Genomic DNA, 72,089 nt, shown 5'->3' on the forward strand with positions numbered 1-72,089 from the left:
TTGGGTGACAGGAGAATTGAATCAGGGACGAGCTATGGACGTAATCTACTTAGATTTCAGCAAAGCTTTTGACACGGTTCCCCACAGGAGGCTCTTAAATAAACTGGAGGGGCTGAAGATAGGACCTGAAGTGGTGAACTGGATTAGGAACTGGTTGACGGACAGACGCCAGAGGGTGGTGGTGAATGGAATTCGGAGAAAGGAAAGGTGAGTAGTGGAGTGCCTCAGGGATCGGTGCTGGGGCCGATTCTGTTCAATATATTTGTGAGTGACATTGCCGAAGGGTTAGAAGGTAAAGTTTGCCTATTTGCGGATGATACTAAGATCTGTAACAGAGTGGACACCCGGGAGGGAGTGGAAAACATGAAAAAGGATCTGAGGAAGCTAGAAGAATGGTCTAAGGTTTGGCAATAAAAATTCAATGCGAAGAAATGCAAAGTGATGCACCTAGGGAATAGAAATCCACGGGAGACATATGTGTTAGGCGGGGAGAGTCTGATAGGTACGGACGGAGAGAGGGATCTTGGGGTGATAGTATCTGAGGATTTGAAGGCGATGAAACAGTGTGACAAGGTGGTGGCCGTAGCTAGAAGGTTGTTAGGCTGTATAGAGAGAGGTGTGACCAGCAGAAGAAAGGGGGTGTTGATGCCCCTGTATAAGTCGTTGGTGAGGCCCCACCTGGAGTATTGTGTTCAGTTTTGGAGGCCGTATCTTGTTAAGGATGTAAAAAGAATTGAAGCGGTGCAAAGAAAAGCTATGAGAATGGTATGGGATTTGCGTTACAAGTCGTATGAGGAGAGACTTGCTGAACTAAACATGTATACTCTGGAGGAAAGGAGAAACAGGGGTGATATGATACAGACGTTCAAATATTTGAAAGGTATTAATCCGCAAACGAACCTTTTCCGGAGATGGGAAGGTGGTAGAACGAGAGGACATGAAATGAGATTTAAGGGGGGCAGACTCAAGAAAAATGTCAGGAAGTATTTTTTCACGGAGAGAGTAGTGGATGCTTGGAATGCCCTCCCGCAGGAGTTGGTGGAAATGAAAACGGTAACAGAATTCAAACATGTGTGGGATAAGCATAAAGGAATCCTGTGCCGAAGGAATGGATCCTCAGGAGCTTAGTCAAGATCGGGAGGCGGGGCTGGTGGTTGGGAGGCGGGGATAGTGCTGGGCAGACTTATACGGTCTGTGCCAGAGCCGGTGGTGGGTAGCGGGACTGGTGGTTGGGAGGTGGGGATAGTGCTGGACAGACTTGTACGGTCTGTGCCAGAGCCAGTGGTTGGGAGGCAGGGCTGGTGGTTGGGAGGTGAGGATAGTGCTGGGCAGACTTATACGGTCTGTGCCAGAGCCGGTGGTTGGGAGGAGGGGCTGGTGGTTGGGAGGCGCGGATAATGCGGTCTGTGCCCTGAAGAGCACAGGTACAAATCAAAGTAGGGTATACACAAAAAGCAGCAAATATGAGTTATCTTGTTGGGCAGACTGGATGGACCGTGCAGGTCGCTTTCTGCCGTCATCTACTATGTTACTATGTTATTATGAGTAGATTATGAAAATTCCCAGAACTACAGCCATGTATATCCCCAGGCATAAGAAGCTTCCAGATTTTGCAGGTGTACCTAAGAAACACGGAGACTTAACCATTGAGGAGTGGATAGAGCAAACAAATGCGGTCCTTAAGGTGCTAAGATTTCCAGAAGAGGATCATCTCAGATGGTGAAGGACCATCTATTCGTCCAGGCAAGGGACACAGTAAGGTATGCACCCCAGGCTCCACCAAACACTGATGATGGTGTATGGAGATAAATTGCCTGTGACCCTTAGACTCACAGAGTTCTCCAACTATAGACAATCATTTTTAATAGACAACCTGTTATAAAATTATATTTATAACTCATTAACCCGTGGATTCTATATATTTCACTAAGATTTCTGCATGGAGATTGAAGTGTATTCCATAACAATGCTCATAACCTAATCGATTAACAAGCTAATCAGTGCTGATAATTAGATTTTAAGCAATTATTAGCACTAATTGGCTTTAATTAGAATTTACATGCACTACTTGCTAAATGTATTCTGTAACGTGGCGTGCATAAATTAGTAAAAGGGCCCCCAAATAAGAAACAGCCAGAATAACGTGAAAAAGGTAACACATGTCATTTATTCATAACAGATGCTGAACTCAAATGTACAATCAAAGAGAAAACTAAATGAAAACTGAACAGATGTAATCATCCATGTAATTCGTAAACCTGTTTATTTTCTTCTTTTATATATCGCCTATAATTCCTAACAGCTCTAGGCAATGTACAATCTTTACAACATACATCTTTGTTAATAAACAATTAAAACAGATAGATATTTAAAACTCTGCAAATATAAAAAGAGAAATACCATCCACAGCAATGCAAACAAGGATTTTGTTCTTTTCCCCAAAAAATACATACTTTCTGAACAGATTTCAAGTGGATTTCAAGTGCACTAGGTAAGGCTGGAGAAGCAGCAACAGAGAAAGACATTTTCCTCTGATTGTCCATCGGGTACAAATATCTTACTGAGGATATACAGAATTTTGCCATTTTTTGGTGATGATAGTGACTTGAAAATCTCAACTCTACCAAGGCAGGCTCCAGATAATTATGATGCTCTCCTCTAGTAACTTTAGGGGTCCTTTTACAAAGGCGCACTGAAAAATGGCTTGCGGTAGTATAGGAGTGGGTTTTGGGTGCACAGATCCATTTTTCAGCATGCCTGCAAAAAATGCCTCTTTTTTTTTTTTTTTGCTGAAAATAGACATGCGGCAAAATCAAAATCGCCACTCGTCCATTTTTTGGGTCTGAGACCTTACCGCCAACCATAGACCTAGCGGTAAAGAATTTGGGCGGTAATGACCTATGCGCGTCAGATGCCACTTGGCGCGAGTCCGCTATGCATGCCAGAAAATAAATATTTTTCAGGTGTGCATAGCGGACGCGTGCCAAAATTGAAATTACCGCAAGGGCCATGCGGTAACCGGGCAGTAACTCCAATTTGGCACGTGTTGGGTGCACGTAGGTGCCTACTCGGCTTCGTAAAAGGGGCCCTTCAAGATTAACATTAGGGTAGCAATTCACTAAATTGGCACCTCAATTTTGGCACAAGAAGAAGTGTAGCTGGCTGTAACTTTCTTGAGATAGGAAACAACATTTATTCAGGGACCCGGAATAAATATTGTTTCCACGCTCAAGAAAACATTTTGCTGTCTCCTTTGTTGCATCTGGGGCCAACTACACTTCCGTTTGTGACTTTTTATTATGTTATTGATTCTATCTGCTCTATTCTACTTCAGTTCACCTCTTTTTGGACACAAAAAGGGGCAACACAACTCCAACTCTACAATGGCTTAAGGGCATGCCTAAGCGTTGTAGAATACTATAGCAAAGCTACATTAACATAGTAACATAGTAAATGATGGCAGAAAAAGACCTGTACGGTCCATCCAGTCTGTACAATAGGATAAACTCATTATACATGGTATACAATATGTTATATGCAGGGCTTTTTTGAGGGGGTACTTGGGGGTACTGAGTACCAGCACCTTTTCCATTGTCTGCTAAAATTGACCCATGGTCCCCCAAGTTTTAATGAAATAGCTCAGTCTCTACACAACAATTCTGCCTTGTCAATGATTCTGTGACTGGTTGCAGAGGGCCTGGCTATTATGGGGTGGGTCCCTCAGTGATTACCCTGCCCCTGAAGGGTGGCCTGGCATTTGAGTACCAGCACCTTTTTTGCTAGAAAAAAGGCACTGGTTATATGTATACCCGAGTTTGATTTGTCCTTGCCATTCTCAGGGCACAGACCCTAGAATTCTGCCCAGCACTCTTCTTGTACTAAAAGTTCTGAAGCTAACGTCGAAGCCCTTTAAAATTTACGCTCTAGCCCATCCATATCTATTCAGTCACTATCAGGGCACAGACCGTAGAAGTCTGCCCAGCACCGGTCTTGCTTCCTAATTACCAGTGTTGCCATCCAATCTCCGCACCATTAGAGCACCAAAGGTCAGGTGCACCTACTTATGACAGGTCAATAGATGGCTTAATTGGGCACACCTAAGTTCACTATGCAACTCGTGCAACTGAGTATTCTACATGACATTCTCACGCTCTAACCATGTGTATGCCTCTGACAGTGCACACTTAGGGGTGAATTCTAAATTTGGCACTGAAAAAAATGCTATTCTATATTCAACACTTAAAGTTAAGCGCAGTTTATAGAATGGCATTTACGTATGGGAATTGTGTCTAACTTTAGGCACAGACATTTGCACCAACTGAAACGTGGTACAACTGTATGCAGAAAGATAAGGTGCATTTCCCTCTTATTCTATAACTATGCATGTTAATTTCAAGAACACACCTGCTCCTCCCATGACCTTCCCATCTCTGTGCCCCCTTTTTTGAATGCATGTAAAATTTAGGTGTGGATCTTTTGCTTAAATTTACACATGAATATTCCAATTACTGCCAATAGTTGCCTAACAAGCCAATTATTTGGACTAATTAGCTCGCCATTCAATTAAATTGCATGATGGAAAAATAAGAAGTCTCACAAGAACCAAAAACCAGTCAGAAACCTAGAAATGGTGCCAACTCTGCTTGAATGGGGAATCTAAAAGAACCTCATAGTTTTCTAAAGAGATCTCTGTATTCATAATAATTGCTAACTTCAGAGACTCTCTTAAAGTCCAGACTGTGGTTTTGGCTCTAGACACAGAATACTTTTAAAAGGTCTTTCACCAGACAAACCAGATCCATAACAATATTGGGCTTGATGGACCTTCGGTTTCTCCCAATATGGCATTCTTCTGATTGTACAACAGCTCTTTATAACACTTATGTACTTATAAAGAGCTATTGTACATTCAGAAGAAGGCTTGTCTGGATACATCTTGTCTGCCTTTAACTTTACCAATTATATAGCTATGTGGCATCCAGGAGCAAAGCAGTGAAGTATAACAGTAATGTGTACATCACAGACTCCATGTTTTAGCATAGCTGAGCCTTCAAATAGTTCTGTAAGAATCCAGAGGCCACCTTAGCGAGGGGTGAGGCAGAGGTTGTACTGGCGTGGCACTCTCGAAATGCCGCTCATTGCAGAGGACAGGTCAATGTCCTTTATGTCGATAACAGACTTTAAGTCAAAGTTCTGCAGGATGGTGGTGAGAAACAAGAAGATCTCCATGCGGGCCAGACCCTCGCCCAAGCAGATCCGTCTACCTGTATATGAAAGAAGAGCATGGTAAGAACTGTAGATGAATTTGAGATAAGAATGTTAAACGTTATTTTATTGTTGTTAGCAAGAAGATTCATATTCTGCTTTTTAGTGCTTAATTTAAGGAGCTACATAGGTAGATCCAGTTATGTGAATGTTTATCTACTTTTAGTGGATAAAAAGCATGCGTACATTTCATAATGGACCAAATTCTATATATGGCACCAAAAAAATCAGCGCTGAACAAAAACGCGCTTAAAGCTATTCTATAAACTTTGCCTAACATTAGGCACAATTTATAGCATATGCATAATGCCCATTCTTGTGACTCCCATTTTTGTGACTCAACTTAGTTGCATCCATTTAAACTATACAAAACCTGGTTTAAAAAGCATACGACTAATTTAGGCATGAACCGAGTATATTCTATAACATTGCGCTTAAATTTTAGGAAAGCCCACAATTCATCCTTGCCTCTCCCATTGCCACTCTCCCTTTTGAGATCCACACAGTCAAATTTATGTGCATTACTTTAAAGACTACGCATAAATCCCAGTTAGTGCAATTAGTACCGATAATTGCTTATCAACTTCCAATTATCAATGCTAATTGGCTTGTTACCTAATTAAGTTGCATGAACTGATTGGCTACGCATGATGATTTGTGCATGGAACCCTAGTTGCTATATATAGAATCCGAGGGGAATATGTACAATTTTACACACTTTGGGAGCCGTCCTGTAACTGGACACCTCCTTTTTGGTTCCCTAATACTGTGCGGTGATAGTTGTCGTTATACAATACTGGTCTAACCTGACATCAGTGTGCCTTACATTTCTGTGCCACCTAATATGGCAAGGGCATGCGTAACTTACAATATTCAATAAATTTCATGTGTAAGTTGCAGCACTGCCAATACCCTTCCCATGGTCTGCCCCTGGGCAGCCCCTTTGCATTTATGTGCTCTGTCATTTACATGTGCAGTTCTAGTATTGCATTTAGGCAGCTTGCTAGCACTTTCACAGGTAAATTACACATATGCGCACAACTAGCAGTGTTCTGTAAATGGCTTCATTTTCCAGGAGAAGCTAATCTTGTCCTGGTTCTACTCCTGATGCATATATGGGCTTATGGTTTTAATTTTCCTAAGAAAAGCAGGGAATTCCAAATCCAAAGTGAGGTAAAATAAATCTTGGTTAAAAATATGTAGTGATAACTGAGGAGAACAACATGTACAGTGGGGGAAATAAGTATTTGATCCCTTGCTGATTTTGTAAGTTTGCCCACTGACAAAGACATGAGCAGCCCATAATTGAAGGGTAGGTTATTGGTAACAGTGAGAGATAGCACATCACAAATTAAATCCGGAAAATCACATTGTGGAAAGTATATGAATTTATTTGCATTCTGCAGAGGGAAATAAGTATTTGATCCCTCTGGCAAACAAGACCTAATACTTGGTGGCAAAACCCTTGTTGGCAAGCACAGCGGTCAGACGTCTTCTGTAGTTGATGATGAGGTTTGCACACATGTCAGGAGGAATTTTGGTCCACTCCTCTTTGCAGATCATCTCTAAATCATTAAGAGTTCTGGGCTGTCGCTTGGCAACTCGCAGCTTCAGCTCCCTCCATAAGTTTTCAATGGGATTAAGGTCTGGTGACTGGCTAGGCCACTCCATGACCCTAATGTGCTTCTTCCTGAGCCACTCCTTTGTTGCCTTGGCTGTATGTTTTGGGTCATTGTCGTGCTGGAAGACCCAGCCACGACCCATTTTTAAGGCCCTGGCGGAGGGAAGGAGGTTGTCACTCAGAATTGTACGGTACATGGCCCCATCCATTCTCCCATTGATGCGGTGAAGTAGTCCTGTGCCCTTAGCAGAGAAACACCCCCAAAACATAACATTTCCACCTCCATGCTTGACAGTGGGGACGGTGTTCTTTGGGTCATAGGCAGCATTTCTCTTCCTCCAAACACGGCGAGTTGAGTTCATGCCAAAGAGCTCAATTTTTGTCTCATCTGACCACAGCACCTTCTCCCAATCACTCTCGGCATCATCCAGGTGTTCACTGGCAAACTTCAGATGGGCCGTCACATGTGCCTTCCGGAGCAGGGGGACCTTGCGGGCACTGCAGGATTGCAATCCGTTATGTCGTAATGTGTTACCAATGGTTTTCGTGGTGACAGTGGTCCCAGCTGCCTTGAGATCATTGACAAGTTCCCCCCTTGTAGTTGTAGGCTAATTTCTAACCTTCCTCATGATCAAGGATACCCCACGAGGTGAGATTTTGCGTGGAGCCCCAGATCTTTGTCGATTGACAGTCATTTTGTACTTCTTCCATTTTCTTACTATGGCACCAACAGTTGTCTCCTTCTCGCCCAGCGTCTTACTGATGGTTTTGTAGCCCATTCCAGCCTTGTGCAGGTGTATGATCTTGTCCCTGACATCCTTAGACAGCTCCTTGCTCTTGGCCATTTTGTAGAGGTTAGAGTCTGACTGATTCACTGAGTCTGTGGACAGGTGTCTTTCATACAGGTGACCATTGCCGACAGCTGTCTGTCATGCAGGTAACGAGTTGATTTGGAGCATCTACCTGGTCTGTAGGGGCCAGATCTCTTACTGGTTGGTGGGGGATCAAATACTTATTTCCCTCTGCAGAATGCAAATAAATTCATATACTTTCCACAATGTGATTTTCCGGATTTAATTTGTGATGTGCTATCTCTCACTGTTACCAATAACCTACCCTTCAATTATGGGCTGCTCATGTCTTTGTCAGTGGGCAAACTTACAAAATCAGCAAGGGATCAAATACTTATTTCCCCCACTGTATAAGAAGGTTATGCATTTGTAAAACAAAGATATGGAAAAAATACATAGTGATACCTGCAGAGAATGGCATAAATGCATCATTTCTTTTAAAGCAGCCATTGGCATCCAAAAAGTGGTTGGGATCAAAAGATTCTGGGTTCTGAAACTGTTTAGGGTCATACAGGACTGAACTCAGCAAGGCATATACTGTGGTACCCTGGAAGACAAAAATCAGATCTTTTAAAATGAGGAAGCAGCTGTCAGTCAACAGAATTTAGAAAGAAAGATTAATACAGGCATTGAGTAAGTGGGAGGGGAGTCATATAGCTCTATTAGATAGAATGCTGAAAAAAGATGGAGCTGGTTAAAACAGGTGAATGTTAAAAAATGTAAAAAAAATCATTGAATTGCTGTTCGCTGTTTTTGAGTTATGATGATAAGACTGAAATAATCTATCATCAGATCTAGATGAAGCATCTCCCATTGGAGTAACACATCTATCTATCTATCTATCTATCTATCTATCTATCTATCTATCTATCTATCTATCTATCTATCTATCTATCTATCTATCTATCTATCTATCTATCTATCTATCTATCCAGTGATGCCTATTCAACAGATACTGCTCAGTCAATATCTAAGATTTGTGATGGTGAGAAACTGATGTATTTTACTTGGCCCTGGACAAGGCTTGACTATGTTCCATCATTGTTAATAATCACAGCTGACATGTGTCTGATTCACTCCAGTAATTCATCATGGTCAGTCATTTAGGGCCCCTTTTACTAAGCCGTGTAAGTGCCTATCAGGCTTATTTTCGAAAGAGGAGGACGCCCATCTTTCAACACAAATCGGGAGATAGGCGTCCTTCTCGCAAGGTCGTCCAAATCGGCATAATCGAAAGTCGATTTTGTGACACCCTCGACTGCTTTCTGTCGCGGTGACAACCAAAGTTCACGGGGGCATGTCGGCAGGGTAGCGAAGGCGGGACTGGGGCGTGATTAGGAGATGGTCGTCCTCGGCCGATAATAGAAAAAAGAAGGGCGTCCCTAACGAGCACTTGGACGACTTTACTTGGTCCAATTTTTTTCACGACCAAGCCTCCAAAAGGTGCCCGAACTGGCCAGATGACCACCAGAGGGAATCGTGGATGACCTCCCTTTACTCCCCCAGTGGTCACTAACCCCCTCCCACCATAAAAAACAAGTTTAAAAATACTTTTTGCCAGCCTCTGTGCCAGCCTCAAATGCCATACTCAAGTCCATCACAGCAGTATACAGGTCCCTGGAGCAGTTGTAGTGGGTGCAGTGTACTTCAGGCAGGCGGACCTGGGGGGAGGGTTTGGGGGACTCAGCACCCAAGGTAAGGGAGCTATGCACCTGGGAGCAATTTGTGAAGTCCACTGCAGTGCCCCCTAGGGTGCCCGGTTGGTGTCCTGGAGTGTGAGGGGGGATCAGTGCACTATGATTGCTGGCTCCTCCCATGTCCAAAGGGCTTGGATTTGGACGTTTTTGAGATAGACATCTTTGGTTTTCATTATTGCCGAAAACCGAGGACGACCATCTCAAAAACGACCTAAGGACGACCATCTCTAAGGTCGACCTAAATGTCAAGATTTGGGCGTCCCCGACCATATTATCAAAACGAAAGATGGACTTCTGTCTTGTTTCGATAATGCGTTGCCCCGCCCCTTTACGGGGCCATCCTGTGAGGGCACCCTCATAAAAACGTGGGCACCCCATTCGATTATGCCCCTCCACGAGTGCCAAATTGGAGTTACCGCCCGGTTACCGCATGGCCCTTGTGGTAGGATCAATTTTGGCGCACGTCCACTACGTGCGTCTGAAAAATATTTGTTATTTTCTGGCGCACGTAACGGGGGCGCGCCAAGTGGCATTTGATGTGCATAGGTCATTACCGCCCAGATTCTTTACCGCTAAGTCTATGGCTGGTGGTAAGATCTCAGACCCAAAATGGACGCACAACAATTTTGATTTTGCCACACGTCCATTTTTGGCAAAAAAAGGAGGCCTTTTTTACAGGCGCGCTAAAAAATGGATCGGTGCGCACCCAAAACCCGTGCCTACACTATTGCAAGCCATTTTTCATTGCACCTTTGTAAAAGAACCCCCCAGTACAGTGAAGATTGCCAAAATATCATGCATAGTTCAATCTTTTACCAATAAAATTGTATTTCTTCCTTTGTATAAATTTTGCATATGGGGACAAGTTTCACTGCTGGATATAGTTTGCAGGTCTGGAGATACACTTGCACCAACAGTCCTGATAGCTAATTTTCAAAGAGAGACTATCTGCTTACTTTCTTTTTGAAAATTAGGGTCAGAAAAGTAAGAGGGTACAAAATTGCCTCTTTTTTTGTTTACACCTCCTGTCCTTCTTCCACAACTAAGTCTAATAACCATATAGAACTTGACGACTAGACTTGCAATATTGGGCTGGAAAAATGGAGGATAGATCAATTTTCAGACTGAAGAATTTACCTGAATAACTGCTTAGTTATGTAAGTTTATAGTTTATTACTGCTTTCTAGACTGCCCTAGCTGCCTAAGGCAGAACAGAGCAGTTTACAGGCTAAAAACATAAACATATAATAAGCAACTTCCTTTGAAAATTCTCTACACTTCCTTCCATAAACCAAAGCAATGAACTAGGCTAGAAATAATGGCTATGTTGGTATTGTAGGGTCAGAATTGGGTTAACTTCTTAAGTCCTATTTTTTTTAACAATTCTATGCCAGCTAACCTTGGACTGGATATTTTGATGTCTTATCAAACGTCATCCATAGAAGATTAAGAAGGGCAAGGGTTATTCTGGGGGTGGGGTTGAAAGATAGTGATGATATAGGCTAATCAGAACATTTTTTTTGTTTATTAGGACAGCACAAATGGGAGTCCTGATATCAATGGATGTTATCTATTTAACTTTATAACCACATATTCTGCAGTCCTACTGGAATAAATAAAGAGGTTGAATATTGGGCAAAAAAGATAAGTAGATAAGTCATCTATTTATACAGCAGCCAGGTGACTGAATAAGTGAATATTTCCCCCAGTGAGACCTCTACCTTGGGAAGAAAATATTGCTTGAATTGGATATCTCGAGTCACAGCACGGGGTACACCCAGTGGGATGAGGTCTATGAACCGCTGGATCTCATGAACCACAGCCTCAGTGTATGGCATCGCATTCCTGTCCTCGATAGAGGGGCTACGGTTTTGTCCGATCACACGGTCGATCTCCTCATGGATCTTTGCTGTGAAGTGAATAGATAAATATGTAAACTTGATTACAGCCATATTGGGCAGAGAGGAGAGAGAGAATCTGCTTTTATGCTGAATTAATCCAGCGTATGGCAACAGAATCATATATAGCAGGGTTTATGAAGCACCTTCTATCGAGGTTCTGAAACTAACTTCCCTGTGAGGATCATGCAACAGGAAAATTCAAAAGCACAAAACAGGAGGCTAAAAGACAGACATGGTTCAATCATTTGAAATTTACAGAATCAAATGTGCAGATGTGAGGTGTGTCCTCTCATTTGGCAGTTGAGGTCTTTTTATTTTATGATAGGAATCAGGACAGCAAACACCAGTGGAAACCCCTTAACTGTAGCAGCAATAGGTTGCTTAGATATAACGCAGAATGATTTTCAGAGTAATTTATGTTAATTGGCTGTTTGAAACCTGCCCTACAACAGTGCCTCTCCAATAGGTTCATTGATAGAATATGCTTTTTTCAGGGGGACAGCATGTTTAGGTCACCGGAGGAAAAGACGACATTTCAAATCTTTGATTATAGTTTTCAAGCAAAAATCTACTCATAATGAAGGGTTCTAAATCTCTGAAGAACTGTCATGGATTCAGGGATGGTGAACCCTTGGGCTGCACTTGGGGCTGTGGCAGACAAGTCCTTTGGGCTGGCACAGGGCAGGAGTAACAAGATTCAACAAACAAAAGAACCAGATCCAGATGAGGCAAGGAAAGCAAGGTCAAGGGCAAAACTGGAAACTAGGAAAAACAAGGCAAGACTCGGAACTAGGTTAAAACTGGGTTCAGAATAGGCAAGGCAGAACTGAAGCCCATGCAGAACAAGGCAAGATAAAGGTTAAAACTAGGTCCAGAAAAGGCAAGACAAGGGCAAGGTAAGAATTTGATCTAGACAGGACTGGACAAGACAAGGCAAAGTAGGCACAACTGAACAAAGCAGTCAAGCAAGACAGAAGCTTGATCCAGACAAGGAACAGTGAGCAAGGCAACAGGGCTAGAACTGAACCTAAACAAGAGCAAGGCAAAACACAGAAAAAAGTCTAGAACTGGGTTCAGGCAAAGCAAGGATAGGAAGGGCAAGAACTGGATCCAGACATGAGAAAAAGTAGAACAAGACAAGGCACAAGACATGGCTGACATGGCAGGTCTGGAGCTAGGCAGAAACAAGGCAGGGCTGGAGCTAGGCAACAGGTGTAAACAAAAGCAAGACTAAAGACAAGGCAGGAACAGAGCTTGGCTGTAGCAGGGACCATGAACAGAGCCTGGCTGTAACAGGGACCAGGAACAGAGCTTGGCTGTAGCTGGGACAAGGAACAGAGCTTGGCTGTAGCAGGGACCAGGAACATAGTGCAACCCCACCTATTGTCCCTTTGGAAGGGAAAACACTTCAGCTGTAGAGAAAAATCTCTTTGGCTGGAGTAAGAGAGAGAATCAAACTTAGTTTAGGTGCAACCAAGTAAAATCTTTATTGGTATTTCTCTAAAACAATACAAAAAAATGATAGATCCCTCTGGAGCAGTTTTGTCACACAGCCAACAAGACGTTCAGGCTGAGCTACAAGGCTGCTCAGTTTGTCTTTCTCATTCTGCACTTATATACTGTTATAAGTTTCATTTCTCCTAAATCATGTGATTCCTCTTATTCTAACTTAGTGTACATAAAAGGATATTTCCTGTTCCTGTTTTCTTTATTATACAAAAAGGGTTATTTTTCTTATTTTACCAGTCCCAATGGAGGGGGAGCACTATGTGCTCATTGGCCATTTCCTTATCAGTAACACATGAAACTCCCATGCATCTTGTCTTTCTTACTATGTACAACCTGAATGAACATCTTTGCTCCCCCTCCCCTAAACACCTAAAGAATTCTCCTTATTTGGTGGAGGGTCCTCAGTCTCACTCACCATCCGGTTTCATCAATATTTGTCTGTCATATATGGGTCTTATAGTTCCTGTTTCTTATGAGTTTCTCCTTGTCATGTGATTTACCAGAAGTGCATAACAATATTTGCTGTTTACTGCTAATCAAAGCTTATGCACTGTGTATACAGGCAGTAGTAGGACGAAACAAAACTTATGCCCATGACAGCTGATATGAGTGCTTGCAGACCAAGCTTGGAAGGACAAGCTTGCAGACCAAGCATGTACTAAAAACGCCAGTGTGCCTTTATAAAAGGAACCCTATATAAGTTAAGTAGGAATTTGCAGAATAGTGCTTAGACAGAATATTGGCATTTATGTGCACTAGTTTTTAGAACAGCTCTTTATCTGCTTTTAACCAAATCTGGTTCTTAATATAGGACAGTGATGGCGAACCTATGGCACGCGTGCCAGAGAGGGCACGCAGAGCCCTCTCTGTTGGCACGCGTGCCGTTGCCTCACCCACCAGAAGTTCATTCCCTCCTCCCTTCGAGTTCCAGGCCCCCTCCCTCCGAATTTTAAAAGTCATCTATTTTACCTCGTCGGGGTTAGGGCGGCAGCATGCAGGCTCGGTGCTTAGTTCCGTTTTCCCTTCTCTCTCTCAGCTCTGGTCCCGCCCTCATTTCCTGTTTCCACAAGGGTGGGGCCAGAGCTGAGAGAGAGAGAAGAGAAAACGGAACTAAGCACCGAGCCGAGCCTGCAAGCTTTTTACTGCTGCTGCCGCCCTAACCCCGACGAGGTAAGATAGATGAGTTTTAAAATTTGGAGGGAGGGGTCCTGGAACTCGAAGGGAGGGAGGGGGGGCCCTGTAACTGGGAGGGAGGGGACTCTGGAACTCGGAGGCAAGTGGAGGAGGGGGCGAGGGAGGAGGACAGGAGAGGGAGGGGGGACGAGGGGGAGGGGGGAATGCACCACCTGTTAAATTGCCCTGTTGGCACTTTGCGATAAATAATTAGATTTTGGGTTGCTGTTTGGGCACTCGGTCTCTGAAAGGTTCGCCATCACTGATATAGGAAGATGAAAATATGCAGGTAGCGACAGCTCTTTCTTTCCCTTCCCTTCCCTTCTCATTTTCTTTTCTGCTGTGATATCGTAGATCCTACTTCCTACTTGATCTTCAGTTCTGCCTCTCTAGTTTCACCACTGATTATCCTTCTCTGCCATCTTCAGTTCCATCCATCCACTGCCCTGTTGGCACTGGTGATTCTCTGTGCTTATCTGATCCTTAACTATGGAAGAAACCACGTCTGGGCAGAAACGTTTCATTCAACTTTTTGCTTTTCATTTTATCACCTGCCTTTTCTTTCTCACCTTCTATTTTCGGGTGTTTCAGAAGAATCAGGAGGCCGTATCTTAAGGTCGTGCTGACTGTCTCTGTCCCAGCTGAGAATAAGTCAAAAGTGGTGGTTACCAACTCCTTTGCAGAAAATTCACTCTGGGGATTCTCTTTGTCCTAACAGATACAAAAAGAAATCAAAGATGAAGCTATTTGACAAAAGGATATGTTAATGATACTAGTAAACTTCTGAGTTAGACCACAAGGAGGAGAAAGTGATGTGGCTGAGGATACATATGGAGAGTAGAACTGACTCATAGATGCTCAGAGACACAGCTGGGGCTGAAATGCACAGGAAGGCAAAGATGTCAATATTCAGGGGTGCCAAATCTGATTAAAGTTAGCATCCAGTACAACAGAACACGAATACCAATCTTAAAGGTACTAGGTCAGTTCCCACCTGGACAGTTCCCACCGGACAGTTCCCAACAACCAATTCCCACCTAGGACAATTCCCACTGAACCAATTCCCACCACACCAGGGAGAACAATTCCCACCCATAGCCCAAAAAACACACTACAACAAATAATCCCTCTCCCTTTTCTCTTCCACATAATTTTGGGGCTAGATGAACCATTGGTCTGACCCAGCATGGCTACTCTTATGTTTTTATGTTGACACCCCCCTCCCTCAGCATTATCTTTTACACATCCCTTTCCCCTTCCAAAGATACAGTTCATGTGGGGGGGGGGGGAAAGCCTCCCCCACCCCCCAAACTAGTTTTGAACTTAATTCATATTTAATCTGGGATCTAAATGTCATAAATAAGTAAGTAAATAAATAAATAGATAAATACAAAGTGCAGTTCATATGGGGAGGGGCAGTGCCCTCCTACACCCCCCCAAACTAGGTTTCAACCTAATTCAGCCCCTCAAAATGACACACTGATTACAATTTATAACAAACTACTACTCTACCTATGAAAAGTTATTCCATTATTATACGTCCTCTGTGTACATCAATATACTGCTCTAACCTCATTTCAGATGCCATAAAAAAAAGCACCACCAAGACTTACGGGATCCGATACAAGAAAGAAGCGACAGGCTAGGGGAGGGTGGGAAATGTCCGGGGGGGGGGGGAACTCCTTGGGGGACTCCTTGGTGGGAATTGTCCTGGGGGACAAATTGTCTTAGGTGGGAATTGGTGGGTTGGACCTGTCCGGTGGGAACTGTCCAGGTGGGAACTCGCCTGATACCATCTTAAACAGTGCAAATAATCTTAACACAATCTTTTAATATTGAAACACAGTGGTCAGGATAGCTAACCAGACAAAGACAGGACTGTTTTTTTATGTGGTCCTATCTACCTGGTTAACTATCCAGACACCAGCACTGAATATCACTGTTGCCTGGATAAATGCCTACATTGGGAAAAAATCTGCCCTTGGAATGCCCCTCCATTGTCCGCATTCAGATCGGGTGGTTAGTGCTGATATTTAGAGACACTGCACAGGTGATTTAACAACATCAGTCCAAGGAGAGAGGGAGACTGTCCTTAACAAGGAAAGCCAGCTAAAGTTCCTCATAAGCAATCATAAATAAAACTGGGAACAAAAGATGTTTTAGTGCTGAGAAAAAAAGAAATAAAGAAAAAAGGGAAAGAAGGACAAAAGGAGGGAAAAAGGATGCAGGGGCATCAGATTTCTATCAGTGGCCAGGCTATTAGCTATGCCAAACCCTTGAGCCTACCGCACAACATCAATCACTTGCCACCCTGGACCAAAAACCTCCAAGAAAATGCTATCCATACTTTATTGAAAACTTTAGAAATTCATATTAAGAGGAAAACTTCTTATACAAACTTACAATATATCAAAAAATATATATATTTATAAAAATATATATATATATATATATGGCGACTACTAATCCTGCGTAAGCAGACTCAGCGCTGATCAAATAATTCCACTGTCCAACGTCAGAACGTGTCAAACCAAGCGCTTTGGTCAAACGACCTGCTTCTGGGGAGAGTGGATGTCGCACATACTAGGATGAAACCAAACATTCTTTAATGCAATATATTAAAGAATGTTTTGTTTTCATCCTAGCGTGTGCAGCATCCACTCTCCCCGGAAATTGTTAAATTGTTTTGAATATCAACCTCATTGTATATGAAAATTTAACATTAAAAAAATAATAATTTACTTTATTTGCTGCTATCCAGATAGTGATTGGCACTGAATATATGCCAGGCTCCATTTTAGCTAAACAGTTTAGAGTCCCGCTTTTACATCAAAAGTAGAGATCAGACCAAAGTCGGGACATGCTCAATTCCAGTGGCATTTTAGAAAAGGGAGCTGATGAAGAGGCAGTCAGGAACAGAAACAGGTGGCGGCCTGGTACGGCTAGTAAAGGGGTTCGGGGGGAGGGAGAGGAGGGGTCAGAGAGACTCGCAGATAGAGGTAGGCAGTTTAGATCAAGGACTCCAAAGGTAAAATGGTAAAGGTTAGAAGGGGAGGAGAGGAAGTAGCTAGTAAGAGGGGAGTTCTAGAGGTGGAGAAGGGGTGGGCCGCCGGAGACAGGAAGAGATGTGACTGCAAGGGTGCAATTGCCATTTTAATCACGTTTGCAGACTGCTCCAGCGCTGCTCTCTCATCGCCTACCACTCCATTACCAGCTTGGTTATGGGCCTGTCACACCGGCAGTTGGGTGCTCCTCCAGCTCAAGTGCACATCCATTCCCCTTGTGTATTTGAGCATTTGAGCAAAGGCTTAGCAGAGGAGAGGTTGCTGCATGGATGGGAGGAATGGGAAGCAACGAATCTTGAAGCCTGCAAGCGCTGCAGGAGAAGCCTTATTTTCTTGTCGAGCACTTACAATTTGGAATGCTCTTCCTATGCAAATTTATTCGGAGATAAATTATATACACTTACGTAAAAAACTTAAAATATTTTTTTGATAAATTTTAGTTAGTATTTTATTGTTAAATGTAATTTTGTAATTCCTCATTTTGTTTTGAGTTATTTCTTTTTGTTAACTGCCTTGAACCTCTTGCTGGGACTAGTATGGTCTACAAATTGCTGAATAGATTAGATTAGTTCTTAACTGCAAAAGTTAAGGTACAGTAAGTGCAAAGTCTGTGTGGTAAGTGAAGGAGGTATACCCAGCATCTACTCTGCATTTAGTGCTCTGGGCATAAGAATATAAACATAACATAAGAACAACCATACTTGGTCAGACCGATGGTCCTTCTAGTACAGTATCCAGTTTCCAGTAGTGTCCAATCCAGGTCAATGTACCTGGCAGAATCCCAAATCGTAGCAATATTCTGGAATCCCAAATAGTAGCAAGATTCCATGCTACCAATCCTAGGGATGAGTTGTGACTTTCCTTATATCGCTCCTAATAGCTTGTTCAAACCTTTTTTAAACCCAAATATGCTAACTGATGCTTAACTATTTATTCAATAAAAAATATTTTTTCCTATTTTTTAAAAGTATTAACATGTAACTTCATGGAGTTTCCCCTAGTCTTTGTACTTTTTGAAACAGTAAACACCTCGAATATTGTGTTCAATTCTGGTCACCGCATCTCAAGAAAGATATAGTGGAATTAGAAAAGGTACAGAGAAGGTCAACAAAAATGATAAAGGGGATGGGACAACTTCCCTATGAGGAAAGGCTGGAGCATCTAGGGCTCTTCAGCTTGGAGAAAAGACAGCTGAGGGGAGATATGATAGAGGTCTATAAAATAATGAGTGGAATGAAATGGGTAGACGTGAATTGTTTGTTTACTCGTTCCAAAAATACTAGGACTAAGGAGCATGCAATGAAGCTACAAAGTAGTAAATTTAATACGAATCGGAGAAAATTCTTCTTCACTCAACATGTAATTAAACTCAAGAATTTGTTGCCAGAGAATGTGGTAAAGGCTTAGCAGGGTTTAAAAGAGATCTGGACGGCTTCCTAAAGGAAAAGTCCATAGACCATTAAATTAACTTGGGGAAAATCCACTGGTTATTTCTGGGATAAGTAGCATAAAATGTATTGAACTTTTTGGGGATTTTGCCAGGTACTTGTGACCTGCCCAGTGACCATACAGAATGGGCTCTCAACTCCCATTACCAGGGCGGATCTATGGAGCTACCCTGTTGTAGAATTGCTCCCATAGTTGTGGCCTGTAAACATGTAAGTTCCTTTGATCCACATCTATTCTTAAACAGTAGTTTCATTAATTATACACTATGGAAAGGTACATAGGAGAACATGCTATTTCAGTTTCCTCATATACACCCCATCCCCTACCCAGTTTCACAGTACCTGCTCCATTTTCATGAGGAAGCAGTCAATGAAGTCACGAGGAAAGTTGGGATCCAAGGTTTCCTGGTGCATTTTCACTCTCTTTGACACAAACGCTAACAGCTGATCCATATTTGTAATCACCCTCTTGTGAGGACCAGGCAGGTACTCCATCACATTAGGGAAGAAATTATAGAACTAGAAGGCAAGGAAACCATTATTTGACTGGGGCTGCAGGAGCAAGTTCAAGACAATGTTATTCCAAGGGACTCAAAACAGGAAAAACAAAACAAGACTCAACAATTACAAATGGTCGAGCAGTGTTTGCAAACTTAATTCCTTGCAGTATTATCATTCACACCAGGATTTAATTTTGCACCTGAAAAGTATGCAGAGTAAGATATTCACACAGCGATGGCCAGACAGCTGATTTATATAAAGAAACTGTACCTGTGGCGACTTTTCACTTTAAAAATCAACTTATAGGCACACAAGTATTTTGCACGATCTCAAGGACACTAAAAATGACAGCTTTGCATTTGGTTCCATATATCTGTAGCTGATGCTAGATAAAATAGGACCAAACTCTTCTGGTTGCCTGTGATCCCTCCCACAGCCTCTGACCAATTGAAGAGCTTTCCTTTCCCAGTCATTCTTGCTTAAAAGTGACTCCAAAGCACACCATTACAGAAAAGCAGATTAAAACTTAGCATTTTACCTGCACCCAGACTGAGCTAAAAAGCCGAAACATATCATTCAGCATACTGAGTAAGATAAGGAAGTTCTTATCTTCATAGTCAAATCGGTTTCCAAAGACCACAGAGCAGATGACATTGGAGACAGAGCGACTCAAGAAGAACGTGGGGTCAAAGGGCAGCTCTAGTGTAATGGAGAGAAAATGAAGTATGTCAAATTTGCTGCAACATGAGCATGGTAAAGAAGCATTGACTATATTTGGACCCTAACCTGTTCATATCAATTGTAGAAGCCTTAATTGTGAGTTGCCTAGACTACTGCAACAATCCATATCTGGGTTTATCAGTCAAGCCATTAAAGAAACTGCAGATAATACAAATTATGTTAGCTAGATACCTAACAAGTCATGAAAGAACTGATAAAGCTTCCTCCTTTTTGCCTTCCTTACACTAGCTGTCTGTTAAAAAAACACTGTCTCCCCCCCCCCCCCCCGATGTTCAGTTGACAATAGTCAGCATTTCTTAAAAACACTTACTGTCGCCAGCTAAATTAGCCCCCAGTAATCAGTTCCGGGCTATGTCCGGGCACTGACACTGAATATTGTGGATTAATTTTAGGCGAGTTGGGTGCCAGAGCTTATGAGGGCTTGGCCAGTGTTCAGTCCATCCATGCATAAGAGTTATGTGGGTGCCGGCACCGAATATGGCTAGCATTCATAGAACCACGGACTCCCCCCCCCCCAGTGCCATCCCCAGTGCTTCCCCTGATCTGCCCGCATATTGGTAGTGCGGTCTGTGGGGATATTCAGCATCACTCTCTAATCAACTGCCACTGAATATCCCCCCTTAGGCACTGGGAAGTGATTTAAGCAATGAGGAGAGGCTTCTGCCCACTTAAATTGTTTTTTGCTACCATCTGTCTGATATACATATATTACACCTCTGTCTAAGACTCTATAAACTTACATTATACATTCATGTCAACTGATATCTCAATTTCTATACTTTTTGACATATTAATTTGTAAACTGTCTTGACTGGGACCTACTGAGAGTGAATAAAGCTTTTAAATAAATAAATGGTCAGTTTGTTCACATCTGGAAAATGGCCTCATAATGAATCTCCTCTAGTGGTGGAAGGTATCTACCATTATAGAACTGCTTCTACAGTTAAACCAACAGAAACCCCCTCCTACTGAATGATAGGTAGAGCTTCTGCATCTAGATCAACAAGTATCCAGTTCTGGTCTCACCTAACAAGTTTCCTTAAAGAATGTCATATGGAAAGTTCATGTGAAACATACTTGATAATTCTTAATGTCACCTCTTTAACAAAAGATATCATGTAATCATGGGAAGATTCAAGCTAAAGGCTCTTCATCTATCCGTCAGGTTATACTATAGATAGAAAGGTGAATAAATCTTTTTAAGTGGACCTACACTACAACCATACTTTATCTTCTGGTACCGGTGATACCCAAAAAGGAAAGGACTAAAGAGCATTCTATAGTAAACCTTATAACACAAACCTTCAGTTTTCCTGAGCTCCTCCACCAAGAACTGGGCCTCTTCCTGGATACGTTCCTCAATGCTTCTCTTCCCCATCCCAAAATTCCTCAGAGTCATGAGGGAAAACCGTCGGAGTTGCTTCCAGCGTTCTCCATTGCTGCTTATGACCCCTGTAGAGAGTGAATAAGTGCTACTGAATTTTTTGAAAAGGATTGGGGTGATTAAAAAAAATATTATCACATCTATTTGTTGAATAACACTATGACCGAGGGCATGCAGTCATCTACAGAAGTAGACTCAGGGACCCAAGAGCAATAGGCAACCAAAACAACAATAATAACAAGAAGAAGAAGAACAACAACAATAAAACACTCATAGGGATCAGGAAGAAGAGATAAATTCACATAAATACATCAGGAAAATGGGTAAATAATTACATCCTTTGGAGGAAATCTGTAAAAGGGCATTAGAAAAGGACAGGGGAAGGGGAAGGACAGAGGAATTCAAACCCAGGGACGAAGGGAGTTTGGCAGCTGGTGAAAAGCAGGATGATGCTGATGAAGCTGAGAAAGAACTTCAGAGCAAGAATGTTTTCTTCCGAAATAATGTCTGAGGTCGGGGGGCAGGGTGAGAGAGAGCGATAAAAATCCATAAGTGGAGAGTGTGCTTAAAAATCGTGTCTGGTAGGAAAGAAGGACTTGTGGCAATCAGTCTGATCCATTTGCAGACAAAACTTGCGGCACTGCTGAAACTGGAAAAAAGATGCTGCTGTAGCATTCAGCGATAGGCTGATATCCTTTCTCAATGTGTCTCTCAAGTTGCTAAAAAGACCCATCCTACAAAGAGTCTCACCAATGATAAAATCAAGTTTATAAGTAGACCAAGCTGGCATTCCTAACAGCGGCTGGTGATTATGTGTTGCCCATAACAACATTTAGCAAAAAAGAAATTCCAGAAAAAAATCTCAAAAGTGTCACAGTGTTTCTTAGTCTCTTACTGGTACACCAATTTACTTGTGAAGCTGGCTGAAAATCTCCCTGTTTAGTTTATCAAAGCAGTGGAACTTCTAAATAGCAACCATTGATTCAGGGGGAATTATGATAATGATGTGAGGACCTGGAAGCTAAAGATGAACGGATTGCCTCAAGGATAGGTGTTTTCACCCCGTTACCCAGTCCCGAAAATTCATTTACGCAGATGACATATACATTGGTATGTAAGCATTCAGCTTCCTGGATATGGAGGATGGTCTAAATGACGATATGGCCGCAGTTCAACAGTACTGCCCAACTTTATCACTTTTTGCAAGTTGTAGCAAAACAGTTTCTTCAGTGTTCCATCTATATCATGCAAATGAAGCAAACAAACGTTTTTCTTCTTGCTCAAAGACTGCACCATGACCTGACCTCAGAGTTGGCAGCAAAAAAACTGGGGTACATCCATGAAGAATCTGAGAATGAACACTCTGGCAGTCTGTTACTCTGTGGCAAGTACTGTGCACCAGTCTGGGCCCAAACTGTATATATGAATTTGGAGGACACACAGCTACATTCCACTCTGTAACATACTAACAACCAGTGGGTACTACTGCTGCATACTACCCTATCAGACCTTCATTTTTGGAGTGCCACAGTTAGTTTATGCACTCAGAGCCCAGTGTAGCATTAAGAGATATTCAGCCAGATAAATCTGCCCAAATTCTCGCTGCTGTTCCCTAAAAGTCCATTTGGTGTCAGTGTTCTCACTGCTGGCTGTGGTAGCAAGGAGAGATCAGCCAGCCAATAGGAGAGAGGTGCCTGCAAGTGATTCCAGTGCTGTTCCTGAGGCTCATACTAACCGTGGTCCTTTGCTGGACGCTGTACACCCTGCACCTGCTAGAAATGGCTCCAGCTAATCTAAGGAAGGTTTCAATATAGGAAATCTCTGGAACTGACAGATATTGGAAGTTGGTAGAAGCTTGAGAGAGCCTTGCCAAATTTAGTAGAGCACTCCCTCTAAGCCCACTCCCTGATATCCAACTTTGTCTTAGGTCCATCTTCTGCTTCTGGCCTTGCAACTACAGGGTGGCCCCTTCACATTTGCCTGAAGCAGTAGCCTAACTGAAAGAATCAGCCAGTTCATACCTTCGCAGGTTGGTCATTAAAGGCATTTGCTAGAGGGAGCAAGGATTCAAGAAAGATCAGGGAAAAGAAACAGAACTAAATCAGTTGCTGCCTTGTTTTAGTGGACAGGAATGGGGAACCCAGTGCTTTTTTTTTTTGCGCTGGTACGCGCCGGTACGGTACAGCATACCGGCACCTTTTTTTCCCAGAGCCAGCTCACTTGCCCGCCCTCATCTTCCCGACAGCCCTGCTTTCTGTTTCTGCCACCCCGAATTTAAATATTTCATTTTTTTTTACCTGAGGTTGCAGCGCCAGCGGTGGTGGTGGCACTAGTGACAGTAGCAGGCAGGCTCACGTCCTCCAGCCTTCCCTTCCCTCTCAGTGTCCCGCCTTCCTCTGACGTAGTTTCCTGTTTCCACGAGGACGGGACACTGAGAGGGAAGGGAAGGCTGGAGGAGGTGAGCCTGCTGCTGTCACTAACGCTGCTGCTGCTGCCGCTATAACTTCAGGTAAAAAAATACAAGATTTAAACGCGGGGTGGCAGGAACAGAAAGCAGGGCTGTCGGGGAGCTAAGGGCGGGCAGGTGGGGCTGAGGATGGAACTTGAACTCGACGGGGCTGAAAAGTGGGAGAGGTGGACGCTGGGGCAAGTCACTGGACATGGATGGGAAGGGAGGATAAGGGGCAAAGGAGAATCGCTGGACATGGAGGGGAGGGGAGGGCAAAGGAGAGAGCAAAAATCGGTGGACATGGATGGTTAGGTGAGGGCAGAGGAGAATCACTGGACATGGAGGTCAGGGGAGAGGAGAATCACTAGACATGGTTGGGAGGGAAGGATAGGGGCAAAGGAGAACCACTGGACATGGAGGGGAGGGCAGGGGAGAGCAGTGGCTTAGCCGAGGGTGGGCTCGGGTGGGCCCAGGCCCATCCACTTTGGGTTCAGGCCCACCCAGTAGCAACACATCTATAATGTGGCTGGCAGGGATTCCCAAGCCCCACCAGCCGAAAACTCCCAACTGTCCCTCCTGCATACCTTTTAAATAGCAGATCTTTGCCTGCAGCAAGCAGCGACTGATACATACTGTTCGCACAGGCCCTGCATCCTTCCCTCTTATGTATTCCCGCCTATGCGGAAACAGGAGGTTGCATCAGAGGAAAGGCTGTTGGTGAAAATCTGCTATTTAAAAGGTATTCAGGGAAGGGTGGATGTTTGAGAGACCATATGGATGCAGGCAAGAAATCACTTGTGGGACAAGGCAGAGTTCTTCTGCCCACCCATCTTGGGCTCAGGCCCACCCAAATTTGGGTGTCTGGCTACGCCCCTGGGGGAGAGAGCAGAGTTGTTGGGCATGGATGGAGGAGATGGCAGGAGAAATGCTGGACATGGAGGAGAAGGAAGACAGGAAGGAGATGCACATGGATGGGTAAAATAGGCAAAAGCTGGATCCACTCTATACCTCCTCCACTCAAATCCACGGAGGACCCAGCTTTTACCTATGGATGTAGGGCAAGAAATGAAGAAGAAAGGAGGAAAGTAAAGAAATAAATGGAAAGGAAGCCCTGGAAATGGAGTTAAGGGAACAGATAAGAATGCAGCAGAATCAGAGACTGGGACCAACAAGATCAGAAAAACAAAGTCACCATACAGCAACGGTAGAAAAAATCATTTTATTTTCATTTTAGTGCTTGGAAGATGTCCAATTTGAGAATTTACATCTGCTGTCTTATTTTGCACTGGGTATACTGGAGCTGTAACAGCTTACAGAAATTATTTATAATGAAAAAAAAATCACGTTATTTTTTTTCTCCTATACTGGTATAGTATTTTCAATGATAATGCTTATATGCACCACGACTGGTATAAGGGGTGTGGCTATGGTGGGTGTGGCTACCATGGGGGCGGAGTCATAGATGGTGATCCTGCCCATAATGAGTACTGGAACCTTTTTTCCTGCAAAAAAAAACAAAACACTGGGGGAACCCGTCCACTCCTACTAAATCCTAAAAGAAAGGAGCAGGAGGCCAATTTGTGTTTCTGTTACCACAACCAGGATGCCCTTTTCCATCTATACAGGGCCAAAGGGTATCAAAATCTGCCATTTATTACCATCTTGTCTACTGCAGCCACCTGCCAATAACTAGGTTAGGAAAACTATAAGTGAATAATAATATCTGAACACTGATATATTTTTAACATCTGTCAATAAGAACAGCAGATATCCTAAACTGTGTGCTTGAAAGATCCTCACCAACTTGGTAAATTTAAATATCTAGGGGAATTAAAGTATTATTAGGAAAGGTATGGAAAACAGGTGTGAGGATGTTATGATGCCGTTGTATCGCTCCATGGTGCGACCGCACCTTGAGTATTGTGTTCAATTCTGGTCGCCGCATCTCAAGAAAGATTTAGTAGAATTGGAAAAGGTGCAGCGAAGGGCGACTAAAATGATAGCGGGGATGGGATCACTTCCCTATGAAGAAAGACTAAGGAGGCTAGGGCTTTTCAGCTTGGAGAAGAGATGGCTGAGGGGAGACATGATAGAGGTATATAAAATAATGAGTGGAATGGAACAGCTGAATGTGAAGCGTCTGTTCATGCTTTCCAAAAATATTAGGACTAGGGGGCATGCAATGAAACTACAGTGTAGTAAATTTAAAACAAATCGGAGAAAAAGTTTCTTCACCCAACGCATAATTAAACTCTGGAATTCGTTGCCGGAGAACGTGGTGAAGGTGGTTAGCTTAACAGAGTTTAAAAAGGGGTTAGACGGTTTCCTAAAGGGCAAGTCCATAAACCACTACTAAATGGACTTGGGAAAAATCCACAATTCCAGGAATAACATGTATAGAATGTTTGTACGTTTGGGAAGCTCGCCAGGTGCCCTTGGCCTGGATTGGCCGCTGTTGTGGACAGGATGCTGAGCTCGATGGACCCTTGGTCTTTTCCCAGTGTGGCATTACTTATGTACTTAATTGTATTTTCATTTATGTCTGGAGACAGGAGGAAAGAATTGTAAATAGTTACTACTTGATCAGTGAAGATAAAGTGTACTGTGCCTAAATCATTTAAAGGACAGTAAAATTTGGTTTAGATAAAAAGACTGTGGGGCCCTTTACAAAGCCGTGGTAGGCTGTACACATGTGCAGTGCATGCCAGAACGTAAATAGGCATGGGCTGGTTTCAATTTTCCACAGGTCCTTCTTCCCAGATGTGGTAAAAACTGGCCCAGCAGGTGCCCAAAGCACGCGCCCACATTACCGCAGGTCACTTTTTGCCGCAGTATAGTAAAAGGGCGCCTGTGTGTGGCGAAGGATTACTGACTCAAAGCCTGGTGCAGCTTGCTGTGGCCTCCCCAGATAAACCCGGGTCCTGCCCCTGGTTCCAAAGCAACAAATTTGATGTGTTTCCCTTCCACCTAGCTTCTTGGGCTTACACTAGACTGCTGCCTGGGTGTGCAGACAAGGGGATTACACAAGAAATCCTACAACTTCCATTTTACTGCAATATTCTACAATTGAAGTGGAGTGAACTAAGCTAATGTGAGGCAATTTCATGATAATGGCTTATCTGGCATTCACCACTCTCTCAGTCAAAAAATACTTTCCGACATCTCAGTTCATGTCTCCTGTTTTTCTTGTATATTCATTTGTATTGAGAAGCCACCATAAATACAACAAATCAGTCATACAATTATAGCACTACAAATAAAAGATAATGAACCTCAAATCATACATAGTCAGTAGAAGTAAATCGATTTTTTTTTACTTGTTCCAAAAGTACAAAGACTAGGGGACAATTTAGGAAATTACATGGAAATACTTTTAAAACAAATAGGAGGAAATAATTTTTCACTCAACGACTAGTTAAGCTCTGGAACTCTTTGCCAGAGGATGTGGTAACAGCGGTTAGTATAACTGGGTTTAAAAAAAGGTTTGAACAAATTCCTGGAGGAAAGGTCCATAGTCTGCTATTGAGGCAGACATGGGAAGCAACTGCTTGCGTGGGATTTGTAGTATGGAGTGTTGCCACGATTTGGGTTTCTGCCAGGTACTTGTGACTTGGCTTGGCCACTGTTTAGAAAACAGGATACTGGGCTAGATGGACCATTAGTCTGACCCAGTATGGCTACTCTTATGTTCTTAAGCTGTTGATTATATATGACATTATCAGTAATACATTTTTGTTCCATGTAGCACTGATAATACTGATAATAATGTTATATAGTAATCAAAAGCATGGATAAGCCATTACCAGAAAATTCCCTCACATTATGCTTAGTTCACTCCACTTCAATTGCATAATAACTGCAAGTTTTCCTATACAGCAAATTAAGACAAATCTTAATAGGAATAATCCCTCTGATGTTTAGCCCTCAGTATATATATATATATATATATATATATATATATATATAATATGTTTATTGTAATATGCTTTGGGTGCTATATGGAACAAAAAATTTATTATTGATAATAATGTCATTTTATAATACCTCTCAATAAAGGGTAGAAAATCTCTAAGATCGGATAACCAAATTGGAGAGGGGATGGGAGGAACTAGCACCAGAAGGTAATTATCTCATCTATATATAATACTGGTTACCCAGCCACATGTCTGCTGCTTCTGTGTTTTCCTCTTATCTCTCTTATATATTCAAATGTCCTTACCGTGACCTTGGATGACTCTGTCCAACATAGGTAGACTTCCCCTAGCGGCAAAATCCTCGCTCTGTTCGTTCAGTGCCTTCTTCACAACTTCATAACCACATAGCACCACCACCGGTTCTGAGCCCATGTGGATGGTGAAGAGTGATCCATATTTATCACTTAGCTAAGAAAAGAAATCATGGACAGATCATTATCTAAGAATCTAACTACTAGTAAAATCTATTGCTAGCAATCATCCAACATTATATATTGCCCCCCCTCCCCGTGCCCCCTTCCAGATCCAATTGATAAAAATTATTTATTAAGGTATGAACTTTCAAGGATGAGTCCACTACAGCATCACACTATGATCACATAAATTTTCATATGTCAAAGCTGTGGAAATACAGACTGTCTATCATAGGAGCCAACATTTCACAATTACTGGGGGATGCTGAACCCAATAGAAATTATCCCTTCCTAGATGTGGAGGGGCATTTTTGAAAGAAACGTCTATGTTTGGATTTGGACGTCTTTGTAAAACGTCCAAATCTGGGGGGGGGCGGAGAAAACTGTATTTCTGAAAAAAGATGGACGTCCATCTTTCGTTTCGAAAATACCAAGGACGTCCTTGAATTTGGATGTCGTTAGACATCAATGTCTTTGACTTTCAGCGATTTTTGAAACCAAAGTCGTCCATGTCAAAAACGTCCAAATGCAAGCCATTTGGACGTGGGAGGAGCCAGCATTTCTAGTGCACTGGTCCCCCTGACATGCCAGGACACCAACCAGGCACCCTAGAGGGCACTGCAGTGGACTTCATAAAATGCTTCCAGGTACATAGCTCCCTTACCTTGTGTGCTGAGCCCCCCAAACCCCCCAAAAAACCACTTCCATAGCCCTTACGGGTGAAGGGGGAACCTAGATGTGGGTGCAGTAGGTTTCCGGTAGGTTTTGGAGGGCTCGCTGTTTTCTCCACAAATGTAACAGGTGTGTGTGGGGGGGGGGGGGGGGGTTGGGCCTGGGTCCGCCTGTCTAAAGTGCACTGCAGTACCCACTAAAATTGCTCCAGAGACCTGCATGTGCTGTTATGGACCTGAGTATGACATCTGAGGCTGGCATAGAAGGTGGCACAATATATTTTTAAAGATGTTTTTTGAGGACGGGAGGGGGTTAGTAACCACTGGGGGAGTAACGGGAGGTTATCTTCTATTCCCTCTGGTGGTCATATGGTCATTTTGGGCACCTTTTTGTGCCTTATTCGTAAAAAAAACACATCCGGGTGAAAACGTCCAAGTTTTACTTTAGGACGTCCTTGCTTTTTTCGATTATGGCTCAAAGATGTCCAAGTCTTAGGCACGCCCAGGTCCCGCCTTCACCACGCCTCCAACATGCCCCCTTGAAATTTGGACGTCCTTGCGACGGACTGCAGTTGGAGACGTCCAAAATCGGGTTTCGATTATACCGATTTGGATGTCACTGGTGGATGGATGTCCATGTTCCAATTTATGTCAAAAGATGGACGTCCATCTCTTTCAAAAATGAGCCTGCTAGTCAAGGAGTTGACTCAATGTTGGGGGTACTCAAGCACACAGCTGGCTCCTATGCTGTCTATAGCTGGTATTTGGAGTTTATTTTACATCACAAAGATATCCCAGTGATTTTTACAACTCCTAGGAGAGAACTAAAAGGGAAGAAGAGATGGAGAAGAAAAATAGTTTTTGGAAATAACTGATATCAACCATCTTATTACCATGGCCCTACTTATTTGCACTTTGAACTGTTCGAGCTTTCACCGAGAGTTCTGTGATCAGTAGAGACTAAATATATTTGAGTAGATAGAATTTCTAAAATATGCTTAAAGACACACAGCATAAAACCAGAATGGTCCATCCAGTCTGCCCAACAAGATAAACTCATTACATATGGTAAGTTAGGCCACCACATACAAGATGAAGAAAACTGCTCATGAAAAACTGTTACCAAACAAACAACTAAAATGAGCATTACATAAATAATAGTCTACAAATTTCTATAACAAAAGGAGGGGAAAGACCTCAGTGGTAGTTCATCACTCTGTTACTGAGATAGAATATACTTCACATGGATCAATCATCAGTCTAAAATCCTCCATATCAGTATACCAAATATTGCCAGAGCTTATTTTCTATAGTATTGTATACTCTAAGGGGCCCTTTTACCAAGCTGTGGTAAAAAGTGCCCTGTGGTGGTGTGGGCATGTGGGATTATCATGCGCTGAGGTCAGTCTTTACCGCAGCGGGAGAAAGGGTACTTTTCATTGATGTCATTAATGGCTGTGTGCTCATTCCAAAATTAGCGCATGGTCATTACCGTGTGAGCCCTTACCACCACCTATTTAGTAGGCTTTAAGGGCTCACGTGCTGCTCACATGGTAATCAGGCAGCACAGGTCAATGGTCGTGCACTGCCCAATTACCACCGAACACGCCTACTCCCCACCACTTGAGCTAGAAAATAATTGTTATTTTCTAGCGTGAGAAATGACGCGCGCCAAAAGCAGAACTACTGCAGGGTGCTTGGGTGCCCGCGGTAGTGTTATTTTGCTGCACACTACCCACATGGTGGTCCTACTGCAGCTTTGTAAAAGGGCCCCTTAATTTATTTGTTAATATAAGAAGGGAACTTATCTTGATACAGGTTCAATGGACCTGCCCATTTCGCTTAGTTCCCAATAATTATAGTGCTACATAAAGACCCGATGATAAGTCCAGTTCTATAAAGGTCACTTGGTGCTATGAAGCCTTTATGGAATAACGCTTAGCATGGAGGACTTACGTCTGCTGAAAACCTGGTGTAAATGTTGGTGCACAACTCATGGTTTATAGTTTATTAAGATTTGCTATCCTTCCATTACCGACTGTCAGTACTCGGAGCTTTGCAACACAATAAAAGTTCAAGAAAACTGAAAGGAACTATAAATTTATATAGGACAGCAGATAGAACAGAGATCATAGAAAGAAAGGAAACCTATCAACAAGAAAACAACAGAAATAAAGAATGATTGCCAAAACATCATACTATGTCAAAAACTTTAACTAAGTTTTGCTTTGAGAGTTTTAAAAGAAGTCTTAGCACGGATGTCAGGTGGAAGGGAATTCCAATGATAGGGGGCTGCAAAAAGGAAAGCATGATGGCTAGTGGACTCTAACCGGTCAGATTTTGAACCAGGAAGTACAAACCGATGGTTGTTAAGTGAAAGGAGGAGACTGGCTGGGGAATAACTTAACATAGCAGATGATGGCAGAAAAAGACCTGCATGGTTCATCCACTCTGCCCAACACGATAAACTCATATGTGCTACTTTTTGTGTATACCTTACCTTGATTTGTATCTGCCATTTTCAGGGCACAGACCATAGAAGTCTGCCCAGCACTAGCCCTGCCTCCCAACCACCAGCTCCGCCTCCCACCACCGGCTCTGCCACCCAATCTCGGCTAAGCTTCTGAGGAGCCATTCCTTCTGAACAGGATTTCTTTATGTTTATCCCACGCATGTTTGAATTCCATTACCATTTTCATCTCCACCACCTCCCGCAGTAGGGCATTCCAAGTATCCACCACTCTCTCCGTGAAAAAATACTTCCTGACATTTTTCTTGAGTCTGCCCCCTTCAATCTCATTTCATGTCCTCTAGTTCTACCGCCTTCCCATCTACGGAAAAGGTTCATTTGCGGATTAATACCTTTCAAATATTTGACCGTCTGTATCATATCGAGGGGCATAATCGAACGGCGCCGGCCATCTCCATGGCCGGCCATCTTCAAGGACGGCGCCACGAAGGGGAGGAGCCAACCGTATTTTTGAAATACGGTTGGGGCCAGCTAAATCGATCGCCGGGTGTAGATCAGATGGCCGGCGTTGCTTTTCAGCCATAATGGAAACCGGGCCCGGCCATCTCAAACCCAGCGAAATGCAAGGTATTTGGTCGTGGGAGGAGCCAGCATTTGTAGTGCACTGACCCCACCTCACATGCCAGGATACCAACCGGGCACCCTAGGGGGCACTTCTAAAAATTAAAAAATAAATAACAATATCTCCCAGGTACATAGCTCCCTTACTTTGTGTGCTGAGCCCCCCAAATTCCCCCCCCCCCAAACCCACTACCCACAACTTTACAACACTACCATAGCCCTAAGGGGTGAACGGGGGCACCTACATGTAGGTACAGTGGGTTTTGGGGGGGGGGGGTTGGAGGGCTCCCATTTACCACCACAAGTGTAACAGGTAGGGGGGGATTGGGCCTGGGTCCACCTGCCTGAAGTGCACAGCACCCACTAAAAACTGCTCCAGGGACTTGCATACTGCTGTCAGGGAGCTGGGTATGACATTTCAGGCTGGCATAGAGGCTGGCAAAAAAGTTTTTTTTTTGGGTGGGAGGGGGTAGGTGACCACTGGGGGAGTAAGGAGAGGTGATCCCTGATTCCCTCCGGTGGTCATTTGGTCAGTTGGGGCTCCTTTGTGAAGCTTGGTCGTGAAAAAAAAGGGACCAAGTAAAGCCGGCGAAATGCTCGTCAAGCCTGGCATTTTTTTTTACATTATCGGGCAAAGCCGGCCATCTCGTGAGCAGGCCCCTATCCTACCCCCATCCTGCCTTCACTACCCTACCAACATGCCCCCTTGAAGTTTTGCCGGCTCCGCAACGGAAAGCAGTTGGCGCCGGCCAAAATCGGCTTTCGATTATACCGATTTGGCCAGGTTCAGGAGATCACCGTACATCTCCTGATTTGAGTCGGAAGATGGACGGGGATCTCTTTCGAAAATGAGCTGGATCACCCCTGTTTCTCCTTTCCTCCAGGGTATACATGTTCAGGTCAGCAAGTCTCTCCTCATACGTCTTGTAACGCAAATCCCATACCATTCTTGTAGCTTTTCTTTGCACCACTTCAATTCTTTTTACATCCTTAGCGAGATACAGCCTCCAACACTGAACACAATACTCCAGGTGGGGCCTCACCAACGACTTACACAGGGGCATTAAAACCTCTTTTCTTCTGCTGGTCACACCTCTCTCTATACAGCCTAGCAACCTTCTAGCTTCGGCCACCGCTTGTCACCCTGCTTGGATTTTGGCGTGGAACGTTAGGTATGATATATAGAATCCGGGAGTTGTTTCTTAAGCCAAAACCAGCTATGTGGGCACAAGACCTGAAAACACCTAAGAAGAAAAAGTCCTAGAAATCAAATATGATAATTTTGCCATTAGAACACAGAAAATTTCCATATAAAATTGTGTTAATGGCAAATATTAGCATATTTTAGTAAAAAGGACTCTTGGCTTTTTATGAAGTATTTGATATAGGTTAATTGACCAATTATGAGAGATTGTCCTTAAATGTTTATAACAGATTTCATCTTAAATGTTTTATTATGATGGTTTCTGTCAATGTATTCTTTAATTTTATAATGGATTTGTATTTGTAATCCATCTTGAGCTGGTTTGCTGTTAAAAAGGAATTTAATTTTCTACTTAAGTTTATGTAGACGCTGATTTTACAATAGGATACCTATGTGAGAACTTCCAACAAGACACTTATTTTATTTTAATTATTTATTTATAATTCCAAGCAAATTTACAAGTTAAACACATATGCACAAGAAAAACAGGGATTATTCTATCCAATAAAAAGAATACTATTATAAACATTCTCAGTTATAAGAGGAAAAACAAAGAAACATCAATCCTTAGACCCTCCTATGGGGGAGAGTAGCCCAAAAGAAAAGTAGATTTAGAGGGGCATTTTCGAAAGGGACGTCCAAGTTGCGATTTGGACGTTCTTGCAAAATGGCGAAATCCAGGGGCGGGGAAAGCCGTATTTTTGAAACAAGATGGACGTCCATCTTTTGTTTCGAAAATGCCATCAGGGACGTCCAAATCCTGAAAATTTGGTCGTCCTTAGAGATGGACATCCCTAGACATGGACGTTTCTGACTTTCAGCGATTTTCGAAACCAAAGACGTCCATGAGCGGCACTTGGGGGTGATTGTGTCTGACGACCTTAAAGTTTTCAAACAGGTAGAAAAAGCGATGGCCAAAGCCAGAAGGATGCTTGGGTGCATAAAGAGAGGCATGACCAACAGGCAAAAGGAGGTGATAGTGCCATTGTATAAGTCTCTGGTGAGGCCTCATTTGGAGTGCTGCGTGCAGTTCTGGAGACCGCACCTATGGAAAGATATAAACAGGATGGAGTCGGTCCAGAGGGCGGCTACGAAATTAGTAAGCGGTCTTGAATGCAAAAATTATAGGGACAGGCGTAGCGAAGGCGGGACTTGGGTGTGCCTAACACTTGGACGTCCTTGACCCAGAATCGAAAAAAACAAGGACATCCCTGATGAACACTTGGAAGTTTTCTCCTGGACGTGCTTTTATTACGACTAAGGCACAAAAAGGTGCCCGAAGTGACCAGATGACCACCGGAGAGAATCGGGGATGACCTCCCGTTACTCCCTCAGTGGTCACTATCTGGTCAGCTTCTTCATATCAAGAAAAAAATCTAAGTTGTTCTAACTATGTTACTATGTTATATGTTACTAAGTTCAGGAGCAAAAAAACCCACATATTTCATACCTAAATATTTCACCGCGCATTTACATGGCTATGCCAAAAGGAAAGTAGCACCTCAATTTTTTTTTTTGTTTCTTCTCTCTTCACTAAGAATTCCTTCCGTTTGCCCATAAAAAAGAAGACCAGAATTCTTAGAATAAAGTCTTATCACTGAGTTCAAGTCCTATTCAAACTCAAAAGCAACTAGTAATGTTCCACGCTCAGAACCTTCTGAGAAAGAACTTTCCAGAATTGCTGATAGGTCCATTCTGGAAGAAAGCTGAATTTGTACTTCTGAAACTTGAGGATTAGGGAGTGCTGGATTGGGGACTATGTTCCAGCCAGCATTGGTGCTACTTTCACTATCCCCTTTTCTTTTAGTATGGGGCATAGTTGAACCACAGAAAAAGGAAACAAGTATTTCCAGCAGGAGTCGAGCAGAAATGCTCCTCCTCATCTAGCCGCCATCTTAACCACTCCCCACAAGACACCTAATTCAAGCCTACTTTATAAAGCCAACATATAAAATAGGCACCCGGATACTGCCTACATAACATACAAATTATGAAGCATATATATACATCTGCTTTAAAGCTGAAGTAATTGCATTTGTGTACTCTATTTTACAAAACACACACCGATATTGTCACTCCTCCTCTGCTCTGCCCAAACTATGCTCCCTGGAACCAAATGATTAATATGTATTCATACCCTGCCTGCAGCCTACACCGGGGCTTTCCCAATGACCCATCCCACCTCTTCTGATGCAACTTCCTGTTTAATCAAGGGAAAGATGGATCAGAGGGGGAGCCCTGGTGCAGGCTGTAGGCAAAGTATGAGTATCGCTGCCACTGCCACTGGGGATGCAAAAGCAAAGACTTGATTTTAAGGTACAATGGGGGTTGGGGGGAGAGAGGGAGCGAGTAAGGGACTTGAGAGAGCATTGTGGGTCTGGAAAGGAAAGTGATAGATGCCGGACCATAAATACAAACTGAGGGAGAGAGGGAAAGAGGGAGAGATGCTAAATAGATGGACGGATGGTAGAGGGAGGGAAGTAGAGGTAGAAGGAGAGAGAGGAAGGTGTTAGAGGGAGGGAGGGAAGAAAGAGGGAGAGATAATGAGGGTCGATGTGAGGGATAGAAAGAGATGCTGGACAATGGGTAGGAGGGAAGGAAGAAAGAGAGGGAGAGTTGGATCTGGGAATGGGAGATATTAGTCCTTTAATCAATGGCATAGCCTCAGGTGAAGAGGGGGTGGACTTTGGGGAACTGGGCAGTTTCATTTTTAAATGTATGCTCTGTTATTTTCTGTTGGGGAAAAATGCTACTCAGCAACAACAATAGAAAAAAAAGCTGGCAAAATGTCTGTTAGTACTTTGTATTCATATAACCATCAAAGTGAAAATATGTGCATACTTTTGCTTTGACAATAGGGACAAATGCTAGGTAAAAAGTAACCACACACTTTGTAACAAAATACATAGTCTGTATATTGCTCCTGGTATTAATCTTAGGCTATGACATCTGCTTCTGTCTCACCATGCCCCCTTCGCTTGCGGTAGGATAATAGGATTGTTTCTAAAATAAGATTCAAGATCAGTTTGTTTACATTAAAGCAACTCCGTGCTAGGCTTAAGCTACCACCAACTGAGCAGAAAGAAGTAGATGACGTACCTTACTGAGTGAACGGTAGATATCTTTACCGTTCAGCTGAAGGATGTTGCCCAGGATGGGGAGGCCAGTGGGTCCAGGGGGCAGCTTGCCGATACCTTGCTTCCTTCTCTTCTGGACTGTGCCTAACATTAATAAGGTGAGACATGCCACCAGCAAGAAAATGCTAGCTCCCACCAGCTCCATTCTTGAATGTTTATCAAGGATCTAGCTTTAGAAACTGAGAGGTATTTTTCAGCCACACAGATTTATATAATATGAGCCCAGGTGGAACTTGATTACTCAGCTTACCTTTAACCAGATTATCATAAACTTTGTTGAACTTAACTTTCAACTGAGTCTTGGATATTATTTATTCAAGAATCTTGCCAATTAACTGTTGATGGTGCATTGTTTGCCAAAGCATTGCTATGCATGTGGTAAAGAAAACTAATAACCCAATGTATACAAGTGAAAGGAATTAATGGCCAGTTAGCTCACGAAAAATACAGCTCAACAGTTGAGTTTGTTCAACCTGCAGTTAGCTGCATGAGAAAACCCAGAGTCCTTGTGGTTGTGCGAGTGACTGGAAGTCTTGGACTCCTCATAGAATAGAAAGTGGGTAGTGAAAAGGTAAAAAAGGAAAACTATATTTCTGTACCAAGGGAAAATAAACAGGCTTCTTCCTTCAAGGATTCTGCACCCTCAATGAAGTCTCTCAAATACAGTCTTTGTACTCAGTCCTCAACAGGTCCCACACTTCACTATATTCTGTTTCCCCTCATCAATCAGGGCCCCTGTAGCTAGTCCCAAACTCAGCTCTCACAGGTTGAACAGTCATTTCTCAGCAGGGCCGGTCTTAGCAAGTGTGGGGCCCTGTGCAGACCAATTTGGTGGGGCCCCATCCTAGCCCTGCCCTAGCCCCCGCCCTAGCCCTGCCACCACCTTAGCTCCAGCCCATTGATAAGCAAAAATAATGCAAAATATCACAGATGCACATTTCAAAAAGCTGACATATTCCAATTAATAAATTCTGAATAAAATACTTTTTTCTACCTTTGTTGTTTGATCATTTAGTTTTTCTATTCGCTTTGCTCCAAGTGTCTTTTATATTATGCAGTGTCTTCTTTCCATTTGATATTTTTTCTCTCACCATGTCCACCATCCTCCTGTGTCCTTATGTGTCCTACCATCTGTAGCCCTGTCCCTATCCTTCCTCAAGTTTCAGTATCTGCCCTCAACGTGCTCCAAACCAGCCCTTAAACTCAGCAGTTTCCCCTTCATCCATATCCAGCATTTCTCCTAACTCTCCTCCATCCATGTGCATCTACTTCCTGTCTTCCCTCCCCTCCATCTATGTCCAGCATTTCTCCTATCTCCCTTCCCCTCCATCCATGTGCATCTCCTTCCTTTGTCTTTCCTTCCCGCCAACCTTGTCCAACATTCCTCTTCTCTTCCCTGCCCTCCACTCCATCCATGTCCAGCATTTCTTCTCTCTTCCCTCCCTTCCATCCATGTGCATCTCCTTCCTGACTTCTCTCCCCTCCATCCATCTGTCCAGCAACTCTCCATTCTCCCCTGCCCTCTCCTCCATCCACCCATATCCAGCAAATTTCCTCTATCCCCTTCCCCTCCATACATCCATGTCCAGCAATTCTCCTCCTTCCCCTGTCCTCCGCTCCATGTCCAGTGATTTCTATTCTCTCCCCTGCCCTCATCTCCATCTATCCATGTCCATTCTCCCCTGCTTTCTCCTCCATCATCTCCAACAAATTTCCTCTCTCCCCTCCATCAATCCCTGTTGTCCAGCAATTCTCCACTCTCCCCTGCCCATCCTGTTTCTTTCCATCCCCTTCCCCATTCTATCCAGCGTCTTCCCCCTCCCCCTTCGCAGCATCTTCCATCTCTCTCTCTCTTTCTCTCTCCAATAAAGAACAATAATGTGGATGCAGCAGCTCACAGGTTTGCTTGCTATGTTTTGAGTGAACGGCGACGGCTGCGCGAGGGAGTGGAAACAGAGATTTACCAAATGCTTTTACTACTGGCGCCCCACCCGCCAGTTCGCCACTGCAACTTCGGGACGGGTAAGAAGGCTAAGCCAGTGCGGGAGCGGGATGGAGCAGAGGAGGCAGAGTTGAGGTGCACCACGCGGGGCCCCCTTAAGCGCAAGGCCCTATGTGGCCGCCTTGGTCGCCTCGGCCTAAGACCGGCCCTGTTTCTCAGAGTCTCTTAACTTCGGTTTCAAGGAATTCCTCCTACCTTACTGGAATCTCTTCTTCACACAAATTCAGGATAGCAAAGTCTACTGAAGGCCATTCCACTTCCCCAGGGCTTCCTCAGGTACTTCAGCCATGAGTAGGGTTACCATATGGCTCCAGAAAAAGGAGGATAGATTGAGCCAGTCTGGGTTTTACTTCCATTGTTTTCAATGGAAGCAAAACTCATACTGGATCAATGTGTCCTCCTTTTTCTGGAGCCATATGGTAACCCTAGCCATGAGGACACATTGCAAGGATCCTTGGTCTCAGGACCTTCCCTTCCAGAGACCTCTAGTTTCAGGACTTCCTTCCTGGAAGCCTCTACACTTGGGGCCTCCCTGATTCTACGCTCTCGGAGCATTTAACCTTCCTTCCATCTGGGCCCTGCCCTTCTGACTCAGGACCTGTTTTGGCAGTGTAACGCCATCTGCTTTCAGGCAGCTAAACTGCCCCCCAGTAAGGAAGTACTCACTGCCATATCATCCACTTCCTCACAGGCCTGTTTGCTAAATTAACAGAATCCATGTCTTTCTGAATGGAATAAAGGTTGTGGTTATACTCAGTGGCGGCCCTACCATTAGGCGGCCTGAGGCGGGAGCCTCAGGCAGGACTCTTCCTGGAGCAGCTTCTCCTCCTTCTTTCCTCCACTCCTTTCCCCAAGTTTACCTTCTTTTTCTATTTTCCAAAAGGTGGTGGCAGCAGCGATTCCCATACGCTGCCTTGACACTGGCACCGGTCTCTTCTCTTTACTGTGGCCCGCCTCTCTGATGTAACTTCCTGTTTTTTCAGAGGCAGGCCACAGTAGAGAAGAGGCCAGTTCTGGTGGCAGGGCAGCGTATATGAATCACTGCTGCCACCGCTTTTTGGAAAATGGAAAAAAGAAGATAAACTTGGGGAAGGGGATGGAGGATGGAAGAGGGAGATGCCAGACTGTGGTCCTGGTGGTGGGGGAGTGGCATCTCAGCACTGCCTCAGTTGGCATCTTGCCTTGGGCCAGCCCTGGTTATACTTCTGGAAGTCCTGCTGACTATAAGGCCTGTTTGTCAGATGATTCCCTTTGAGTCCTAGCAGGCTTGCAACAATTAATTCCTGGCAACTACTATGCAGCTAGGGAAGGTGGTGCAGCAGTGAGCACTGTCGAGGAAGGTGCAAGATTTGGTCAGTACAATGGCAGGATCAAAGTTGGATTGTACCACACTCTAAATCTAGATTTAATGTGCACTTTTTAAAGGCTTTTTCTTTCTTATTTGCAGGTCATGCATTAATGTTCCCATTAGTGCGCAGAACGTACAGAAAGTTAATGTGGGAGCGCTTACTGCTTCATATTTAGGAGGTGCTATGTGCTCCCATATTAACCCAGCATTAGCCAGTTTTCACACACTACTTATAATGCACTAGCCAGTTAACACTTCTACGCCAACTCTCTATCTATGTCCTGTCCCCACATAGAAAAATTCTTAAAAATGTAATAACATGTAGTTTAGGGCATGGGAACAGGGAAAAAAATGCTTTAATGTGTTTGTGTTGTAGCCCGTTTCATGAAGTAACCACTCATTAAGGGCTAGATTCTATATATGGACACGCCTAAATTAAGGCGCAATATATAGAATGTGCCTGGGCCAAGCAGATGCACCTAAAATCTAGGCACATCCATTTACTCAAGCGAAAAGCTGGTGTAAATGCCCGTGCCTACACCTACGTGCAGTGGTACAAATTCTATAACAGCATGCGTGATTGATAGGCCTGGCACGCCCACAGTCCGCCCATGACCGCACCCCCATTTTGGCTGCATGAATGTGGATTTGGATTGTGTGCATCAGAATTTACATGTACCATTTTGCTGTCCTAAGTTATCTAGATATCAGCATTCCTCACAACCAGTCTCCAAATAAATTCAGACTCTGCCCTGGCTCCACTCTAGTACTGCCCTAGTGATTTTTTGCAACATTATTATTTGTCTAAGATCTTATCTGTATATACCAGAGGTTCCCAAACTTTTTCAGTTCATGGCACTCTTAGTGTCCAAGCAATTTTTCAAGACATCCCCCCCCCCCCCAGCCACATGGGTCTCCGCACCCCCCCCCCCCCCGGCCACATGGGTATTCACATACCACATGGGTCTCCGCACCCCCCCCCCCCCCCCCCCGGCCACATGGGTATTCACATACCCCGGCCACATAGGTCTCCACACACACCCCAGCCACATAGGTCTCCCTTTCCCTGCAGCCCTCTCTTCCCAGAAAGTCTAGCACACCATTCCCTGCAGCCCCTTTCCTCCCATAAATCCAGCCCACCATTGCCTTCCCCAAATCCATCATCGCTCACTACCTTCCTTCCTGCAGGTCCAGGATCACTGCCGCTTCCCTCTCCTTCCCACACTGCCGCTGCATTGCTTGCAGCCATGGGCATAATTTGGGGGGCATTGCCCCCCCCAAATGCAGGGCTGGCACAACCTGGCTGCAGGCAGCTCTCAGTCACCCTGACCGCCCTCAGCTACCCGACAGCCCTCCTCTCTGTTCCTGCTGCCCTGCGTTTAAACCTTTTATTTTAATTCGCAGTGGCAGCACTGAAAACAGCCCAGCAGGCTCGCCTCCAGCCTTTCCGTTGCCTCTCAGTGTCCTGCCTTCCTCTGATGATGTATTTCCTTTTTCCGTGAAGGCGGGACACTGAGAGGGAAGGGAAAGGCTGGAGGTGAGCCTGCTGGGCTGTTTTCAGTGCCGCCACTGTGACTTAAAATAAAAGGCTTAAACGCAGGGCGGCAGGAACGGAGAGGAGGGCTGTTGGGGAGCTGAGGGCGGGCAGGTGGGGCTGGGCTGGAACTCGAACTCGGGGACTGAAAAGGGGGGGCTGGGGCAAGTTATTGGACATGCATGGGAGGGGAGGATATAAGGCAAAGGAGAAACGTTGGACATGGATAGAAGCAAAGGGCAGAGGATAATCGCTGGACATGGAAGGGGAGGGCAGGGAGGAGAAGAGAACTCACTGGACATGGATGGATGGAGGGGTAGGGGAGAGAGGAAATTTGCTGGATATGGATGGATGGTGGAGAGGGCAGGGGAGAATGGAGAGTTGCTGGACATGGATGGATGGGGGGAGGGAAGACAGGAAGAAGATGCACATGAATGGAGGGGAGGGAAGACAGGAGAAATGCTGGACATGGATGGAGTAGAGGGCAGGTGAGAGAGGAGAAATGTTGGACAAAGGAAGGAGATGCACACGGATGGAGGGGAAAGGAGAGAGGAGAAATGCTGGTTATGGATGGAGAGGAAACTGCTGAATTTAAGGGCTGGATCAGAAAACTTTGAGGGCAGATGCTGAAACTGGAGGAAGGATAGGGACAGGGCTACAGATGGTAGACTGGACGCATAAGGGCACAGGAGGATGGTGGGCATGGTGAGAGAAAATATATCAAATGGCAAGAAGACACTGCATAAAACAGAAGACACTGGGACCAATGCGTATAGAAAAACTAAATGCTCAGACAACAAAGGTAGAAAAAAGTATTTTATTCAGAATTTATTAATTGGAATATGTCAGCTTTTGGAAATGTGCACCTGTGATATTTTGCATGTAAGTTTCAATTTCTCTAGTATTGCAGCATGCCGAGTCTAACTTCTTGAGGTAACTTTCCAGTTCAGTATTTTGCCTTCGTGTTTTTTGATTTCTAGTTCCTTGTGTCATATCTGTTGTGTTACGTGTGATAAAGGTGTAGTATTCTGCTAGCATGTAATATTTGCAGCCCTTTTGTTTAGTTTTTTTCACTAGGTAGGTACTGGTGTTTTAGAGCCCGGTGTAATTACAGTTCTGCCTCTCCACGCATAAGGTTGTAGCTCGTCCTGTCCTTGGAATTAGTGCTGTTATGGTTTGGTAAGGTTATGAGTGTGTTTTTGCACAAGTTTGTGTATAGTGTTTTGCAGTGGAGATTTTGTGTGTTGGCCTTAATGAGGTGGCACCAAAACATCAGAAAGGGTTTTAGAGCTTAAATCATGACACACTACCTCTTGAAGGATCTACATACAGTATAGAGCCTATGTATTTCTAAGGTCAATACTGGTATGGTGTGAGAAAGGGGGTGGGGAAATACTACTGGAGAGGAAGAGGGAGTGCTGGGTAAGGAGGAAAGAAGGAAGGAAGGGAGAAAGAGCTGGCTTTTTTGGGAATAGCCAAACAACATTGTGTGGCATAAACTTTAATAATTGAAAACTTTTATGAAAACACTTTATCCCAAACTTGGCGTGTACTCATATTTTTGCATACATGATTTAACAAGTTTGATAGAATCCCAATCTTTATCCACAATCTTCTATCCCAATCTTTATCCACAATAAATCATCCGGCTAGTTGGTGATGAACTATCCCTGATGATGGAGACAAAGAGGGGCATTTTTGAAAGAAAGGTCTAAGTCGGAATTTGGACGTTTTACAAAGACATTCAAATTCCGAGGCGGGGAGAAGGTCATTTTCAAAAAATATATACGTCCATCTTTTGTGTTCGAAAACACCATGGACATCCTTGGATTTGGACGTTTTGTGATTTGGACGTCTTTGATTTTCGGCCATTTTCGGAAAAAAGATGTCCAAAATGCAATCCAGCATTTTTAGTAGACTGGTCCCCCTGGCATACCAGGACAGCAATCGGGCACTCTAGGGGGCACTGCATTGAACTTCATAAAATGTTCCCAGGTACACAGCTCTCTTACCTTGTGTGCTGAGCCCCCCAAACCCACTACCCCCAACTGTACACCACTATCATCCCTTACGTGTGACGGGGGCATCTATATGTGGGTACAGTGGGTTTTGGAGGGCTCACAGTTTCTTGCACAAGTGTAACAGATAGTAGGGGGATGGGCCTGGGTCCACCTGTCTGAAGTACACTAAAATACTCCAGGGACCTGCATACTGCTGTCATGGACCTGAATATGACATCTGAGGCTAGCATAGAGGCTGGCAAGTAATGTTCTTCAACACACTTTTTTGGGGGTGGGGGTGGGAGGGGGTTAGTGACCACTGGGGGAGTAAGGTAAGGTCATCCCTGATTCCCTCCAGTGGTCATCTGGTCATTTGGGGCACCTTTTTGTGCCTTATTGGTAATAAAAACAGGTCCAGCTCAAAACGTCCAAGTTTAGTGCTGGACGTTTTTGCTTCATTCCATTATAGCTTAAAGACATCCAAGTCTTAGGAATGGCCAAATCCCACCTTGAACACGCCTCCAATATGCCCCCTTGAAATTTGGACATCCTTCCAACGGACCTCTGAGAAAAACATCCAAAATGCGGTTTCGATTATACCAATTTGGACGTTTCTGTGAGATGGACGTACAAGTACTAATTTATGTCACTTTTTGGACGTCCATCTCTTTCAAAAATGAGCCTGAAAGTCCCCGTTGTGAATATCTTCCAACCCACCTGGAATGCGGTACTACCAGACCAGGCCTTGACCCCAAACCTATGTCCATGATGGTGATGCACATGGGCCCAATTTTTCTACACAGTATGAAATAGTGGTCATGTATCATGTTCCCTTGTTTAGTTCAAAATAATATGAATAGCTTCTGAAAAAATATTCCTCTATGACAAAGGTACCCAAACCTTATTACACTTTGCTAAAACAGACTACTTGACAGGGGAGGGAGAGAGGGCAAACATGTTCCTCCCACCTTGACTCCACAAAAGAATGTCCTCAAAACACATTTCTCACTCAACACGTTCATATTCTGCTCACCACTGATTGGTTGTATCTGGCTTAAAACTCCAATCAGCCCTGAACAGATTAATCAGTCAAACATCCTGCAACCACTGACTGTGCCTCAAACAAACTTAACAATTTAACCTTTAATGTAGATTGACCTGCAAAAGGGGTGTGGCGCTAGCTCAGCCATGTTATTATGCACTCCGGTAACTTTGGGGTGCTATTCTAAAAATGAGGTTTTAATTAATTCTGTTGGAGCAATTTGTAATACAACAGTCCAAACCCCATCCTTTTATGTTGAAAAATATAAAAAGTTACAGAAAACCCATGGGCCTCAGTCAGGATTACTTATTTAGGGTAGCAGCATGAGCCTATAGAGTTACCATGCTACTGTCTGTAAGGATGGTGTGTTGCTAAGCCATAACTAGGGTCTGCATCAAGGATCCCATGGACTTCCTTGAACCAGAGGCCTGTTTCAGTGTGATACTGCTGCCCTGCCTCTGAGATATTGAGTAGTTCTAGTAAATTCAGGTTCAGGCAAGTTAAGAGAACCTGACATGAACCTCATTCTGGGGACCAGTGTTCCCAACCCTGAGGAAGTGGGCCTTGGAAAGGAATGCTAGAAATGAGGAAGTACCTTAGTTGCCAACAACTAGGAGGGCTATCAGCTTTGCTGTAGAACCCTTCTCTGGAGATTTGTGAAAATTTGAATTAAATTATATTTTTACTTATTGAAATGAAATAATTCAACTTTTCTGAATACATGAAGGGAAGGAAGTGAAGTAAGTCAATGGTTGTATTTGGCTGAACATTTTGACCTAAGCAACTTTGTGTTTTTATTTCTGAACTTGAGTTAATGAATAACCCTTAATCAATGTGAACTGAATTGCTCTGAATTGCTAGTTGACTCGTATGCATTGGAACCACATTCTGCCTGGCATTTAGATTATGAATTGATTACTCATGGAGACTCAAGAGGAACTCTGTCTATGTAGCCATGTTACCTATAGATTAACATAGCTGCAATTTATAAACTATTTATATTTAGGAAGTTGAATTAGTTGTAATGATATAATTAGCCTATTTGGCTCCTTTCTTGGAAAATAGAACGATAGAGTCATGTAGACCAAACATTTTTGTTTTGTGTAGTTTTCTTCCTTTGTATATGGAATTAAAAAACAATTGAGGTCTTTTATTTATTTATTTATTTATTTATTTTTCATTTGGAGGCAGTATCATCAATAGTATGCACTATTACTCAACTAATGCCCCCTGTTTCTTAAATAGTGTGCACTGTTTTTCAGCATCTAGGGATCCTTTTACTAAGCTGTGGCAGAAAGTTGCCCTAATGTGCCCTTGTGCAGTTTTTTCCTGGGCACGAAGGCCATTTTTACTGCATGAGTAAAAATGGCTTTTTGCTATTCTCTGTATTAATGACCAAGCTCTAATGTTCCTCAAATTATATATTCAGGTTTCCTTATCGAATTAAATAATCACCACATGTATATATTACAAAAAAAATAAACTACAAAAAAAGTGAATGTGCTCAGAAAACAATCGTGACTGTCACCAAAACAAGGTCACCGTTATCTATCATTGCACAAGCCTTAATCAAGTCTCTCATATAAAATGCAAGTGTTGTTGTAATATAAGTACACTTATCTTTCTAGACATACCCTCCAAGATATAGCAATCTTCTTCAAGTTTCATAAAGTTCATAATGCTTGACTCGTAGTATCTTTGAGATTTCCCTTACAATAGTGAGTAGACACAGTGTCCACAATTTCCCAACATGGATCCGAGTTTCATCAAATGGCTTCCTCGGGGGATAAGTAAACAAATATCAAAAATATGATGAAAGGTTGTCACAACTGTCAGGAATGGTGAGCCCTTGGACCAAAGCCGGAGCTTTGGCAGGCAAATCACCGGGGCTGGCACAGGCAGGAATCAGAACAGACTGGATTAGGATAAACTAAGACACTCAACAAGGCAGGACAGAGGTAACTAAACACAATGGGCAACACAAGAACCGGATCCAGACGAGGCAAGGAAAAGAAGGCAAAGGGCTAGAATTGGAACCCAGCGAGGACAAGGCAAGACTCGGAACTGGATTAAAACTGGGACTGGGACCCAGAAATGCAAGGCAAGGCAAAACACGGAAGTAGATTAAAACTGGGTCCAGAAAAGGGCAAGGCAAGGACTGGATCCGGACAGGACTAGACTGAAAGAGACAAGACAAAGCACAACTAGACAGGCAAGACAGGATAGGAGCTAGGCAAAAAGAATAACAGAAGCAAGACAATAAATAAGGCAGGGACAGGATTCAGGGTTCTCGAACAGGATTCAGGATTCTTGAACAGGCTTGGCTGGAACAGGATTCAGGATTCTCAAACAGGATTCAGGATTCTCAAACAGGCTTGGCTGGAGCAGGATTCTGAAACTGGCTTGGCTTGGCTTGACTAGAACAGGATTCTGGAACGGACTTGACTTGGCTAGAACAGGATTCTAAAATTGGCTTGGCTTTACTTGACTGGAACTGGATACTGAAAGGGACTTGACTTGACAGGGAACATGAACAGAACTAGCTCAAACACAGAGCAGGGGCAGAACCTGGCTCAAACTCACAACAAAAGGCAACGCAGGAAAGCTCCTTAGGTCCCTACAAAGGAGTAGGCTGACGATGTCACAAGTAGGAAATGAAGGAGAAGCAGGGAGACCAAAGCGAGGCCTGGCTTCAGGGACACCAAAACGAGGCTTGGCTAACAGGAAGAACAACAACAGGAAATGAAGCAGAAGCAGGGAGACCAAAGCGAGGCCTGGCCCAAAGGAAGAATAACAAAAGGGAAAAAGGCAGACCAGAAAAGCCACAGAGCCAGACACAGAGAAACAGCAAGTCCGAACACAATGGCACGGCCACAACCACGACAAAGGTCCATAAAAAATTTTTTGTACATTTTGGACCAGATTCTATATAGGGTGCCATAAAAATTGGCACCATTAAAAAATATATACCTAGGCGTATTCTATAAACTACACCTAAAGTTAGGCACAGTTTATAGATTGTGCCTAGTAACTATCCACATGACTAAATGTAATCTCAGGTATTTACACCAAGTAAAACTTGATACTAAGGCGTGGAGTGGGTGTATTCTATATCAGCGTACATTAGAAACGCCTATGACCCAACCATTCCACACCCATAGCCATACCGCCTTTTCAATTCTGTATCTTAAAATTTACAAACTGAACTTCACAGAATATGCTTAGCAAGTTCTCTGCATAAATTCTAATTAATGCCAATTAGTGTCAATAAATGCCTGTGAAGTGGCAATTATCGGCATTGATTGGTTTTGTTAAGATAATTAAGTTGCGCACACAAATCAGAATACAACCTGATTTGAGCACACAACTTCGGTTGCACTATGTAGAATCCAGGAGACAATGTTCTAAAAAATCTAACAAAACTATTAATCTAACACGTTGTTTGTTTTTGAGCTATGGGGGGGAAAAAAAACTTTTTTAAAAGCTTTATGAAGTTATGTGTAATAAATGATTATGTACTGTAGTTTTTTGTACATGATAATGAATATTTTATACACAAACACATTACCATTTATAGTTTAATATTTTGAATTGACATTTTTCAAGTGTTTTTATAAATGAATTAAACATGAAAAACCAAATTCTTTGGCTTGATTTTTTTTCAGTCTGTACTGTGTAACATGTTTATTACTCCCCCTCCCCAACCTGCAAGAAACCCCTTAATGCCAACCAAGATCCCAGAAGTAAAAATTCTCTATCAAGTTGTACCGATTAATAACTCCAAAGATTTAATTGCACTAGAAACTGGGTTTGGGGATACAAATCTGTGGCTCGAATGGGCCCACTATACTACAGCGAGTTTGAATGTTTGTAATTGTTATTTTTGCGCCCATGCAAGGGCAGAACCTACAGTAGTCCCTTTTCCTTTAGATCTTTACAATGATCCAGATGGTTTTTGGTGTATGTTAGAGCTATTGCAGGTAAAAGAAGAAATTAATCAGTCTTGTCAACATCTTGACAAACATCACCCCTACTTGCCCCCTCGGCTGAGGGTACCACCCGCATTCAGAATTCCAGACCCTGTCACAAGGTATCATACATGTCTGGACCGATATGCAGTTAAAAACCCACGGTTTCTGGGAAATTTGACCAATTGCAATACCACTCTAGGAAGAGGGACTCTGCGAGGTCTGAACCTCACAGACTTTTCACAGGCTAGAGCCGATGTATGGTGGTATTGTGGAACCCACACCATCCACCATACACTTCACAGAAGTTGGACAGGCAGATGTGCCCTAGTCAAATTGGTAATTCCAATCATTATAGCATCTTTGATTCCTCCTCATAGCAGCTCTTCCTCACAAGTGAAGAGACATGCAATGCCTGGATCTTTTGATGATCGGGTCTATATAGATGCAATTGGAGTTCCAAGAGGGGTCCCTGATGAGTTCAAAGCTAGAAATCAGATTGCTGCAGGATTCGAATCTGCCTTCTTTTGGTGGTCGACCATCAATAAGAACGTAGATTGGATTAACTACATATATTACAACCAGCAGAGATTTGTGAATTATACTAGAGATGCGGTTCAAGGAATTGTAGCGCAGTTAGACGCCACTAGCAGAATGATGCTTGAAAATCGATTAGTGCTTGACCAAATGCTAGCGGCAGACGGTGGCATATGTCGCAAAATAGGTACACAGTGTTGCACCTTTATCCCCAACAACACTGCACCAGATGGGTCAATTACCAGAGCTTTGAAAGGCCTTACCTCACTGTCAAAGGAATTGGCTGAGAACTCAGGTGTTGATACATCTTGGACTGGTTGGATGGATAAAGCATTTGGTAAATGGAAGACATTTATCATCTCTGCAGCCACCACCATAATCATAGTGGTTGCAATTTTTGTATTAGTAGGATGCTGCATAATCCCGTGTGCTAGAGACTTAGTAGAACGCTTAATTGAAACTGCCATAACCAAGAAAGCAGCCACAGGACAATATGTCCTGTACGAAAATCTCCTTCCCAATACCACAGGAGACAACACATTGGACTATCTCCCTATGAGATGGACCAATCGCTATGCAAATGTTAGAGACACTGTAGAGATGTCTGCAACTGTATAATCGATTAAGAGCACATAGGGATGCAATATAATGATGTAAGGCTTTATACAATGATGTGATCAATAAGCAATATGACTATGTAATCAATGCAAACGTATACTTAGCATATAATCAGTATATAACCAAAGAATTAATGATTGTTAGCAATATATATACATACATATGTAAAAGTAAGATTTAACCTGCATATTCATAGGTTGAAAGATATTATCTTTGTAATCATAGTATGTTACTTAATCGCAGATATGGGTAAGCCCCAAGAAGGGTTAGAATAACAGAAACAGTGTCTATGTTGTGACCTGAATTCCAAAATCTTGGCCATACCAGTTTTCAATTAGACTCTCTAATCCAATAGTTTTACAGGATACCTTCTGGAATGGATGGTACCATAGTACGTTAACCCTGGTGTCACCCTATGAGATAGGATGAAGAGGGGAATGTTAATATGTGTCCCAGCTTGAGACCCATCCACTGGAATAGTGGTGGGCTGAGTTATATAGCTTAAACTGCTGAAAAGCACTGACTAGGCCTAAAAATCTGATGATGGCCTTGTTGCTGAGCACCTACAGAAGCAGGGCTGCTTGATAAGCCTTATTAGAATTTAGTGTGACATTCAAAAGCAGTGCAAAAGCCAAGATCAAGGAATTAATGGCTAAGATCCTAAAATGTTTGGTTCAGAACATGGAGTCTGTTGTAGTTAAAATGGCTCCCAGAGTCACAAGATACAAAGAAACTGATCTCTCTATATTAGGAAAGATGTTTACAAGTCCGGAAATTGACGTTATTAAGTAATATCAGAAAGGAGGGGCAGGTGGGCACCTGACCTGCGGTTAAGTATGATTCATAGATGAAAAAAAAATTAGAAAAAAAGTCTTTCTCCATTGAGTTGTATGGACTGCAAATGCTATATAAGGACAGTGCATCTGAGCTAGAGTCGGAGTCCTTCCCCAACTTGAGTCGGATGACGGCGAAGCTACGGTCCATTGAACCCAGAATTTGACTGACGTGTGTAACAGCTGGCAGATTCATTTGGTGAGAATAAAAGACTATCTTTATCACTAAACTTCTCTAGTCTCAGTTTCAATCTCTTCCTTCTCTTCAAACTGTTTCACAGAAATACTATACACATAAATAAATTATCTTTCACTCATGTAGACTTTATGTGGGAACATAACTGGCCAAAGATTCACCTAGATCCTAGAAGACAGAAAGTTGTGGTCATGGGAATTAGATTTGAACTGCGCCTTCTGTCACCCCCCCTACACCTCCGTGTCCGAAGGCACTCCTTTGGACCCCGATTCATCTCACCGTGGAAAGGGGTTCCGCGGAGGTCTAGGGAGGGATGGATAAACCAACTCCTAGAAAAACAAATGGCTGCCACTAGCTTCACAGATGCCACTGGCATTTTAAACATGTGCATAAACTGCCTCCACATTATCCAGTAGACTCTTCTTGGGGACTGTGCATGAGCAGTCTTCTCATAACAGCGTCAAATCTACTTTTTTATTGAGTCCGCTATTGAGTATCAGTGGGTCAATTTTTGAGATTGAGGAGATTATGTACTATGACGGAGGAATATAAACACCAAGCGTTGATTATGTCTCACAAATCTGAACAGCATGTGTTACCCTTCTAGGATTATTAAAAGAGCTTATAAGAGAGCACTATACTTGCAATGACACTGGTTGTCTCAACCTAAACAACAAATCTAAGACTCTAGGATGACATACATAAGACATAAGTAATGCCACACTGGGAAAAGACCAAGGGTCCATCGAGCCCAGCATCCTGTCCCCGACAGCGGCCAATCCAGGCCAAGGGCACCTGGCAAGCTTCCCAAAAGTACAAACATTCTATACATGTTATTCCTGGAATTGTGGATTTTTCCCAAGTCCATTTATTTATTTATTTGCTGCACTTGTATCCCACATTTTAAACTCTGCTAAGCTAACCGCCTTCACCACATTCTCCAGCAACGAATTCCAGAGTTTAATTATGCGTTGGGTGAAGAAAAAGGTTCTCCGATTTGTTTTAAATTTACTACACTGTAGTTTCATCGCATGCCCCCTAGTCCTAGTATTTTTGGAAAGCGTGAACAGACGCTTCACATCCACCTGTTCCACTCCACTCATTATTTTATGTACCTCTATCATGTCTCCCCTCAGCCGTCTCTTCTCCAAGCTGAAAAGCCCTAGCCTCCTTAGTTTTTCTTCATAGGGAAGTCGTCCCATCCCTGCTATCATTTTAGTCGCCCTTCGCTGCACCTTTTCCAATTCTACTATATCTTTATTGAGATGCGGCGACCAAAATTGAACACAATACTCAAGGTGCGGTCGCACCATGGAGCGATACAACGGCATTATAACATCCTCACACCCGTTTTCCATACCTTTCCTAATAATACCCAACATTCTATTCGCTTTCCTAGCCGCAGCAGCACACTGAGCAGAAGGTTTCAGTGTATTATCAACGACGACACCTAGATCCCTTTCTTGGTCCATAACTCCTAACATGGAACCTTGCATGATGTAGCTATAATTCGGGTTCTTTTTTCCCACATGCATCACCTTGCACTTGCTTACATTAAACGTCATGTGCCATTTAGCCGCCCAGTCTCCCAGTCTTGTAAGGTCCTTCTGTAATTTTTCAGAATCCTGTCGCGAGTTAACGACATTGAATAACTTTGTGTCATCACCAAATTTAATTACCTCGCTAGTTACTCCCATCTCTAAATCATCTACTATAATAAAACTCACCCTCAACGTTCTGAAGACAACGTTCTGAAGTCACTCAGTCACTCCCTGAAGGGTTCATGGATTCATGGTGGTGAAGCCACAATACTGACCATGTCTCTCTGCCCCGCCCTCGCATGACGGACCAATCAGAAAAAACACCCTCAACATTCTGAAACACAAAGGACCATCACAACACCGTTCACAGGCAACACTAGGCAACGTAAGACGGACCAATTAGAGGAAACTACGTGACAATAAGGGAGGAGCATTCCCCAGCAGAATGGCTCATTATCTGTGCAGCACGGAGAGCACAGAACCACCGCTGGAACGAGAGAAGAATATTCCTGCTGTGGGTATGTGCAAAAATAGACCGGGGGGGGGGGGGGGGAGAAATTTTTTAATGCCTAATGCCAGTACTGAAGAGTGCCAGAGGGCCTATAGCACAGACTATATTTGGGATCGCTTGACATGGAGTCAGAGGAACCGGAAAACAACGTGCCCGTCACCATCTGGGACGTGGGCGAACAGGACAAGCTGCGCCCAGCTGGAAGGATTACCCGAGACCCAGCCAGCAGCAAACAGCGACCAAGGACAGCACAGCACATCCCCCAACCCCCAAGCAAAAAACAAAACAAAACAAAAAAAGACATCAACAACCTGCACACACACTGCACCCTCACACACTTACACACACACACACACACAAAATAACTCTGTGACACATACACACACATAAAAAAAGCCACATGCTAGCGCCCGTTTCATTGGTTTCGGAAACGGGCCTTTTTTACTAGTTTATAAATATATTAAAAAGCAGTGTGTTACCATACACAAAGTATTGAGCTGAGATAAAGAAAATCATTAAAATGCTTTGGCATGTTATGCAATTTCACCCACAATTTCAGGAACTACCAGTTCTGTACTTAGGGAACCATCTGTAAAAGAGATAGAGAAGGGTCATTTTCCATGTGGACAGTGTGTTCATAAGTTTGGCAGACAGATATGGTACCGATTTTGACAACCCAGAAGATTTATTACCTCGCGCATAGATCAAATTGCAATACTGCTCAAGTTATTTATTGCATCAAACATCCCTGTTGGAAGTACTATATAGAAAAGACCCACAGAAAGATAAAGTTGTGTATAGCAGAACATTTAAGCAATCTACAGTTTGGCAGAGAAGAAGTACCATCGGTGCAACATTGGAGGAAAGCACAACATAATTTACAAGATTTGTAGTTTGTGATACTGCAGGTTTAAAGCTCCTTAGAGGAGGTGATGTATCACGAATATTACTGGAGAAAGAACAAAAGATGATCTTTGAATGGGCAATGGTACAACCTAGGGGACTCAATAAAGAAATAAATTGGACACTGTTATGAGAAGACTGCTCACGCATGGCCCCCAAGAAGTGTCTATTGGATAATGCGGCGGTGGTTTATGCACATGTGTTATTTTAAAATGCTGATGGCACCTGTGAAGCTGGTGGCAGCTATATTTAGGACCAGAAGCGGTTCTTTTCCTGTCGGTATGTTAGATTAATACTTTGGTTAGATTTTTTAGAACATTATTAAGCATATTCTATATACCGTGTCTGAATCTAAGGCATCTTATAGAATACGCCTAGGCGCTTCTATCAGATGTGCCTAGATTCTAGGTGCCATATATAGAATCATGTACAATATGTCTTGATGGATGAACAAAAAAGTCCTCTCTTGTTCATTTCTTGGAATATCAGCTTGCTTCTTTGACCCAGGAATCTTATAACCTACACATGCAATCCTTAACCTTAAGAAACTACATCATCCACTTATTGGGAATGCAATTGCACAATGCCTAGATGGAAGTCTGATAGAGTGGGATACGAAGCCTGACAAAGTAATGTTAATTGTTACCGATAATGGTACTAAAATAGTCAAAGCAGTTTGTGTACTTTGAAACAGCTATAATGAATAAAACAAACCACAGTAATATGGAAAATGGTAGATTATCCATTGCTAATTCAGACAGTGATGAATCAGATGAAGATGAAGAAGACAATGTTTATCCTGATATCAGTGACTCAGATGAAAATTCACAAGACAATGGGGATGATTTGAAATCGACTTCAGAATTTGATATTCTTTGTAACACAATGGGGCTTATTTTCAAAGTACTTAGACTTACAAAGTTCTGTAGATTATTATGAGGGGCATAATCGAACGCGAACGCCCATCTCCATGGGCGACTATCTCCGAGGACGGGTATGCGAAGGGGCGGGACAGACTGTATTTTCGAAAAAGATGGGTGTCCATCTTTTGTTGCGATAATATGGTTGGTGCCGGGCAAATGCATCGGATTTGGGCGGATTTGAGATGGGCGGTATCGTTTTTCAGCGATAATGGAAACCGAAACTGCCCAGCTCAAAAACGAACACTTCCAAGGCATTTGGTCGTGGGAGGGGCCAGGATTCGTAGTGCACTGGTCCCCCTCATATGCCAGGACACCAACTGGGCACCCTAGCGGGCACTTGTAAACAGTAAAAAAAAAACTGTAAAATACCTCCGAAGTCCATAGCTCCCTTCCCTTGGGTGCTGAGCCCCCAAAATTCCCCCCCTAAAACCCACTCCCCACAACTTTACACCAGTACCATAGCACTTATAGGTGAAGGGGGGCACCTACATGTGGGTACAGTGGGTTTTGGGGGAGTTTGGAGGGCTCCCATTTACCACCACAAGTGTAACATGTATGGGGGGGGGGGGCCCTGGGTCCACCTGCCTGAAGTGCACTGCACCCACTAACAACTGCTCTAGGGACCTGCATACTGCTGTGATGGAGCTGGGTATGACATTTGAGGCTGGCATACAGGCTGGCAAAAAAAAGTTTTTAAAGTTCTTTTTTTTTGGTGGGAGGGGGTTAGTGACCACTAGGGGAGTCAGGGGAGGTCATCTCCAATTCCCTTTGGTGGTCATCTGGGCAGTTGGGACACTTTTGGGGGACTTGTTTGTGAAAAAAAGGGTCCAAAAAAGCGGCCCAAATTTTCGCTTCTGCCGCCCTTCTTTTTTCCATTATCGGCCGAGCGCGCCCATCTCTCCTTGGCCGATAAACACGCCCCAGTCTCGCCTTCACCACACCTCTGACATGCCCCCATCAACTTTGTTCGTTCCAGTGACAGACTGCAGTTGGAGGCGCCCAAAATCGGCTTTCGATTATACCGATTTGGGCGCCCATCTCCCGATTTGGGTCGAAATATGGGCGTCTTTCTCTTTCGAAAATAAGCCTGTATGTAACTTTGTAAGTCTAAGTGTTTTGAAACTACACCTCAAAGGTAACCATGGATGCCTTGTATGGCACATTTGATTCCGTTGGCTATTAAGAATCTATATCAAAACAGGTCTGTTGATATCCTAATGAAGGCGCACAAGATATTTAATAAGTTCAGAAAATGTTCTCTGGCCACAGAGACTCCATAATAAGTGTGGTAAAGGAAGTGTAAATGATGGTCCTATAGGGTAGAACAGCACCTATGACATGTCAAGATGGCTTCTTGAGCTGAAAGGAGATGTTAATGAGTTTTTTTCTGGATTGATCGTTGATTCGAATGGACAAAGCTGGAGGAACTTTGCCGTTTGTTACAACCACTTGCTGAACAGACACGTTGTAAAGCAATTCATGCTTCATGTCTTATATTATTCCTTCTCTACCCAATTTGCAATGTCCCATAGAAAAGTCAAATGAAGCATGAAGGAGAAATTGTTTACAAGCATTCAACAACCAATTTTCCTCGATTATGACACCCAGCAGTGCCTTCACTGACTTTCAATCATCTTCCAGTTGCTACATGCCTGCTTGATCCTTGCATTACATCTGTTATGCTAATTCAAGAAATGAGTCCTCTACTTGCAATTGCCAAACAATTCTTAATTGATTAGGAAACACATGAAAACAATCTGCAATGAAGCCTTCACAAAAAGTAATCCACCTGTTGCAGGATAGAATTCAAATGTCAACACCCCCAGCAGCACTCTGGTAGGCCTGGAAAGTTTATTTATATTGCCGAGAAGCTGAAAGTGACAGAAGTAAGAAGTCCTGCTCCAGTTCAAGAAACTGTTGAAGTGCAAATAAACAAGTGCATTGCGGAAGTTAGACTTCAAATAATATTGCAGAATGCTTTTCAATTTTGGCATAAGAAAAGTGCAATCTATGACACATTACTTCCTATGGCTCTAGATCTTCTGTCAGCACCAGCATCACAAGCCTATATAGAAATAATCTTTTCTCTGTGGTGAATAATGACTGCTGGACAAAGAAATAAACTTAGCTTGGAAATGAGAGAATTTCTAAACCTAAATCCTAATCTCAAACAGTTATAGTAAACATTGTCTGTTTGTGCTATTAGTTTGGCTTCACATTGAGAAAAGCATTCAGGGGCCCTTTTTACAAAGCATCGGAAAGCCCAACACAGGATTACTGCATGCTACCCCGGAACGCGGCCGCCGGCAGTAGTTTCGTCTTCAGTGTGCACAAAAGTTTTTTATTCTATAGTGCGGCGCTAATCCAGCGATAATGGCATCGCTGCACTCTGCCCAGTTATCACCGGGTTACCACAGGAGCCCATACCACCACCTTAATGGGTGGCAGCAAGCGCTCTCCCCGCATGGCCATGTGGTAAGAGTAATCTTACCACATGGCCAATTTTTTAGGGGCTTTTTACCCACTGCGGTAAAAATGGTCCTGGCACACAGGAAAAAACAGCCCCTGCCGCTACCACAGGGCCCTTTTTCAAGCAGCTTAGTAAAAGGACCCCTAAGTTATGTGCGATTGGTTTGATTTGAAAGCACTAAGGGCCCTTTTTACTAAGCTGCAGTAAACGGGGTCCTGATCTTGCATCAGCTCGTGTTTGTGATGTGCAATGAGGCCTCCTTTTACTGCAGCAGGTAAAAGGTCGGGTTTTTTTTTTTAGAAAAGAAATGGCCGTCGGCATGCAATAAATGAACCACTTGCCACGCAGCCATTTCCAGGAAGATCCCTTACTGCCACCCATTGAGGTGCTGGTAAGGGGTACTGCGCTAACCGAGCGGTAACCAGGCAGCGCTCGGCACTGCCCAATTACCACTAGTTAAGTTCTGGTGCTACAAAAATAGAAAATATTTCTGTAGTGCCGGAAATGGTGCACATCGGGGGTCGAAACTAGCACCAGGATCCTGTGGTACCCCAGTGGTAGTTCCAGATTGGCGAATGGCGAGCCCATTGTGTGCGCTAACCCTTTAGTAAAAGGGTCCCTAAGTTATGTGCAGGTGATATTCTGAGAGCTGTTCTATATGTTTTTTATTTCTCTTATTTGCTGGCTTTTGTTTGTCACTTGGAAACGAGAGTATTTCTAAAACGAAATGCCAAACTGGAATAGTTATAGTGGACATTGTCTGTTTCTGCTATTGGTGTGTTTTCACATTGAGAAAAGCACTAAGTCATTTGCTATTGGTTTGGTTTTACACTGAAAAAAATGACTGTTAAGTGCATGTGATATATATATATTTTTTTTTGTTACATTTATATCCCACATTTTCCCACCTATTTGTAGGCTCAATGTGGCTTACATAGTACCGGAGAGGCGTTACAGACTCCGGTGTAAACAAATACAAAGTGATCTTGTGGTAAGATAAAGTTCATGTGGCACAGCTGCATTAGGGAATCATACAACGGAAGAGTTGTGTTATGTCCATTACGTTCTTTAGTTTTGTTGTGCTGCAGAGATCAGGCAATTATGTTGGATCGGTAGGGTATGCCTTTTTAAACAGGTTAGCTTTTAGTGTTTTCCAGGCTGTTCTTGATATGCCTGTAATTGTGTCTGTTTTGCTCACACTAAATAAAAAGCAAGAACTGAAATTACTTGTCATCAGTTTGTGAACTAAATAAGAGCTAAACGTTTTGGGAGAGGACTGAATAAAAACTAAAACGAACATTGCTGCGAGAACTAGAATAAAATAAGAATTTAAATGACATGCTTTGCATATGAATAACAACTAGAACTAAATTATGGACTGAAATATCCATGCATCGTGCCACACCTAACAGGATTCCATAATTACATGCTCAGTTTGCTTTGCAGATAATTGTTAGGGAATCGTTCACACGGGCAGAGCATGGGCAATCCATAAGCAGGGCTGGCATTTATATGGCTGTCTTCCAGAAAACTGTTAGATGCACGTGTAAATGTCACACTTATTTGTGAGAATTCATGTGAGCCATAGACCTATAATAAATGCTCGCACTTACATTTAGGTGTCATGATATGGATTTATACTAGTCCTATATAATAATTCTCACCACCAACGTTGTAATGTGGGACTGCCTGTGTCCGTGGCTCCTGGAGTTGCTGAGCTAGGTTCCGTAGACAGGATGACGTCACTCATAGCTGATTCCCAGGCAGGGGGAGCAGTAGGGAAACACGCTCCGCGTGTTTCCCTACTCCTCCCACTGCCTGGGAATCAGCTGTCAGTGCGCCGCTCCCTGCCACTTCGGAGCAAGTGGCAGGGAGCGGCGCATCAAAAAACTACAAGCGCGGCACCACAGAACCCCCCCCCCCTCGGTGATCACCCAAGCCCCCCCTACACATCAAACACCCCCCAAGCACATCAAACACCCCCCACCCGAAGCACACAGCGAATCACTCTCTCTTTCACACAGCCTTGCTGTGTCTCTCTGTGTGTGACACACACATACACAATCAATCGACATTCTGTCTTTCTCACACACACACATACACTCTGTCACACACACACACACACTCGCACATTCACTCTGTCTCTCTCACACACAGTCACTGTCAAACACTCTGTCAAACACACACACTCAAAGGAAAACCTTGCTAGCGCCCGTTTAATTTCTTACAGAAACGGGCCTTTTTTACTAGTATTCTATAAGTTACATGCATAGGTGTCATGGAATAGTCTCACTATGGGGCCCTTTTACTAAGCTGTGGTAAAAAGTGGCCTGCGCTAGCTTGGACGTGAGAAATCGACACGCACTAGGCCATTTTTTACTGTGGTAAGTAAAAATGCAAAACAGAAAAACAACACCAGAGAAAATGGCTAATCCACTGTGGTATTCTTTTATATACTTTATATTTTTTTGTATATTATAAATGTTTTTTATATAAAAGGAGAAAAACCCTCAGAACCTATCGGACATGACGTCCTAGGTTTACAACGTGCCAAGCAGTGGCCGTTGATAGTTTCTATCATGGGGGTTTAAACTTCTCCTTGTTTTTATAAGTGCTCAATGCTGTGTTTCAAAAGATAGCATTTAAATTCTGACTAGAATCTAACAGAGGGCTTAATCAGAAGCGCCAGTAAAAACAGAGCAACAAGTGGCTCTGATCAGGGCTTCGCAGTGACAGACCACCACCTGTCTGTCACTGCGAAGCCCTGATCAGAGCCACTTTGCTTTTTACCCTACTGCGCATATCGCGCCAACGGTGTTTCACCTGTTCCGCAGTGCGGTGTGCCCTTCCCAGCATGCTTACTTCCATTGCTATTTGCGCCCACACTTTATTTTTGGAGCTAACAGTGCTCCTTGCCCGGGAATTGGACTGGGGGTTCAAATGTGCAAACTCCTCTGTCACGCGTCTGAGAATCAGGTCATTTTCTTCTTCCATGAAGTGACATGAATGTGTTCTTTTGGCATGCTCACCAGACAGCGGGACGGTCTCCATACCTACCCAGACACAAGCAAAGAGATGGATTACGAAAGTCACACAAACCTCCATGACTACTTAGATATAAGCTAACATACAAACACACACACCTTCCACGCCTACTGAGCGCACTTGCACATACACACACACACACACACTCAGGGCCGTGCCTAGGGTCTCTGGTGTCCCCTGCAGACTATCAGTTGCCCCTCCCCCCCTCCCCGTGTGGCACAAGATGGCAAGGCTTACAAGCCTTTCTTGCAAAATACTTGATCACAAATAATTTTTATGATTTTTAACTGTGAAAATGATCGCACACCACTTGCCACACTGACAGGAATTGTCAGCAATATTCTTAGAAAACAAATTGCTATACATTGCAAAATAAGATAGCAGATGTAAATTCTCAAAGTGGACATATTCCAAACACTAAAATGAAAATAACATGATTTTTTTCTACCTTTGTTGTCTGGTGACTGTTTTTCTATCCATATTGGTCTGAGTTTCTGATTCTGCTGCTCTCTATCTGTTCTCTTAACTCCGTTTCCAGGGCTTCCTTTCCATTTATTTCTTTACTTTCCTCCTTTCTTCCCCTACATTCATAAGTAAAAGCTGTGTCCTCCTCTGTGGAACTGACTGGAGGAGGTATAATGTGGATCCAGCTTTTGCCTATTTTCTCCATCCATGTGCAGTTTTTCTCCTCTCTTCCCTTTCCCTCATCTCCATCCATATGCAGTTTTTCTCCTCTCTTCCCTTTCCCTCATCTCCTTCCATGTGCATCTTCTTCTTTTTTCTTTCCTCACCTCCATCCATGTCCAGCACTTCTCCTCTCTCATCCCCTCCATCCATGTTCAGCATTTCTCCTCTCTCGTCCCTCCCCTGTATCCATATAAAGCAATAATTCTCTCTCCCCTCTCCTCCATCCAAGACCAGCATTTCTCCTCTCTCCCCGCCAACTCCTCCATCCATCCATGTCCAGAGAATCTCTCTTCCCTGCCCTCCCCTCTCATCCATGTCCAGCAATTCTCCTCTCTCCCCTGCCCTGCCCTCCCCTCTCATCCATGTCCAGCGATTCTCCTCTCTCCCCTGCCCTCACCTCCCATCCATATCCAATGATTCTCCTCTCTCCCCTGCCCTTCATGTCCAGCGAATCTCTCTTTGCTGACCTCCCCTCCCCTCCATGTCCAGTATGTCTCCTCTGCCCCCTGCCCTCCCCTCTCATCCATGTCCAGCAATTCTCTCTTCCCTGCCCTCCTCTCCCCTCCCCTCCATGTCCAGCATGGAGAGGGGAGGGCAGGGGAGGGAGGCGACATGCTGCACATAGAGGGGAGGGCAGGGGAGAAAGGAGAATCGTGACTTCAGGTAAAAGATTTTTGAGCACGAGAGCAGGAACAGAAGGGAGCGGGCAAGTGAGCCAGACCTCAGGAAAAAGGTGCCGGTATGCTGTACCGGCGCAAAAAAAGCACTGTATGTATCCCTCATTGATAAGTCTCTGACTCTAAAGTTTAGCAATTTCATTAAAGCAAAATGTATTTTCACATATCTAGGGTTACCATATGTCTGGGTTTCCCCGGACATGTCCTCTTTTTGAGGGCAACATCGGGAGTCCTGGCGGGTTTCCCAGTTTTCATTCTTTGTCTGGGTTTCTCTCTGTTTGGTCACATGACCTATGACGGGCCAGCAGGCAGCTGCACTGTGCCTGATCAGGCTGATCTACTCGTGCTGCCCTGAAAATACTGTTTTGGGAACTGCTGCTGCGCCTGCACCATGCACGCAAGGTCTTCGTGCAGTGCACGCACTGTTGGTTGGCAGGCAAAGGAGTTTGGAGTTGACTAAGAGGACGGCAACGGTCGGCAGTACTGCTGCTGAAACTGAAGCTGGCTGCTCTGCCTGCCTGCCTACTGGCATCCCACACTGATTGACACTTGTTTGACCACTGATCACAGAGGACATCTCCTGAGCCTCAGAGCCTGCCCTGCTGCTGTGCTGCAGCCAGGGTTGAAACTTAACTCCTAAACTTTCTGGACCAGTTGCAGACTGCAGCTCTCTTCTCTTGACTCTTCTGAGACCCATCTTACATTACTGTGGCAATCTTCTGCAGACTGCCCACACTCCAGGATTGTAATTCCTCTGTCCTGTCTCCAGGAGTTTTTCATCTCTTCCCCCCCCCCCCCCCCCCCCACAGGGAACTAACATTTTTTTTCCCCTGTGCAGTGAGGTTTGCATTTGTTTTGTTGTCATGCAAATTGCACCAGAGCTCACTGCTGCCTAATCTTTCATGCTGTGAGAATCACAACTTCATGTAAAAGATTTTGCAAGTGAGCGGACCTGGGCGGCGCCCTCCAGAGGTCAGTGCCCCCCTGCAGTGCTTACCCCGCTTACTGTGTTGGCACAGCCCTGCACACACTCAAAAAGAAGCATCATTAATAAAAATAACAAATACCAACTAGTAGCTGGAACTGTAGCAGAGAGAGGAAGATGAAATGGTAACAAATGCTGTGGTAGAGAGAAAAAGAAAATTCTCCAGTCACAATGTGAAAAAATATCCAAGCAGTGTTGCAACACGAACCCCTGGCACTTCATTCAAATCATCCTTGTGGTGTAACCCTTATATTTGTATAAATATTCGTATAAATAATCATCCTCTCCAATGGAAAGAATGGATTTATAGTAACATTTGGTGTATAGAAGCTGTTATTTCAAATAACAAATTAAAGCCATTCACCACTCTACAATCTCAGTTCAATCTAAATTCTTTTCAATATTTCTGTTGGATGCAATTGAAGCATTGTTTTTACTCCATACAGAATGCTCCCTCAAGTTTTTGATTTCGTCTCTTCAATCTCTTTTGTTAAAAGAGAAAAAGCTGATGCTTACCTGCACAAGGTTAAAAACACACGGGAACAGGAGGAACCAATAACTACCTATGCTATACAAGCCGGCGATGAATCCTGAAAAATCAGAAAAGAAGGGAAATGGTAAATAAAAACACACCCCCTAGAAAACAACAAAAGTGCAAAATCACCTCGATCAACAGGCAACCAATGTTTTACAGCACCACGTGGTTGAACACGCTTAATAACAGGACGCACTTTACGACAAAATGAGAAGCAGCCCTACGCACATGCATGCTATTTGTGGCCTAGCGCGTATTAGTGCGCATGCATCCTGGCTACTTAGCTTCATTTAACTACGCTGTCTACAGGGATTAGCGCTGCTACACCGCTGCATATATCTGCATATATTAACTTCTGATCATGCCATTGCGCTACACCATGATACTATGGCGTTGAAAGAGCGGTATTTCCAGAGCGCTATCTAAAATAGCACCAGGATTTGATCATCCAAGCCTCATTGTACAGATGTCTTGTTCTCTATTGGACACACTCAGTTGTGGCTGCCTGTGGGGTGGGGGAGGGAAAGAGGCCCTGGGAATGGATGTGTGCATCCCTCATGGTCAAGGGCTCCCTATTCTCTGTATGTTCTCCGCATTCAAATCTTACCTCTATTTTCACCAGGTTCACGGGTATCCACAGCTGGTAGTTTTTCTCCCGCTTTGCACCTCATGTGTCTCCCCGTTAGGTTCCATCCTTCTTTATGTGGTGAACCCCAGTCCCCTTTTATGAAGTGCCCACCCATTCTCAAGGTTGCTGGGGGTGGGGGGGGGGGGGGGAGCATATATGCACTGAATGTCTTTTCCACATTATTCAACACAGTCCTACAATACTCCATAGTTATGGAACAACATTTCTAAATTCTATCCTGCAAACTATTTTCAAGGTGGCCACAAGTGCGTACCTACCACGGCCTTGAGCCCTTAATTCATGGTGAGGGTGAGGGGTTCTGGTTGCAGTTCCTATTCTAAATTACCTGCAGGTGGCTACAGCCCGGTGCCTATATAATTCCCCTAGCCCGTGCCCTTCTGTACCTGATGTATTATATTGCAATTGTGATGAAGTAAACATCCATCTAATGCTTTTACCGTTGTTGTCCCTTTTCTCCTCAGCACTATATACCATTGCTGATACATTCAATGTGAAAAAGTGACCCAGCTGTTTCTAGCTCCTTCCTCGCCCTCACCAATGTGGTTTGGTTGTGGGTAAGGGTGTCTGGTGATCAGAGAGCAAACATTGTCTATATGCTACCTATGGTTATCTGCAAGTTTCTACTTGGCAGATCACTAGTGCTAGACAACATACCTATTATTTATACAAGTCTGTGCTGTGGGGCTCTATGATAAAATGGGGAGAGGCTGGATGGGCATTTCTGTTCCCCCCCCCCCCCCCCCCTTACCATACAGCCATGCAGTTTGGAAGTAACAGGTGTCCTTCTGTATGGCAGGGGCATAGCCAGACACCCAATTTTGGATGGGCCTGGGCCCAAGATGGGTGGGCAGAAGAACTCCGCCCTGTCCCACAAGTGATGTGGTCTCTCCCTCTGTTGCCTGCATGCCATATGGTCTCTCAAACATCCCCCTCCCCCCATACCTTTTAAATAGCAGATTTTCACTGGCAGCAAGCAACAAATAATACACACTGCTCATGTTGGCTCCACAGCCTTCCCTTTGATGCAACTTCCTGTTTCCGCATAGGCGGGAATACATCAGAGGGAAGGCTGGTATGCAGGAAGGACAGGAATTTTCGGCTGTTGGGGCTTGGGAATCCCTGCCAGACACTTCATAGGTGTGCTGCTACTGGGTGGGCCTGAGCCCAACGTAGGTGGGCCTGGGCCCACCCAGGCCCACCCTTGGCTACTCCATTGCTGTATGGCCACACATATGTACCAAAATTTCTCTGTCACAGTTCACCTGTCATGCAACCCAGATTGCTGCTTCCTCTCACATCAACCCCAGCATTTGATAATACCACATATGTAGCTCACAATGTAGAGACACAGACTCTGGTTGGTGAAAAAGTTTAACATTGTAATATAATATTAAAAAAATAAACTAACTATTTACAATACATTTTTTGGGTCCCTTCAATGAGGCCTATCCTGTCCCTCCATGACCCTTCTTAAAATGGAGACGGCTGTGTGTTTCCTGCCGCTGCTGTACAGAGTGCCGCAGTGCTGCAACCTCCAGCAGCAACTGGTTTACTAGAGCAGCTAGTTGCTGCAAGAGTTGCAGTGCTGCGGTACTGTTGTCCAGTGGTGCTGTTGAGGCTGGTGGTGGTGGTGTTGCTGGGGCTGGGGCTGGTGGTGTTGCTGGGGCTGGTGGTGTTGCTGGGGCTGGTAGGTGCTCCTCCTCCTCCTGCTCCTCCCCCTGCAGAGGAGGCATATCTGCCCATTCACAACCCACAACCACCATTTGCTGCTGTTCCTCCTCCTCCTTGGCCACTGATGATGGTGCCGCCTCCTCCTCCTCCTCTGGCTGCTGCTGCTGCCACCCTGTGTATGTAAAAGGATTGTCCTTGAGATCAGCACATCCAACATGGCTTGTATAGTGCAGGAGCTTGCTGGCCTGAGGCGGGGGATGGGGAAAAGTGTGGTGAGCCCTGGGCTATACCCATGAGGTGTGAGATACATGAGATGACATGACAGGGAACCCTGGAAGCTGGTCTGACACAGAGTACATAGGATATGTTGGCAGACCACACTCATTGGTCAGCAGCATGTTTGCATTATGATTTGTGACTATGGTTGGCTGACCTTTTTTTTGGGGGGGGGGGGAGAAGTACATAACTTTAATATGAGGCAATGGCATCCACTAAGAGTAGGACCTCAGGCAGGAATACCATGAAACAGTATCCACCCCAGAAAGGGGGATACAGAAGTGAGGCATGTCATCTCATTCATCTCAGAGGAGGTTAGTTGGAAGTTGCAGCCACACTCACGGGAGGGTAGCTGCAACCTCAGGCCTTGATCTGGGACAGAGGTGTTATGACTTACTAGTTGCCTATTAGCCACATGGAAACTGATATTGTGCATAACATTTGCATTAGCCCTGATGAGTTTAGAGGGACCTTCTGCGGTGGTAGGACCTTTAAATATTAACTGGCTCTCATGGGGCAAGCTTGCGGACAATGATGATATAGAGGATTATTTGGGTGCTTTTGAAAGGGAGGCCACGGCTGCAGGGTCGCCCCTGGAGCAGTGGACCATTCGCTTAGCCCCTTCCTTGTCAGGGGAGGCTCTAGTGGCTTTCTGGAGCCTTCCCTCATTAGAGGTAAGGGATTATGCTGAGTTAAAAGGGGCAATCCTGGACCGGTATGGGCTGAGCAGGCAAACCTATAGGAGGAAATTTAGGGAGTTACGGTGGGCGGAGAGGGAGACACCCAGGGCCTTGGCCCAGAAATTAGGGAATCTAGCAGGGAAGTGGTTAGAGCCAGAGAGGAAAACGGTTCCCCAGATAATGCAGGAATTAATCCTGGAACAGTACTTAGAGGCCCTACCTACCGGATTAAGGGTGGATCTGATGTGGAGGGGCTGTAAAGCTTTAGAAGAGGCTATAGGAAGTATGGAATGCTATCTGGAATCTCGGCACCATGGGAAGGTGGGGGAGGGAGTAGGGACCCTAAGGAGGTGAATTGATTTGCACTTTTCTGACTACTAACAAGTCAGTTATGACCCATGAACTGCATAGCTAAAGGCTCTAAAATGCCTGAAAGCTGCATTTTTACTTTCTGCTGAGAGCTGTGAAATCTGTGAATACAAGTTCATGTTGATTCTTGCTTTTGGCGCCTAACCACCTTCCCCATTCATGATACCTACACTGACTACTTAGTTTGTTACCTTTAGATTGTAAGCTCTCTTGAGCAGGGACTGTCCTTCCCCATGTTTAAACTTGTACAGCGCTGCGTAACCCTGGCAGCGCTATAGAAATGCTAAGTAGTAGTAGTAGTAGTTGATTCAGCAAGGAGTGCTCTTCCCCTTCCCTGACAGAAATGGTGCCACCGACTCTAGCTCAGCAAGGACACAAAGAATATGTAAACAGTTTGAGAAAGAAGATGTGTGGAGGTTGTTAGACAAAACAATGATAAAGTCCTGGGTCCAGGAAAGATTCCTGTAGCAAAATAGAACTGTAATCTCCTGTGAAAGAAACCTTGGACTTCTGTTTTTCATAAACATTTAGATATTGTGTTCTGTATTTCATAACATTCAGATAGTATTTTTCCATTTTATGTAAACAATAAAGTAAGACAGAGATTAGCTGAAATAAGACAGTAAATAGCTGAAATTGCAAGGTTGTATGATTTGGGAGGGAATTTCCATTGTGCAAAAGAGTATATAAGTGGCTGCTGTGTGGTATTTAGAAGAGGCTGAGATGATCAACTGAGTGACTCTTTACCACAGTGGTCTCTCTCCCTCTCATAACAAAACTGATTGCTTTGTTGTTACCTAATTTGGTAAGTAATAAAGACTTTCCCCTTCGAAGGAAGATAGTCTCTGTCTTCTCTGCTTTCTCTGTCTTCTCTGTTTCCTCTGTCCACTGTATCTTGGGGTGGGTGTGAGGAGGCAGAAACCCTATTTGCCCCACAGGTCCAAATGGTATATTTCCTATGGTAAGTAGAAATATGTCAGAGAAAGAATTCCCATATATTATAGCCCTTCCCTGAGTCTAGGTGGTTATCAGAAGGGACCTTGGACTCCACTATAAACATTTGGTAGCAGAGGATGGTTTGAACACGGGTTCGATTGATGTAAAGTGGAGTCAGAGTTTACTATGCTTTACTAATTCCTCTGGAACTGAATTTTGAAGTGTGTTTTTTGGTAGATTTAAATAATTTGGGTAAATTTGAGCTGCAGATTATACTGCCAATTTTAGGATCCTAATGTTTTTTTCCAGTTTCTGTTTGAGTGACAGGATTGCAGAAACTGTTCAGTGCTCAAATACTTTGACTTCTGAAATTGATATTTATCCACTATTGGATTTTTTTAAATTTTTTTAGGTATGAAAGATCTTTTGCTTTGGTAAATTAATCTTTTCGCTGTGCCTTGCCAAGATATCAGTGCAAGATTCTTGGTAAAACGATATTTAGGTTCACCTGCAGACCCCCTGAATATCGGACTTACAGAACCTGTGATTGACTCTGTGAGTACCTACAGACATCCAATTGTGAGTATACCTTTTTATTATTTGATTATATTGTTTAGAAAGTCTGTTAGGTTTTTGTTATTGTTGTTTACATTATGGCCACACCTGTTGAAATTGTAGTAAAGTACTTCCCTACTCAGTGAAAGGAATTAGAAAATATTTGTATTCAATGGCACGATTGGAACAAAAGACAAACAGATTTTTTTTTGGCCATCTAAAGGATCCTTTGATAGACAGCTTTTGCACTCACTTATGAATTATATTGAAAAAACTAAGAAAGGTACCTCTCGCCTTAAACACTTTCAGACTTTAAACCACTGGGTATTTGTTTCCCAACATGAGAATGACATTAACTCCTTACCTCAGAGTGAGAAATTTCCTCCCTCACCACCTGCAGTGGAAGCCGAAGCTACGGCTCCTTCATCACCTTATTACTCCCAGATTGACAATACGTCCATAGATATCAAAACGGTTTTACCTTGTACTGCAGTTGGATATAAACCTATTTATCCAATGCCTCTAAGATAGGATGCTGCGGCCTCATCAAGAATACGCTGTGGCGTATATGGATGATGTGATAGTTCACAGTCCAGATTGGGGCACTCATATGACTCAGATAAGACAGGTTCTTACCTCCTTCCGGAAAGCGGGTAAATCCCCAGAAATGTCACTTTGCACAAAGGGAGGTCAAATATCTGGGGTATCAGGTGGGGAACGGAGAAGTAAGACCTTTGGTGGATAAGGTCCAGAGCATTAAGGGGTTCCCTTGTCCTTCAATAAAAAAAGAGTTAAGGGGCTTCCTGGGGTTAATTGGGTACTATAGGCGATTTATTCCCCATTTCGCAACCCTGTCGACCCCTCTGACCAACATGTTGAAGAATAGGAAGACCAATCAGTTGCGGTGGGAGGGAGAGGAGATGAAGGCATTCAAGAAGCTTCAGGTAGCCCTGTGCGAGGAGCCGGTGTTAAGAGCTGCAGACTTCGATAAGCCTTTTATTTTACAAACAGATGCCTCAGGGGTGGGGCTGGGGGCTGTGCTGTCCCAAATACATGGGGGGGGGGGGGGGGGAAGAACATCCTATTATGTACCTCTGTCGTAAGTTGCTTCTACATGAGGAACATTACGCCACTATTGATAAAGAGTGCTTGGCCATAAAATGGGCTATACAAACCTGCCAATATTATTTAGAGGGGCGCCTGTTCAGACTGGTGACAGACCATGCCCCCCTGAAATGGCTGACACAAATGAAGAAGAATAATGCCAGGTTCATGCACTGGTACCTAGCCTTACAGCCATTCCAATATGAGGTGGAACATCTGGCAGGGAAGCTCTTAGGAAATGCAGATGCATTATCTAGGATTGCCAACCCAAACTCAGTTGGAGTATTTGAGTCCTGGTCTGGCAATCACTTAAGGGGGAGAGTATGTGAGGAACCCTTGAGGGCAGGGCCGGTCTTAGCAAGTGTGGGGCCCTATGCAGACCAATTTGGTGGGGCCCCATCCTAGCCCCGCCCCACTGTAGCCCCGCCCCCACCCTAGCTCAGCCCCATTGATACGATTATTCCATTTTTAGAACATTTTATAATGAAATTTCAAATAACGACAAATGAAGCTAAACTTGTACAAAAAAACTGATTGAAATAATAAGCACAATGCTATCATGAAACCTCCCCTCCCCAGAAATTATTCAGTTCAAGTCCACTACAATTAGTAGTTCCAATTCTCATAACAAAGGAGAATAAAGGAAAAATATTAAGAAAAGATTCAGTACTTTCAAATTCCCCTATTACTCTGTAACCCATATATGCAATAAAAGAAAAATGAAATGAAAAGATATACAATAAAATTAAGTGATGTGTAAAATATAACATACAATATAAAAACATATAGACCACCAAGGTATTAAAATTGTTTTAAAATATATACCACAACTCTCTGACTCAAGAAGACTCCGACTCTGTCTGTCATCCATAATTGTCTGACAACACACAGAAAAAAAATAAGTAAAAATAAAATAGACACAATTAATACCTTATACACCAATATACCAGCCATACGGAAAATGCAGACCGTCAACAATATGAAGCTAGCAAGGGATCATAATACCACAATTCTCATGTAGAGCCACAAATCATCCTTTTAGAGGTAGTGTGTCATGATTTAGGCTCTACACCCTTTCTGATGTTTGGTGCCACCTTAGTAAGGCCAACACACTATCTCTCCACTGCAAAACACTGTACACAAACTTGTGCAAAAACACACTCATAACCTTAACAAACCATAAACAGCACTAATTCCAAGGACAGGACGAGCTACAACCTTATGCGTGACGTGGAAAGGCAACTGTAATTACACCGGGCTCTAAAACACCGGTGCACAACCTAGTGAAAAAAAAACAAACAAAAAGGGCTGCAAACTATACGCTAGCAGAATACTGTACCTTCCTTGATCACACCTGAAAAACACATGAAGGCAAAATACTGAACTGGAAAGTTTCCTCAAGAAGTCAGACTCAGCATGCAGCAATACTACAAAAATTGAAACTTACTTGAAAAATAACACAGATGCACATTTCCAAAAACTATTCAAATTACAGCCCACCAGATAGAACAAATGTGGGGACTAAACTTCCATCCAATATCCTATTAGCATCCCAAACATATATATTTACTGCAGGGTTTACAAATTTTATAGTCATCCACGATTTACTCCAAATTATTTTCGGGGTTCATCAGATCTAACTGCCTCTCACATCCATCTGAACAGTTATGTTCTTTGCGTCACAAGCGCAATGGTGTGGTGCAAATCCTCATTGAATCCCCTTCTTATCATTCATATCACACTGTTTAATTTCCAAGTCGTATAATTTATGTAATCCAGCAAAACTGTTTTTAATAATAAAATATGCCCAACATATCTCAGTGCATAAAATTATCTTTAAATGACGGCAGCTTGTAAACGCTAGGGAACCCCCACCATTTCCAAAAACTGACATATTCCAATTAATAAATCCTGAATAAAATAGTTTTTTTCTACCTTTGTTGTCTGGTAACTTCGTTTTTCTGATCATGCTGGCTCAGTATCCGATTGTGCTGCTATCTGTCCTCTTAACTCCGTTTCCATGGCTTCCTTTCCGCCTTTCTTCTTCATTTCTTGCCCTACATCCGTAAGTAAAAGCTGGGTCCTCTGCAGACTTGACTGTCCAGTGGATCCAGCTTCTGCCTATTTTCTATATCCATGTGCACTTTTTCTCCTCTCTTCCTTTTCCCTCACCTCATCGCCTTCCTCACTCTTCCCTCGCCTCCATCCATGTCCAGCATTTCTTCTCTCTCCTCCATGCACCCATGTCCAGCAACCCTCCTATCCCCCTGCCATCCATCTATGTCCAGCAAACCCCCCATCCCCTCTGCCATCCACCTATGTCCAGAAACCCCCCTCCCCTGCCATCCACCCATGTCCAGCGACCCTCCTGTCCTCCCTGCCTGCCCCTGCCATCCACCTATGTCCAGAAATCCCCCTCCCCTGCCCTCCACCCATGTCCAGTGACCCCCCTGTCCTCCCCTGCCATCCACCCATGTCCAGAAACCCTCCTCCCCTCCATCCACCCATGTCCAGCGACCCTGCTGTCCCCCCTGCCATCCATCTATGTCCAGCAACCCCCCGTCCCCTCTGCCATCCACCTATGTCCAGAAACTCCCCTCCCCTGCCATCCACCCATGTCCAGCGACCCTCCTGTCCCCCCTGCCCTCCCCTGCCAACTGCCATCCACCTATGTCCAAACCCCCTCCCCTGCCATCCACCCATGTCCAGTGACCCTCCTGTCCTCCCTGCCCGCCCCTGCCATCCACCTATGTCCAGAAACCCCTCTCCCCTCCATGCACCCGTCCAGCGACCCTCCTGTCCCCCCTGCCATCCACATATGTCCAGAAACCCCCCTCCCCTGCCATCCACCCATGTCCAGCGACCCTCCTGCCCTCCCTGCCAACTGCCATCCACCTATGTCCAAACCCCCTCCCCTGCCATCCACCCATGTCCAGAAACCCCCCTCCCCTGCCATCCACCCATGTCCAGCGACCCTCCTGTCCCCCTGCCAACTGCCATCCACCTATGTCCAAACCCTCCCTCCCCGGCCATCCACCCATGTCCAGCGACCCTCCTGTCCCCCCTGCCAACTGCCATCCACCTATGTCCAACCCCCCCCCTCCCCTGCCATCTACCCATGTCCAGTAACCCCCCGTCCCCGTCCCCCATGCCCTCCACCCTTGTCCAGCACGAGACTCGTTTCCCTGCTCCCCCTCCAGGCACCTGAGCCCCCCTCCCGTCCGAGCCCCCCCTCCCCGCCAAACGACCCTCTTCTACCACCCGACCCGGCCGCCACCTCACCTGACCCAACATTTCAAAAGAAATCTTCAAGCGGCGATGCCTGCGTCTGACTAGAAGAAGAAAAACCGCTTCGCGGTTCGTCCATTGGCCAGCCTTCCCTCAAGTCCCACCCTTGCG

General features: G+C 43.9%; 1 protein-coding gene across 1 annotated transcript; it reads right to left on the reverse strand.

Moving 5' to 3' along the window:
• Positions 1 to 4,512: 4,512 nt before the first annotated feature.
• On the reverse strand, positions 4,513 to 36,260 carry LOC115479940 (cytochrome P450 2C20-like). Its single transcript, XM_030218274.1, has 9 exons — positions 36,058 to 36,260; positions 27,825 to 27,987; positions 21,075 to 21,224; positions 19,570 to 19,730; positions 18,873 to 19,049; positions 14,587 to 14,728; positions 11,156 to 11,343; positions 8,143 to 8,284; positions 4,513 to 5,264 (listed from the first exon to the last, which is right to left on the reverse strand). Exons 1-9 carry the CDS (start codon positions 36,238 to 36,240, stop codon positions 5,083 to 5,085), a joined length of 1,488 nt encoding a protein of 495 aa, XP_030074134.1. The 5' UTR covers positions 36,241 to 36,260; the 3' UTR covers positions 4,513 to 5,082.
• Between the last annotated feature and the right edge of the window lie 35,829 nt (positions 36,261 to 72,089).

The sequence above is a fragment of the Microcaecilia unicolor genome, chromosome 11 (genome assembly GCF_901765095.1).
Source record: "Microcaecilia unicolor chromosome 11, aMicUni1.1, whole genome shotgun sequence".
Classification (NCBI taxonomy): Eukaryota; Metazoa; Chordata; class Amphibia; order Gymnophiona; family Siphonopidae; genus Microcaecilia; species Microcaecilia unicolor.

What these genes read in the sequence shown, in the direction of transcription:
- LOC115479940 (XM_030218274.1), bottom strand. Translation starts at nt 36,240, where the DNA reads ATGGAGCTGGTGGGAGCTAGCATTTTCTTGCTGGTGGCATGTCTCACC. An exon ending in CAGAGTCATCCAAGGTCACG is followed by an intron (nt 21,225 to 27,824) that starts GTAAGGACATTT and finishes CACTCTCTACAG; the next exon opens with GGGTCATAAGCAGCAATGGA. An exon ending in AGCAATATTTTCTTCCCAAG is followed by an intron (nt 8,285 to 11,155) that starts GTAGAGGTCTCA and finishes TTTGTCTTCCAG; the next exon opens with GGTACCACAGTATATGCCTT.